At 41.8% G+C, this 71,543-nt stretch overlaps 5 protein-coding genes across 5 annotated transcripts in view; 2 read left to right on the forward strand and 3 right to left on the reverse strand.

Moving 5' to 3' along the window:
• Positions 1–4,445: 4,445 nt before the first annotated feature.
• kbtbd12 (kelch repeat and BTB (POZ) domain containing 12) lies at positions 4,446–8,970 on the reverse strand. The gene is made up of 6 exons (XM_080845589.1): positions 8,832–8,970; positions 7,249–8,451; positions 6,707–6,977; positions 6,163–6,313; positions 5,782–5,979; positions 4,446–5,522 (listed from the first exon to the last, which is right to left on the reverse strand). Exons 2-6 carry the CDS (start codon positions 8,325–8,327, stop codon positions 5,353–5,355), a joined length of 1,869 nt encoding a protein of 622 aa, XP_080701715.1. The 5' UTR covers positions 8,328–8,451; positions 8,832–8,970; the 3' UTR covers positions 4,446–5,352.
• A 13,995-nt stretch (positions 8,971–22,965) lies between these two features.
• On the forward strand, positions 22,966–36,419 carry slc26a6l1 (solute carrier family 26 member 6, like 1; the record flags this gene model as incomplete). Its single annotated transcript, XM_080846088.1, has 19 exons — positions 22,966–23,099; positions 23,423–23,562; positions 23,665–23,775; positions 24,023–24,198; positions 24,473–24,637; positions 24,828–24,980; positions 25,530–25,609; positions 26,281–26,428; positions 26,654–26,767; positions 26,989–27,066; positions 27,154–27,249; positions 27,430–27,536; positions 27,665–27,734; positions 29,227–29,319; positions 29,525–29,635; positions 29,922–30,407; positions 30,778–30,832; positions 30,938–31,083; positions 36,393–36,419. 19 exons carry the CDS (start codon positions 22,966–22,968, stop codon positions 36,417–36,419), a joined length of 2,490 nt encoding a protein of 829 aa, XP_080702214.1.
• A 184-nt stretch (positions 36,420–36,603) lies between these two features.
• p4htmb (prolyl 4-hydroxylase, transmembrane b) lies at positions 36,604–41,742 on the reverse strand (the record flags this gene model as incomplete). Its single annotated transcript, XM_080846089.1, has 10 exons — positions 36,604–36,821; positions 37,029–37,152; positions 37,260–37,350; positions 37,571–37,756; positions 38,423–38,585; positions 38,741–38,837; positions 38,999–39,189; positions 40,925–41,006; positions 41,289–41,620; positions 41,739–41,742. The coding sequence occupies 10 exons, from the start codon at positions 41,740–41,742 to the stop codon at positions 36,604–36,606; spliced, it is 1,488 nt and encodes a 495-aa protein (XP_080702215.1).
• Positions 41,743–43,424: 1,682 nt separating this feature from the next.
• On the reverse strand, positions 43,425–54,649 carry myhb (myosin, heavy chain b; the record flags this gene model as incomplete). Its single annotated transcript, XM_080846267.1, has 39 exons — positions 43,425–43,442; positions 43,647–43,778; positions 44,022–44,117; positions 44,215–44,319; positions 45,088–45,258; positions 45,389–45,514; positions 45,657–45,860; positions 45,939–46,247; positions 46,380–46,504; positions 46,673–46,838; positions 47,015–47,198; positions 47,309–47,505; positions 47,591–47,709; positions 47,809–47,935; positions 48,038–48,427; positions 48,514–48,604; positions 48,715–48,860; positions 48,946–49,122; positions 49,219–49,461; positions 49,562–49,817; positions 49,926–50,062; positions 50,151–50,274; positions 50,423–50,540; positions 50,676–50,763; positions 50,874–50,950; positions 51,248–51,551; positions 51,766–51,936; positions 52,034–52,183; positions 52,275–52,393; positions 52,508–52,646; positions 52,730–52,833; positions 52,935–53,033; positions 53,127–53,190; positions 53,283–53,375; positions 53,598–53,709; positions 53,807–53,834; positions 53,971–54,127; positions 54,208–54,351; positions 54,449–54,649. 39 exons carry the CDS (start codon positions 54,647–54,649, stop codon positions 43,425–43,427), a joined length of 5,811 nt encoding a protein of 1,936 aa, XP_080702393.1.
• A 12,708-nt stretch (positions 54,650–67,357) lies between these two features.
• LOC308371245 (myosin heavy chain, fast skeletal muscle) overlaps positions 67,358–71,543 on the forward strand; it is a gene marked incomplete at both ends in the record, with an annotated part of 12,534 nt that continues 8,348 nt past the window's right edge. The window contains 15 exons of the mRNA XM_080846091.1: positions 67,358–67,558; positions 67,905–68,048; positions 68,134–68,290; positions 68,456–68,483; positions 68,587–68,698; positions 68,909–69,001; positions 69,124–69,187; positions 69,281–69,379; positions 69,478–69,581; positions 69,684–69,822; positions 70,076–70,194; positions 70,282–70,431; positions 70,530–70,700; positions 70,791–71,097; positions 71,211–71,281. Of these exons, the coding sequence (XP_080702217.1) occupies positions 67,358–67,558; positions 67,905–68,048; positions 68,134–68,290; positions 68,456–68,483; positions 68,587–68,698; positions 68,909–69,001; positions 69,124–69,187; positions 69,281–69,379; positions 69,478–69,581; positions 69,684–69,822; positions 70,076–70,194; positions 70,282–70,431; positions 70,530–70,700; positions 70,791–71,097; positions 71,211–71,281 (1,959 nt within the window). The remainder of the gene's footprint in view (positions 67,559–67,904; positions 68,049–68,133; positions 68,291–68,455; positions 68,484–68,586; positions 68,699–68,908; positions 69,002–69,123; positions 69,188–69,280; positions 69,380–69,477; positions 69,582–69,683; positions 69,823–70,075; positions 70,195–70,281; positions 70,432–70,529; positions 70,701–70,790; positions 71,098–71,210; positions 71,282–71,543) is intronic.

Raw genomic sequence — 71,543 nt, forward strand, 5'->3', positions numbered from 1 at the left:
AACTTGGAGTCGATGCCTCTCCTCTCTTTCTCCAGACTGTGGGACCTTGATTTCTTAATGAAATGCAAAATGTACTTTCATCTGAAAAGAGAACTTCGATCCACTGAGCAGCAACAGTCCAGTCCTTTTTGTTCTTAGCCCAGGTTAGACGCCTCTGATATTGTCTCTGGTTCAAGAGTGGCTTGACACAAGGAATGCAACAGTTGAAGCCCATGTCCTGGATACGTCTGTGCGACGTGGCTCTTGAAGCACTGACTCCAGCTGCAATCCACTCCTTGTGAATCTCGCCCAAATTGGGCTTAGTTTCACAATCCTCTCAAGGCTGCGGTTATCCCTGTTGCTTATGCACCTTTTTCTACCAAATGTTCTCCTTCCATTCAACTTTCCATTAATGTGCTTGGATACAGCACTCTGTGAACAGCACCCTCTTTGTGCAGGGTGTCAATGATCGTCTTCTGGACAACTGTCAAATCAGCAGTCTTCCCCATGATTGTGTAGCCTAATGAACCAGACTGAGAGACCATTTAAAGGCTCAGTAAGTGTTGCAAGTGTTTTGAGTTAATTAGCTGATCAGAGTCTGACACCATGACTCTTCAATATTGAACTTTTTCCACACAATTCAAATGTATTGAGATACTGAATTTGGTGTTTTCATTAGCTGTCAGTTATAATCATCAAAATTAAAAGAAATAAACACTTGACATGTATCAGTCTGTGTATAATGAATCTATATAATATGAGTTTCACTTTTTGAATCGAATTACTGAAATAAATCAACCTTTTGATTATATTCTAATAATTTATTGAGATGCACCTGTAAAAGCGATGAGAAAATGCTCGTGCCAACAACTGATTAAACAGGTGCGTTTGGCACGAGCTAAGATTTCTCCATGGACTAAAACCTAACTGTTAGTAACGTTATTGTAAGAGTAAATTGACTGTACTCGCCAACTGTTTATCTGACTCTGTTAGTGTTAATAGTTGAGTTTGGTGTCTAGCTAGGATTCACAGCCGGAAACGTTAATATTTGAGCTTATGTGATTATCAACGTCTCTAAGGTAAATTGGTGTTAGTTAACTCATGTAGAGATAGATGCTGTTAGCTAGTTTATGGTTAGCTTCTAACGTAACTAACGTTAACCTTGCTAGCTAACTGGATAGCCACATAATTTGTGACGAAGAACAACTCCCATATTACTCGAGGCTCTTAATTTAACCAAATTGACGTTGACGCTTGTCTGACTTGTGAATTTATAGAAGCCAACTAGTTAACACATAGGCTTATCAATGTTACGCTAACGTTAGTCCTATTGAGTAAAGTTTATCTGGCATGCTATCTAAGTGTATTCCTGCCTAATATTAACCTTAGATGCTTATTTAGTGTATGTTGTTTAATTGTTTATATTTGTCTTTTTTTTAGTGGCGTTGTTATGACTTGTGTCTTTACGAAGTAAAAAAGAAAGAACTATGAAGACAAACAAGTGGAACATAAAGGAAATTTTACACATACCCTCTGAATCTGGGCAAGTAACACAAAAGCTGCCCTTACTACCACACACACATAATCAAATGAATGACTTATTTAATGGTTAACTGACTGTTAACTCATTGATGCTAATAGTAATGCTACTTTTGCCATCGTAGGGGATCCAGGGGATCTGGCAAGTTAGGAGCCACCAGTGATTACTTAAGCCTAACAGATTCACAGTTTCTGCTTGGATCCCAGTTCTGGCCGGAAAATTCACAAGCCTTTTCACAGGAGGTGCCTTTCTCTTCGAGGAACCCCAAACAAAATTCTGAGGAGGTAGGGGTCATCAACTCTCTGTACAGGGTTCTGTACAGTAGTCTTGTTGGCTGCACAGAATCATGAATAAGTCACCCAATATTTTCAAACTCATGAGCATACAAGGCTAATAATGCAATTCCTCTATAACAAGTCAAATTAATTTATAAATACATTTAAAAACAACTCACGCTGACCAAAGTTCTTTTACATGTCCAGGCCCAGTGGCACATGGTTTCATAATCGTCCATGTTGTCATCTAATAACCTGAACCCCAAATCCATAAACTGCATACGTTATGCACAGGTTCCAGCCAACCTTATCTTCCTTTCCCTGTAGTGTTGGTCCACAATCTAAAGTAATTAGATGAAATGACAGGCAGTTGAGAACCTGTCGGAGACCAAGGATTATTGGCAATGAAATAATAGCCTATAGGATAACAGTGGTTTTCACCTTGGTTACAGCCATAGATGCATCAGAGAAAGTGTTTTCTTTTGTATATTTTGACATATCAAACAGTTGTGCAATTTTGTCTCTTAGGGAAATGATTTGAGGGTTTCCACAAATTACAATGCAAAACCTTATCTGTTTGGTGAAGACACTGAAACTCACAGTGCCACCAACAGGAAACCTGCCATTGGTGTGTTAGATAGGTTTGAAGAGGACAAGAAAAAGGCAAAAGAAAAGTCAGAGAGGTAGGTCATGTTCTTGTAGTATGTCCGTCTCAGAGTTTCTTGTAGGTAGATTATTCTGTGCATATTGGAGTGTGGCTATAATCTTGCATTAATGCAGATGTAAGGAAACAGTTTGTCCTTTTTACCCTTTCAGTGAAATTATCAACCATGAGTTTTTGCAGTTGAATGATTCCCTTGAAAAGGTAAGTGAATAGTGAGACATAGCAAGTCTGCATCTTGCTTTATGTTACTTTTCACCCTTTAACCCTTCACTTAATTTTCAGGTCAAACCTCTATTGGAACACATACATTACAGTGGTGAGACCACACACAACGTTCTGGTAGAAGGAATAAATGTTCTCACAAAGACAGGTAAGCTCAGCCTTTTCTGCAAATTAAGTGATTTTCTTGTGTAGACTGCCAATATAGTTGCACAAGAGTGGTTCATTAGAAGTCAGCAGTTCAGATTGTGTTAACATGGGAAAATATATGACTATTCTGTGTGATGCAGTTAAGGAAAGCATGGCCAGTGTGTGCGATGGCATTATGCCTAAGATTGAGGAAGTGATCATGAAATTGAACTCTCAGAGTAAGACACTGAGAGAAATGGAAGAGAGAGAGGCTAAGGTAAGGCACCCCTCAAAAGTGGTCAGTGATTTTTAAGCAGCTTGCACTGATGTACACTTCATATTGCCCCCATGGTACACATGATCAGTAAGCTTTTTAATCAACCTAGGGATGTATGTATAAAACCAGTTGTATTTTTGTGGAATTCTATATTCTGTGTTTTGCATGGTTTGTAGATAGTAGCGTCTTACCATTTATTAAGAAATTGTTTGTCTCTGAACCAGTTGGCCACTGCTACAAAAGACCTGAGCTCCCATCTACAGGATTTGCAGCAAAACATGGATAGCTTGAGGGTGGAGCATGGTCAGGGAAAGAGTGTATTGGCAGAAATGCAGTCCCTACTCTTAGCCACAATGGAGGCCCAGACCCAGAGGTCTGTCTCCAGACCCGTCCAGATGGTCAACAGCGAGGTCCAGACTTCACCAGGCTTGGTGGAGCGGTTCTGTGTGGTTAGTGAAGAGAAGCGTGTCTTCCAGGGTGTCCGAGTGTGTGGTCCTAGGGACAACTGCCCCTCAGGGCCCACTGTAGGTCTGTGTTTCTCCACCCTGCAAACCAATTCAACCTATGACCAAACAGTCCCTTCCAGGGCCGCCTTGCGTCCTCTCCCCACCAACCAAGAGGGACAAGTCGTGCAGGATAGAATAGTGCAATATCCCCTGAGGAACCAAGTCTCACGTAGCTCCTGCATTCCGGGATCTATACAGGATGAATCTCAAATGATGGCCATCACTGCCAGACCTCAAGACAGGGTGATGCCTGCCAGACAAGAGGTCATTGCATCTAACTTCTCCGTACAAAGAGGGCTTCAAAAGATTAGGCCGAAGAAAAGGCCCAGAGGAAAGAGAAGAGCCCTCATTCCTCAGAATGCACCGTCTGTCTATGGAGGGGTTGGGCAAGAAAATGTTTTCCGCAGGTTGAGGCCAGATCGCAGAGAGGGAGAGGAGGAGAATGAAGAATTATCTCCACTTAACCAGGTTAAGAACAAAGCACACTGTGAGAACGTCAAACCACCTGAACAGCTGAAAGAGAACAAACAGGTTGGCATGCGTGGTGATGAAAGACAGCACATGTGGTCAGACAACACTAACAGTACCCAGTGCCTGTTAGCCTGGGATGGAGTAGACTGGAAAACAAAGGGGAAGACTAATGCCAAGGCTGAGATTCCAGAGAAGGACCAGGAAGCCCTCTGGAATCTTTTTGACTTTGGTGACTCTGACTGACATTGAGGGTGCCTAGACAGTATCACAAACTGTTCAGATGTTCAGCTCATGGTGGTTAGGGATAGGTGGGTGTAAGGAGTTCATTTTTAGTTTCTGTAACAGAGTCATCATTTGTTCCAAATAAAAATGACAGTAGTCAGGCAAATTGATGTAGTATTTATGGTTGTGTTCTGCTCCGAGCTCAAATGAGGTTTTCATGTCTTTTTATCTCGGCAATTTATACTTGTAAAAAGTAGTAATAATGTGACTTGTAAGCAGGTGACACAAGTGAGTATCATATAAACACTTCACTACTGGTAATTTGTGGTTTAAGTGCTGTTTTAAGTGCTCCAAATATTCTCATATCATTATATGTGCACATTATTTTTGTGAAAAATGTAGGCCTATACTGGTTACCATCATCCTGGTTTCTGTTTACCATCACCATGTCATGCTAGACATCATTATGTATCTACAAGACATCTGATGTTGGAACATAATTACAAACAACAACAAAAATGGCACGGAAACAAAAATCTGTGTTGAGTTTCTGATACACAGTCTAAAACATTGAGTTGGGCATGTATAGATGCATTATCAGTATGTTTTATTAAGGAGCCATGACAGACGCATTAAAAGGTCTTACTTCCAAAAAAGGCAAAACGTTACGCATTACGGCTTTTAACTATACAAAACTAAGATCTAATATTTACAAACTAATTTTGTATCGGTTAGGCTGTGGCTTACAGCACAGGCCACTCTTGACAGGCCCTCAACAGAGGTTCATCCACTCACAGTGGGATTTCCAGTGATATGATCAGAACAAAAGAATCAAACCAAGGAGTGTATGGGTAACTACAATAGAAGAAGAAGAATAAAACACTACCCCCTTTGTTTTATCCACAAATATATGATTCATGCAACAGTTTGTCCACCTTCCTTTGAGTGTAGCATCTCCCTAGTGCAATCAACCACTAGTGATGTGTTTGCTCTTGTATATCACCCTGGAAGCAGTTGCGGCCTACTTGCCATCCAGTGGCCTTTCCTGTGTGTAGCCACGCACGATCCCCCTACTCATTCATGAGGTCAGCAGGCGGGGCCAGCAGTCCACGGGGGTTGAGGCTGGCCACCAAACACACGTCATAGCTGTCATGCATCAATACGTGCCTCCGCACCACTGCCCAGCTGTTCTCCCAGGGGTCCAGCTCCAAGATGTCCTTAGTTATGTTGTCATAGCGATCTGGGGGGGGGGGGGGGATTTGTATACTCTTAGCAATACACTGAAAATGATTATGAGTTAAGTAAACTAAACCATCTGCACATCTTTTAGGATTCTTTGTCTTGTGTAGGACAGTTTTTTGTATGTAGAAAATGTACTGTGGAGTGCATTGTCAGAGGTATGCATGTACTGCTGTGGGGAGAGTTGACCTTTAACATTAAGCCTTTTCTTATTGTGAATTGTGTCAATGCACTGGTTGTGTGTAGGAAAGCAGAATTACCTGCTCCTTTGTAGTATCCACACACATAGATTTTTCCGTCCACCACTCCAGCATTGGAAGCATTTGAGCGCAAAGAGAGGATGGGCCATGGCAGTGAAGCTCCCTCCCTCCAGAAGTCTCCATCAGGATTGTAGATCTCAACCACGTTCAGACAGCGCCGACATTGTCCCCGATCCACTCCCTCACACCCTATGCCACCTGCATCAAAACCACATCAAAGGAGTTTTATGTACTGTTCAGATTTGTCGTCATTCCTACATGTTATTTAAAGAATTGACTAAACTATTGACTAATCTAAATCATCGTAAATTCTTTTACACATTGAAACACTGTATGCAGTTATCTGCTAAACCCATATGTGAAGGTCCCTCCTGATCTTACCCAGGACATAGATCTCTCCATTCAGTGCCACAGCGCTACAGCGGTACTTAGAAAAGTTCATCGGGGCTAGCTCTGCCCATGTGTTTGTTTCAGGGTCATATTCCAGCAGCCGGTTGCTCATGCGGTCCGGCTCCTCGTCGGTTTTAAACGTCTGTCAGAAGACCAGATGAGTCACAACAGGTGTCAGGAAGCAGGAGGGGGGAGTTGCATGAAATCAGGCAGACAGGGGAGCACTTAGGTCTTTTTAACAAAAAAATGAAGACATTTTAAACATTGGAAAAGCCTGGCATAATGGCATTAAAATCTATATTTAGCCAATTGTTACTATAAAGTTGTGCATCCACTGATATCACCATATATTAACCTTGGAGGTCCCTGTTCATGAAAGACACCGTAGCATAACTCTTTTTTGGGGGATGAACGTTTTACAAGTATATTTTCAACATACCATGGACGGTAAGGTTCACAGCCTGTACTTTCCCTGCCTGCCCTATTGCACACGCACATGTTTTGGATCTTACTCTTTGCCCCTCCTGTGCCTCACCTGAGGAGTACGGCCACCCAGCACATAGAGGCGGTTCTTGAGTCGCACAGCTGTATGATATGCCAGAGGCAAGGGCAGTGGGGCAGCGCTTCGCCAGGGTCCACCCTGCATGCACCAGCGTTGCACACAGTTGGTCATGAGTTGTTGGTTTTTCAGCTTCATTTGTCCTCCCATTAGGTACAAGGTATCTCCGAGTGAACCGAGAGCGTAGGAATCACGATATTCAGCTGAACACAGATGATGCCAACTGCCTTGGGCATCAATGTTATATCTAAATTAGAGACAAGGGAAGTTGTGAAGAGTTAAAGCACAGAGTGAATTACTGTGGAACAATGGGTTGAAGGTAAGTATTGTGTGAGCACTTTCAAGATTACCGGGTTGGTGTTTATGTAAAACCTTTCAGTGACATAGGTGTGACAATAATGCTATTTCTTACATTATTTATGACAGTATTAGTAGGACGAAAGTGGCAGCCTATGCATAGTGATGTCATTTAGTGTACTATGGCAATAAAGTAACATTCAGCTCACACTGTATCTCACCTGAAAATCTCCACATGTTGTTCCTTCTGCCTTGCCATCCTGCGTGGACCAGCTTCACCTGCCACCACGATCTGGTTGTCCTCCATGACCACTCCTGCACACACATATCCCAGTGCATCGCAGTAGCGGGGGGAGGTGATGTAGTAGGTGCGTGCAGTTGTTGGCGCATAGCAGAAGCTGTGGTCGGCATAGGAGCATTGGCGTGACCGTATCCCATCACTGTCGTTGCCAATGCATAGTAGCATTTCCGTGGTCTCCATGCCATACCGCAGCTTCAGTCTGCGTGGAGCCGCAGCTGGGTGCATGGCCGCGGTTTCCAGCGCCTCCTCCAGCATCTCCATACACTCCGTGTTCGCCAGCAGAGCCGTGTTCCGACGCATGGCTTCACGCAGGTAGTCAGGGTTTACCAATGGAAGACGCACCTTGCGCAGGAGCTCAGCTAGGTACTGATCCCTACCCAGGCCCTCCTCTCCCCGAGCGGCCCCGTGCCTCACCCAGCGGAGCACCACATCCAAGATGCTCTCCTCTCTGGAGATGTTGAGATCATCTGAGCCAAGCAGGGTGGCCAGCTGGTGGGCCTGAAGCTCGAGCATCTCCTCGCTCATGCACACTTGGGTGAAGTGCTGCTGCAGGTAGCGCTGTGCCTGATCAGATAGATCTTCTGCACCCAGGTCACGCGCATAGTAGTATATGCCCAAGCAGTTGTTTACATCCATGTTTTCGATCATGTAATGCTGACAACGGCCAAAGACTTCATCCATCTGTAGTAGAAAGGCCGCTACCGATACACCTTGCACATTTTCATCTGAGAGTTGCAGCTTGGAGCTGTACATATACTCCAGCAGTAGAGTTAGGCTTTGAGATGGCATATCACGTAAAAATACTTCACGGCTTGCACATTCACGTAAGCCACAGGTGAACATGACTCGGAAGTAAGGGCTGAAGACAGACAGGACCACGCGGTGACAGGGGAATCTGACATCCTCAGCCACCAGCACTACATCTGTAAGCTGCTCTGTCTCTCTCATTTTGTTGAGCTGCTCCAGCAGTGTAATGCCATGCCTTGACTTCAGATCCATTATTGTCTGAGACAGGGGATGTTAAAGAAACAGAATTCTATACGAGTAAGGCAATCAAGCTGTGTCTAGCGTAGAGACATCATAAATAAAGAAATTAATTCAGCCAGATGAGGGACCACTTTATCTGAAAGAAGAGGAGACATGAATTCACTGCAGGCATGTGCGGGCAATGTTGCAACAGCATGCCTTCCCATGTCCTACATGCTAATGATTTAGAACTTTTGTTATACCCCCTCTTTTAACTAAAAATCTAAAAATTTAACTTTGTTTATAATCAAGAGATACGAGGTCAAGATTGTATCTCTTACAGAACCATGTCAAATTCAATACAGTTCTATGCCAAGAACATAAATCCTTTCTGTCCAGCAGTGGCCATCTGCACAGCCCAACTTAGCTCAGAACAGCTTGGATCTCTACCCCACAGCCCACATTAGTGAAGCACAAATTAAGCAAATGCCATTACACTTCATTTACACATGCACTGTTGAGCTTTTCGCCTCATACCACAGTGAGTGTCCTCTTGGGGTCTGTGCTCTTTAGGCACTAGATGTCCACAACAATCTCTCAGCTGAGTGGTACCGCTGTTGATTGTCCATGAAATAGAGTAAGGGCTTAGGGTGAGGAGTGGATGTGGAGGGTGGGGGTCTGGCAATGCCTGGGGGGAGTTATATTTGTTTACTCCCTCTCTGCTCTGCCCCGCTGAGCAACAAACCTAAAAATAGATGTTGATGTGTCAAGAGACAAGTGGGACACAAAGGAAGCACACACAGGCTAAGATTAGTTCCAAGCCCAGCGATCGCAGGAGTTTGTGCTGTCTATGCTTTAAATTAGGTCATTATTATTTCATTTTGAACCAGTCATTTTTTTGTTTTGTATGTCTAACCTTTGGCTCTGCCATATGTGTTAATCTTTGGAATAGCTGCAGAGATTCTGGTGGGCTTGGTTCAGATGTCCCCACATCATGCTCTTAAAGGGACCACAGTCCTCATGGCTTGATAACATGTAGAATAGCTTGGTCACAATCTTCATGATTTTTCACTGAGAGCTGCCCATACAAATCTAATTTCACAGTGTTTTCATTGGAATGTGGAGCGTTAATCAATGCTCTTCTCTCATAATAAATTGGAATATTGTCACCTTCCTAAAATGATTGCCTAAGTAATTTTTTCAGGTTTTTCAGAAAACACAAAAAATGTAACCAAAAATGTAATATTAACTACTTACTAACCGAGAGTGAGGTCATGCAGGGACATATCAGACTGAGGCTGTAACGTATCTACCGAGCGATAGCGAGGTTGATACGGCAAAGCTGAAGTCCGATATGTCCCTGCATGACCGAACGGTCGAGGTTAGTAGGTTGTTTATTATATGGCATTTTTAGCTCTTTTCATTTTGATAATAAATGGTAATTGTAAATAGAAAACATGTCGTTTTGTTCAGCTCTAAAGTCTTCTCACGACACAGTGTGTTTCAGGTGTTGCCTAGCAAACAATGACTTGCTAACTTCCAGTTACAATGATCAATAGAAAACGGACAACAGGGCTCAGCTTAAATGGCTTGAATTAACAGTTAAACACAAGGTTTTCACACTATAGGAGTCAAGTCTTCATCATCACTTTCAATAACACATTTTCGCTGCTTCTGAATTGTACTGAAAAGTCCTATAAAGTATTACCCGATATAAAAATGTTCGCGAATTCTTTGATTCTTGAATCAAAGCCTAACACAATCTGTTTCAGGTGTTGCCTAGAAACCAATTTCTTTTGATAGAAAACAGACAACCTGGCCCTGCTAGAATGGCTTTAATTCCAACACAAAAAAAAAACAGAAAGAGATTCAAAGTTTATAGTCTGTCTTCATTATCACTTTCAATAACAAACCTGCGCTTCTTCTGAGAGCCTTGGAATATTTGCACTAGACCATTGAAGATTTGAAAGTTACAGCCGGTAATACTGCTGATGTTTGCCCGATGTCATCAGAGGGCAATACAGATCCGTATTGACCAATGAGAAGGGCAATACGCGGCTGGCACGACTACGCATTAGCCAATCAGAATGCTCATACTGTCGTTGCCATATAATACATTATATTTATTGATAATCTTACTCAAAAAGGTTATGACAAAAGATTACCTTTGACAAATTAATAACAATGTATGTCGATTATGTAACACGAGGGCAATGACTAAGGCACATTTTTGAACAGCCACCTTCTTGAAAAGTTTGAAAAGCATCTTGAAAAGCTTGTTAAATTGTCATATTGTCAAATTTTAGCCATTATTCTAGCCACTGTTCCCTTCTTAAGTGTATTTTCCCATCAGAACAATTTTAGACCCATCTCCAACCTTCCCTTTCTAGGTAAAAATCCCCCCCAAAATTGTGATGATCTCAGGATTAATGCTGACTCCAAAAAACTATCTGTCTTGGCCCTTCTGGATCTGAGTCCAGCCTTTGATACTGTTGATCAAGATATCCTTATTGAAAGACTTGAAAACTGTGTTGGCCCTGCTGGTCCAGTATAACTGGCCGGGAATACTTTGTTGCCCTCGGAGACCACACCTCAAAAAACATTTGTATGACCTGTGGGATCCCTCAAGGATCTTTTTTAGGGCCCTTACTTTTCAGTCTGTACATGTTACCCCTTGGTAGTGTAATAAGGAGGCACAACATCGACTATAGCTACGCGGAAGACACCCAGCTCTATATTTCTGTAACACCCAACAACTACAGCTCTATTGATTGTTTGGTAAATTGCATTTCTGATATAAATGTATGGATGTCACAAAACTTCCTTTAGCTCAACCAAGATAAAACAGAGGTATTAGTGATTGGTGAAAAAAACGAAAGAGAGAAACTATCTGCACATTTAAAACCACTGGCACTTCACACCAAGCACCAAGCCAGAAACCTAGGTGTCATATTTGACTCAGATCTCAATTTTTAAACCCATATCAAAAATATAATTAAACATATTTTTATCACTTAAGAAACATTGCTAAGGTGCAACCATTTCTCGTTCAGGCTGACTACTGTAACTCGCTTTTGTCTGGTCTACCCAAAAAAGCCATTAACTAACATTAGTCAACATTAACATTAACTAACATTAGTCAACTACTAACAATACAGAATGCAGCAGCGCGAGTCCTCTCCTAAACAAGACAGATAGCGCACATCACACCAGTATTAAAATCACTGGACTGGTTACCTTCTCTTACTAGTCTATAAATCACTCCATAGTCATGCACCTGAATATATGCCAGTATCTCTGGCAAAATCTATGGCTCTTTATGTGTTTTGTTACCTGTAAAATGTATTTATTTAACATTTATGTAACGTTTACTTATTTATTTACTTATATGTGCCTATTTACAAGTGTTTGTAAGCTCCCCCCACCCCTCCCCCTATCAGCTGTCTCTTTATCACTGGCCAAATCTCCCCCCCCCCCCCCTTCTCTTTCCTGCTGTGAGGCTGAACGACCGCACAAGAACGTCTTGGTTACTTACGTAACCTCGGTTCCTTAAGCACGGAACAAGATATAATAACGGGACTTGACCTAGTGTCATGGATTGGTTCGAAGATCTTATTAATTCACGCCGCTAGGCAGGGAGAAGTGCGCGCTGCTCTGGCCCCGCCCCCACCGGAGCCTATAAAAACCACGGCGCGCTCCTCCATCATTCTTGGATCAAAATCTGAGCGTTGAAACACCCACCCAAAAGAAGAAAAACACTGTATCACGCAACTATTATTATATGTATCTTGTTCCGTGCTTAAGGAACCGAGGTTACATAAGTAACCGAGACGTTCCTTATCGCAGGACAGTTTCCATTAGCGTGTGTAAATACAGTGATTGCCATATCACCCCAACTTTATTATGCTTTGCCCTCACGGAGGTTCATACAGCAGCTGGTGGTGAACGTTCATAGGGCCTTATTTGTGCTTGTGAACACTTACTAGCACTTCACCGTGCACATATGTTGAGGGAATCACTATCCCCTTGTCCATAGATTGGACCCTTGGTCGGTTCGTTGCGTCGTGTCAAGCAGAGGCAGATGAACCTACATTTAACATTCTTACGTTTAGTACCTTGTTCATGCAATCTACCACGTACAACCGATGAACGAGTATCTCATTCTAATCCTCCTCAGGCTCTGGCGGTACAGCATTGCTGGCCCACAGAACGCCTTGCAAGAAACTAGGCTGCGTCACATCTAACATATAGAACCTAATGAAAGTGTGGCCTCCACTATTCACCGGGATAAGCTGGGTTTAGATAGAGGTCTGCCTTTTGCCTGCGCCCCGAAGCATACAAACAGCTGATCTGACCGTCGGAACGTTTTGGTGCGCTCTACGTAGCCACGAAGGGCGCGCACCGGGCACAATGTATTCAAGCGCTCCTCCTCTGCTGACGCAAACGGGGGAGGCGAGAACACTGCCAGCTCAATCACCTGATTGCGGAACGGGGTTGTTACCACCTTGGGTGTGTATGCAGCATTCGGTCTCATCACTACCTTGTCCCCAGCTATCGAGAACTGAAGGCACGATGGACTGACAGACAGGGCTGGCATGTCACTAACGCGTTTTGCTGACACCAATGCCAACAACAGCGCCGTTTTCAATGAAACATATTTTATGTCCACTGTCTCCAGGGGCTCAAATGGAGGCCCTGTCAGCGCACGCAATACAATCAGTAAATCCCATGACGGTATCAGGTGTCTGTCCGGCACTCTGAGACGTCTCACGCCTGCCATAAAGCGTGACGCTAATGGGTGACAGCCCGGGGATTTATTATTAATTCCTGCGTGGCAGGCAGAGATGGCTGCCAGGTAGACCTTGAGAGTGGAAGCCGCCTTCCCCTCATCAAATAATTGCTGGAGAAATTCTAGAATGACGCCCAGTGCGCAGTTGATAGGGTCCTGTTGACGCTCAACACACCACTTCTCAAACCTGCGCCACTTTAACGTATACAGCGATCGGGTCGAAGCTGCCCGCGCACTCTGTATCGTTGCCACCACCGAGTCAGACAAACCTGAGACTAGGAGCTTGTGCCTTTCAGGTGCCAAACCCTGAGTCGCCACAGCTCTGGCTGAGGATGCCAGATCGACCTGTGCGCCTGCGTTAGGAGATCCCTCCTCAGAGGTAGTTCCAATGATGGCTGCACCGACATTATGATTAGGTCCGCCAACACGGGTGACTGGGCCAGTGGGGGGCCACTAATAATAATTCCTTGCCCTCGACCGATATTCTGCTTAACAGCGGTGGGAGAAGCGGGATCGGGGGAAAAGCATACAGACGCAAGTTCGGCCACTGGTGGCTCAGCGCGTCCACGCCCAACGGGGGACTGTCGCCCCCCAGTGAGAGCCATAGGGGGCAACAGGTGTTCTCTCTGTTGGCAAACAGATCCACCTCCGCTTTGAAAAAGCGTTGCCATATCTGTTCTATTACCTGAGAGTGCAGAGCCCAGTCCGTCGCCCGAGGGTTGCCCCTCGATAGTAGGTCTGCTCCGTAGTTGAGCTTGCCTGGTATGTGTACCGCTCTGACTGAGGGAAAATGCTGCCCATAAGAGCAGGCGATTCGCCCATTGATACAGTGACTGAGAACGCACACCTCCCTGGCGGTTTATACTGTATATGCCATAGCGGAAGTGTTGTCTGTTCTCACCAGTATGTGATGACCATCTAATCTGGGTAGAAAATGCTGCAGGGCTAAAAACACTGTTTGTAGCTCTAACACATTGATGTGTGACTTGGCCTGCTCTGCAGTCCAGCGGCCGTTCACTGATATCCCTCTGAGACCGCCCCCCACCCTGTTGTGGAGGCGTCTGTGGTCACCACAACGCGGTGCGTCACCACGCCCATCGAGCCCGCTGTGGCAAAGAACCGGGGTGATTTCCAGATCGCCAGCGCCTTCATGCATCTGGCGTTCACTGTCAGCTAGCGGTACCTGTCTCTGGTGGAGCTGAGCTTCATGGAGAGGTACCATATTTGAAACGGCCTCATGCGTAATAGCCCTTGGGGTAACGCAACCGCGGCTGACACCATCATCCCTAGCATACTTTGGCAGCAGAGAGACATCACCGTCCGCCCCTGCCTGAACTGGCGAGCGCATGATTGAATGGCCCTTATTCTTGCTGGGGACAGACACCTTCATTGAGGTGGAATCCAGTACCATGCCTAGAAATGGGGCGCGCTGTTGGGGGACCAACGCAATTTTCTCCCTGTTTATAACAAAGCCTAGTCGATGCAGGTGTGCCACCATTAGATGGCAGTCCTGCTCCACCGCTGACTTTGATCGTGCGCATATAAGCCAGTCGTCCAAATAAGTGAGGATACTTATTCCTCGCTGCCTTAACGGAGCGACTGCTGCGTCAACTCATTTCATGAACACCCTCGGGGCTAAAGACAGGCCGAACGGGAGGGCACGAAATTGGTATGCTGTTCCTTTGAACGCGAACCTCAGAAACCTCTGGTGTCTGCGGCAAATCGGTATATGGAAATATGCATCCTTCAGATCTATCGAGACGAACCAATCGTTTGGCTGTATGCACTGAATGAGCTTTCGTGGAGTCAGCATTCTGAACTCCAACCTTTTTAATGCTTTGTTCAATGTGCGTAGATCTAGTAAGGGTCGATAATTCCCATCCTTCTTTGGGATGAGAAAATATCGGCTGTATACCCCAGCGTTCGCCTCCTCGGGAGGGACCACTGTTATAGCACCTTTCTTGAGCAGTGAGCTTATCTCTTCCAATAGGAAACTCGTCTGCTCCAGAGGCACGACTGATTGGATCACACCGCTGAACCTCGGAGGGGGGCGGGCGAATTGTAGTGCGTAGCCCTCTGTTATCGTCCTTAGCACCCATGGTGGTGCTGCGCATGCGCGCCAACCGTCCGCACAGTGCGCTAGGCTGGGCTTCAAGTTGAATCTGTCGGTTTCTAAACCGCTCATTGCCAATCTTTCTAAACCTAAACCTGTCCCCATTCCGCATAAGGAGGGGGGTGAGGTTGGGGGCTGCCCCACATGGTTTGAATAAAAAAAAATGTTTTGCAAACGCTGGGGGTGCGTTGCGGGGGGAGTTACACAAGCATGCCTTATGACTGTCCCCGAAGGGGCAGGGTGAATGACATGAACCTTTGAATGTTGTGCTTGTTGGGATACTTTTACTGTGCTTGTCATGATCTGTGCATGAGAGCGACTCAAAGTTTTCCTCGGTGGCCAGGGATCCACCACTCTCCCCTCCGTGGACAAGGACCCTCTCTCAGGACGAGGGATTCTTGTTGTAGCCCCTGCCACGGCCACGCCGTCCCTGGTGGGTAGCGCCCTGTGCAGAGTGCGCTGGCTGTGGCTGTGCTTGCGGCTGCGCCGCGGGGCGGAACTGATGTCTGTTCCACCCTCGAGCTCCGGCTTGTATCTTTGTCGGAGGAGCGGGGGACTTAAACCCGCTCCTCTTCTGCCCAGCACTCGGGGTTCGCTGTCCCGATGCAAACTGGGTGTCGGAGCTCCCTGAGCGAGGCATCCAAGCCTGGAACGCCTCCTTGCTCTTCTGCTGTTCGACGAACTTAGCAGACATAGTCGCTACAGCCTCACCAAACGCGCCCTGGACGCAGACTGGTGCTGTGGGATAAAAAATATATGTTTCACATTTAATTAAGTAAGTTAGTATAGGATTCCATAGTATAACATAAATTGAATTGGTAACTTAGTGTGGCCATGTATTATGTCTGACCTGTTGGGTAAGGTTTGATGAGCTAAGAGAGTTACTCAATGCTTGGGGTAAGGGGATCCTAGGTAAATATTCTTATCTATAGTGGAGGACGAGGTGGCCACAGTGTAAGAGTACGAGGGAGGGGTTTTAGGTATAAGAGCTCAGGTTGCCCAGAGACTGATGGGCATTGTTGTGGGACATTTCATGAACATGGATTGCTTGTAACAATGCTCCCGATATCGTTAATAAATCTGCAGTACCACTCCAGTTGTCTGTAAGTAATTTTGACCACATAAATGGTGTCAGAAGTGGGATACCTATCTCCGAGGAACAGCGAGGAAGACCAGAGGCGCAGGACCCGACACAAATTAAGGGAGATCTCTTTCTGATCTTGGGAGAAGGCCGTCGAGAGAAAAAAGAAAAATCTGCTCCAGCGGCACCCAGCCTGGCCAGAGGAATTCCTCCTGTGACCTGGATACGGTATCACCATTGCTTGGTGGTCACAGACAACTGGGGTGAGTCCCTAATTTTACTTTAACAAATGCTAGTAAAATAGGGTTGTTGTGTGCACTGGTGCCTACCAGAAGGGCTGGTAGAGAGGTTCCTACCAAAAGGGTTGGTAGAGTTGTTTCCTACCCATAGAGGGGTAGAGAAGATTCCTGCTTGGGATAAGCAAAGTGTTTCACGCCTAAAGAGAGGTGGAAGATATGCATATATTTCCTGCCAGTAGAGTGGTAGGGAATGTGGGGTATTTGATAACGAATTCGTCACACTTTGTTTGCTTTACTCTGATTTAGGCGTGAGGTAATTGGGGAAAAAAAATATATCACTGGGACACTGCAAACATGGGGAATAATATGCAAAACTATTAACACACTTAGAGGGGTAGAGAGACCAGGATGTTTGAGGGACATGTATAAAAAAATATGGACCTGGAAGGTAAATTTCCTTTAGAGGGAAAGAATGAAAAGTAAGTGTAAGAAAGGTAACTGAAGGTAGGGCTATGATGGAAAGTGGAAGTGTATGGGAAATGGGAGAAGGAAGCAATGGATAGAGAAGAGAAAAGAAAGCAAGCTAGAGAGCAGAGGGAAAGAAAGGTTTTTACAGAAGAGAGAGGGGAAATGGCTGCCCAGAGGACTACAGACATGACAGCAGAAATGTTTGTGCAGAAGAATGAACCAGAACCAACAGCCACACTCCCTGTTAAGACCCCAGCCACCTTTGCCTCAGTCACTTCAGCCTCAGGTATTACCGAAATCATTCCAGACTCAGTTACTCCAGCTATCTGTGCCACAGCCTCCCACATAGCTTACACAACCAGGTGCTGTTGCACAGGCCACTGTCCCCAGACCAACACAGTTTCACAGTAGGCGACTGGGAAGGAAGAAAAGGGGGGCAGGAGTGGATAGCAACAAGCTTTGGCTGATTTGTTTACTGAACTGAGGAATTGTTATACAGCCACTAAGATTGTACTAAAATGGCCATATCACAAGGGTTAAAAGCAACAGCTAGAGAATTCTTGGGAAGAATGGCACAGGCAGTGAATAGACATGGAGGAAAGACCACAAATGCAGCACAGGAGGAAGCATTGAGAAGACAATATTTCATCCTAGGAGGAAAAAAAAAAAAAGAGCTCATGGACTGTGTTAAGACTCATCTTGTTACTTGGAGTACTGTACCTCCCAATGAACTGTTACAATATGCTGAAAATTGTGAGAGGATTAAAGTCAAGAGTGACCAAAAGAAGCAAGATGTATTGCATGATGCAGCACTAGGTGTCTATCGAACAAGTGTGCAAAGAGGAGGAGGAAAGGGGGGAAGGGAAGGACAGGGAGTGAGAAGAGGACAACAGTCAGCCCTTCGGGCACTGGGACCTTTTGTTGACACTTCTGATTGACTGATTGGATTGTCTGGATGCTGCAGCCCAGCCGAAACTCTCTCTCTATTTGAATGGACATATTTTTTCCTTTTTTGAATGATACAGGGACAGGTATTAGTATGTTAGGAAAGAAGGATAGTGGAAAGTGTATGAAAAGAACCAGAATAGTGAATGTTATGGGAGCATCAGGTCAGTTGATAGCAGAGCCAGTTTTTACTCCAATATTACTACAATAGAAAAACAATGCATTACAACACCAGTTCATCCTCAACAGTGTTTGCCCTGAAAATGTACTGGGCCGAGACTTAATGTGTAAGCTACAGCTTACTATTTCACTCACACGTAATTATCAGATAACTTGCCCAACTTGGGGTGGAGTTTTAAAGGCACCAGTCTCGGTCCAGGGAGATAAGGAACTTCCAGAGTGTTTGCAAGGGGTGACAAATTCTTTCTCTGAATAGCCCAAATCCGGAATACTGAGGTACCAAGTCAATCATCTCGTTAAAGAATATTGACATAAGCTGGCATTATTATAACCAAAAGCTACGCTGCAGCTGTAGTAGGCCTGAAACCTGGTCTGAGATATTTTGTTTAAACTCAACTTTTTCTCCCCATGTGCCTTTAGAGAAAAAAGGGGTAATGTTGTGATTGTGGACTTTTGGCTAAAGCATGTGTACATGCTGATAATTGGGTGTCCATTCAACATACCCCTGGATTGTTTTATTCATCCTCTCTGGAGGCATACTTTTTTCAAAAATGGAGCTCCTTAACTGTACAAAGACATATCTTTGTAAAGCCTGAACCTTCCTCTTTACAACAGCAAGAGACTTTAACTTTGTCTGCTGAGGAAAGAGCAACTCTGAGACATTATGTGCTTGTATATTAATTGAGACAGAGAGGACACAGCCTCTCCAAGCATGTGCAAATAATTGTAAAACCTTGACTGACTAATTGACTTGGACTGACAACTCTGATAAAGTTTGTGTTGATTTAAGATAGGCGTTAGGATTATGACCTGCCATTTAATTTGTTTGTGTGTGAGAAATTAGGTTACATGCAGGGGGTGTTATGTAAACAATATGGGGGGGCAGCATAGACATGTGGTATACTTATTTAAACAATTAGAAGAATTTGCTAGAAGAATGATTTCTTGTTTAAAAGCAGTTGCAGCGGCTGCCAGTGCAGTGTTAGGTAGTGCAGACATAGTAGTGTTGCATTCACTAACTGTGAATGTCCCACATGAAGTACATTCATTGCTTTTACAAGAAGAAAAAAAAACAGCACATCTTACACCGGCGCGTCTCTTAACTTATCAGCATGTGTTATTAACCCTTTCCATTTGACCCTTACCAGTTGCACCACACTTAATCTAGCTTCTCTGCTGCCGATAGCGGAGGATGGTGATTCACTGACACTTCTGAGACCCTTTTATCTAACCCTGATTTACTCTTGTTTGTTAATGGATCATCTATGCCACTGGAGTCCGGAAAGGGGGGGAACAGGTGCTCTGTAGGGAATCCTTTTGAAATGATAAACTCACCCCTCACATGAAGTTTTTCTGCTCAAGCAGCTGAAATGATAACCTTGGTGTGAGCATGGAATTTGGCAAAAGGCAAATCTGTAATATGTGATGAAACTAGTTTATTGGATAAGACCATTGAGAAAAAAAAAAGGGCATTGTTGCGGGACATTTCATGAACATGGATTGCTTGTAACAATGCTCCCGATATCGTTAATAAATCTGCAGTACCACTCCAGTTGTCTGTAAGTAATTTTGACCACAGTGCGTCGAGAAGGGGCACCTTCTCCTTGTCTGTCATTTTGGACAGAGTCAGCCACAACGACCAGTTGGTTGCCACGCTCGCTCCCATGACTCTCCCCAGAGCCTGGGAAGTGCACCGCGTCAGATGCAGCGTGATATCCGTAGCTCGCCGGAGCTCTACTACGGTCTCGTTGCCATCCCCCAGCGATGCTGCGAGCTATGCCAGGAGCTTAGCCTGATAGTGCTGTAACAGCGCGGCCGTGTTCGTAGAACACACCGCCTGCCCAGCCGCTAAATAGGCTTTCTCCGCCAGCGCCGCCTGATGCCTGGCCACCCCAGTAGGCAACTGGGGTCCATGACCGAGGCGCATCGTGTGGGTGGAATGGGCTAGGTAGCCCGCAACCGCCTCCTCAACCGGAGGGAAAGCAAGGTAGCCAAACTCCTCCTTCTTGTCTACATTCATGTAGCACCCGAAGCCTGGTACAGAGGCTCGCCCCAAGTAGGGCGTGCCCCACGTAGCCTTAACCTCCTCGTGCACCTCCTCGAAGACGGGGAGGGTGCACTGTGCCACCACTGGAGGGCCCCCATAAAACATCCCGTCCAGCAGGGATGATTGTCCCTTGGGCGGAGGAGGGAGAGGGAGACTCAGAGTGTGCGCCGCTCTCATCGCCACCTCGTGGAGCTGCTGACCCAGCATTTTTGATGTGACCGTGGGCGAGCTAGCCCGTGGTAGCGCCACATCCATCTCCCCCTCCTCTTCCTCTTCCTCCTCCTCCTCCTCCTCCTCCTCCTCGCCCGAGGCATAAGAGTAGTCCACCAGACTCTCTGTCTCTAGCCCAAAATCAATTTGCCCACTGGAGATAACCGCAAATCCGGAGGGTAACTCCACAACCTCAGGGTCTGGGCTGACCAAGAGGGCAGGCGAGGCGAAAGGGGACTGGCTGTCACCGGGCACTGAACTGCCTGGGGCCGAGGAGGCGACCAGCCCGACAGGGGACCGCTCCCCGGTTGGCACTGCAGTCGCTGTGTCATCGCGCTCCCATAGCGCGAAACGTCTCCTGGCCCTGGCTACGGTCATCGTAGCACATACATTGCACCCAGAGTCGGTGCCACCCACCGCCGCCTCCGCATGCTCCCTACCGAGGCAGAGAACACAACGTCGGTGGCGGTCGCCCTTTTCCTTGGCATGGCCACACCCCGGGTAGCCCTGGCACGACATTTCTGTAAGAAAGGAGAAATATTAAGCACACAGAGAAATATTAAGCACAGTATCACCAACACGAGGTTAGCAAACCCCGCTAGCAGGCTAGTCGGAGACTAGCTAGTCTAACACGTTGCTGACAGTGAACTTGACTTTCTAAAAGCAAGTCGTACTTGTAGCACTCTTGAGGTAGTGAAGGTTAAAATAACCCGAAACTCACCAGCTCGTAATGAGTATTAATCAGTTGGAAAATAGAAACAAGTATTATACGACCAGTTATAGCGTAGAGAATAATCTCGGAGTCCAAATCTTACACGAAGATTTTGAAAAGAATGATGGAGGAGCGCGCCGTGGTTTTTATAGGCTCCGGTGGGGGCGGGGCCAGAGCACGGCTCACTTCTCCCTGCCTAGCGGCGTGAATGAATAAGTTCTTCGAACCAGTCCATGACACTAGGTCAAGTCCCGTTATTATATCGCAGTTCCTGCGATAAGGAACCACAAACAGGCGAAGAGGAGTGCCCTGTGTAACCTAGAGAATGGGTATAAATCAAGGTTTTCAAAAGGTCCTGTCTAGATCCAAGGTCGAAAGGACCATACAGGGTCACAGAAGCCACCCTAATGGTAGTAAGGGTACAAGGAACAGACACTTGGTAACATCTTATTCACTGTCATAAAGCTTCTCCACTCAGACAGTGTTTGAAAATTCCAGGAGGAGACCCTGGAACCCGGCAAAAGCTCAGATATCCCAGAACGTGAATAATGAGGACCTGCTCTGTTTAACCCTGCTGATAGGGTACCCATTTCAAATGGTGCCTACTGTGCCCGACAAATTCCACTGTTTAAAATCTATACAACGGACAGGGAAGCAGAATTAGAAGGAATCAGAAGATATATGTGGGAAAATTAAGCCAGAGGTAGAAATAGGGAGTACATTGAAATTAAAGATGGTCAATGTAAAAGTGACCTGTAAAGTGATTGATGCAGATTGGTGCTAACAGTAACTACAGCAGAAGCAAGAAGGTTAATGGGGTCATACACCGTAACATGGACAGTAGGAAAACCCAGATGTAGCTTAGATTGGGGAACAAGCAGGAGGGGGAAAAGGAGGAGAGGAGAAACTAGAGAAGGCAAAACCGGGGAATGGCTGGTACCAGTGGGCACACTACACTGGGGAAAAGACAGCCGAATGAGGTTGGGTATGTGCAGGAGTAAAGCCACCATACCAGTTAATACACCACACAAACCTGTTTTATGTCATTAAAAGAACAGCAGTTTAAGTGCTATGAGATCCTGTCCAAGAACCTTGGTTGTCCTAAGAAGCCTCCCATCCAGGCGGTCCCACATCTGTTAGTTCGCGTGAATTTCTGATTGTGAGCTAGGGATTTATTTTTTACAATACCTAATGACTTCTGTTCTAACATACTTAAGCCTTCCAGTCAGGTGTTTTCATCAATGGTAAAATGTCAGAACATTAGAAATCACAATACGTTGAATCACTGAAGAAAAAGTGAAGACTGTCTGATGTGGTGTAAACTTTGGACTTGATGTTGTGTCCTAACCTTCTGCTCTTCTTTGCTTCAGTAATCGTATTTCTGTTGTGTAAGGTGTTTCCAATTCCTGCTTCCTGTCTTTAACAGCAACTCCCTTAGTATGTCGACCAAACTATTAGTTACGTCCTGTCTGCTGCATTTTCCTGGAACTAAGTAACTTTCCATTCAAACACAGCTTCTAACCAGAGAAATATGCAAAACTGTTTGAATCACATAGTTTGTCCTCGTCTTAATATGTTAAATAGTATCCTGGTTAACAGGCACGACTCTATGCATATAAGTTATTAGCCTTATGACGTGTGCCTATGTTGTGTCAAGTAGTTAGTCAGTGGGGTCAAATTCAGGTTTGTCTTAATATTATGCACCGCCCCTTATTGTGGCTTTATACACATGTAGCACTTGAAGAAAACTAGTGTGTGCCTCGTTGTACCACAAAAGCTCAATTTGTGTCTCTCCAATTTGACTGACTCTAAAAGTTCTAGGCATTTATGAGGCTGAATTGCCTGCTGTGTCTTCAGGAGCGGTGAAACAGAGCAAAGGAAATGGGGATGGCGAAGAAGAATGCAGGGTTGACTGTGCAGAGAGAGGTCCTGGATGAGCAGATGCTGGAGGATGTCACACAGAGGCTGGATTACAATGACCGTCATCCTCCACTCATCAAACATATTAGACACCTTTTCAGGTAAATCAAACTGTCCCAAATTATTCTTGCTTTGCATTGGCACATAGGTGGAAAAAGCTAACTTGTAAATTAAAGACTATAGGTTGCCCTAATTTGTATTCATCTTTCAACCCCAGGAACAGCAAGTACAGTAAGGCAACCAGTGATATGATCTACTGCTGTTTACATAGATCTATAATAATGTATTGGCCATTACTAGCATCTGTTTATCATGCTGTTAAGTATGAGTATTAGTTTTATGGATTCTGTGTGGAGCAAAATAAACAAACAAAAAAAAACTTGTGTTCATGCTTTGTTTTCTCCCTCTTTGCATTGGCACATAGGTGCAATTTGCTTGGGCTGAAGAAGAAGGTGCTAGGTTGCTTTCCAGTTCTCTACTGGCTACCGCGCTATTCCATCTGGGACTATGGAATGCCTGACATTGTATCTGGCATTAGTGTTGGAATCATGCACCTTCCACAAGGTAAGATGAGTGACCTCACTAAGACTAACAGAGTAAAAACCAATGTATAACATTATACTGCTGTAGTGATCTAGACAGTTTATCCTCATGTGGGTTCTGCAGGGATGGCCTATGCTTTGCTGGCATCTCTACCTCCAGTATACGGTCTTTACACATCCCTCTACCCTGCCCTGGTCTACTTTTTCTTTGGCACCTCCAGGCATATCTCCATTGGTAGGTGAATGTCCCTGTACATTTTTGCATTAAAGCTCACTGTTACACCTCTGGCTAAACCTATTCAATACTACCTTTGATGAATTTGTCGCTGATTTCCCCAACTTTGAAATGTCGTACATGTTCCAGTCATAGTCTCTGATTACATGTCATGGTGTCTTAGGGGATTTCCCTAAACGGGGGTATTAGGATATTGTATTCCTGGTGTTTTGTATGACCTGAACCCTCTGTTGTAATGCATCCACAGGCACCTTCACAGTGCTTAGTATCATGGTCGGCAGTGTGACAGAGAGACTGGTTCCAGATGTTCCAGAGTACTTATTTGCTGATGGCAACAACTCAACCGCTGAGTATGTCATGGCCAGGGACCTCTCAAGGGTGCAGGTCGCAGCTGCCACCACGGTCTTGGCAGGACTTATCCAGGTCCCTCACACATTCTCTGCCCACATACATGATTCTTAGAAAACCTACAGTTGTTTGCCACCTTGTTCAGAAAAAAAAACATTTATATGCCAGTTGTTTGATGTCTTTATATACAGACACTATTAAAGCAAATCATATCATGTTTTATATCAAGTGCAAATGAGTAATGCTGCTCCGCTGCTCTACAGCAATCTAAATCACTGTATGTGTTCTGTGTCTGTAGGTGTTGCTCTAGAGCAGATTGAATCACTGTTTGTGTTCTTTGTGTCTGCAGGTGGTGCTCGGCCTTGTGCAGTTTGGCTTTGTGGGCACATACCTGTCGGAGCCGGTGGTGCGGGCCTACACCACTGCAGCTGCAGCCCATGCAGTGGTGGCACAGCTCAAGTACCTGTTTGAAGTCTCGCCCACTCGCTTCAGTGGTCCACTTGCTCTCATCTATGTGAGGAGAACTGCACAAATTCTTACTAAAACATACTAACATACTCGTATGGCTGGTCAACTCATATCAATATGCTCTAGCAATTTTACTTAACCAAACAGATGCATAGAACAAGGATCACACAGTTAATGTATTTTCATGTGTACAGCTTGTGTATGACTACCCCTGATGTCATCCCAATATGTTTTAGACACTGGTGGATGTGTGCTCACTGCTCCCTGAGACTCACCTCCCTACACTAGCAGTCAGTGGTGTGTCCATGCTGGTCCTGATCATCGCCAAGGAGCTCAATGCAGCCTACAGACACAAGCTGCCTGTGCCGGTCCCCGTGGAGCTGATCACTGTTGGTTTTCTACTAACATCTTTCACTCTAAATCTCACATGCTGTCATGTTGTCAAGCATGCCATTACATTGTCTGCATGCATTATACTGTATATATATGTTAAAAAGAATGCAATATTTTGTGTTGAATATGCTTTATTATAATCAAGTACTTTATGGTATAATTTGTGTTTCCAGTTTTCCAAAATACTTGTGAAATTCTGAGATGTTGGCCCGGCTGTGATGTGTGATGTGTATGGCAGGCTGATGTGTTGCGCCACTGAGGGGTCTCACAGCCCGTCTGCTGAGTCAGCTTTGTGTTCTACTCTCAACCTGCCTCACACAGCACTTCTGGGCTAATTATCACAGATAACAGAACAGCTCTGGCTTCTCATTCACTACATACTTACCTGCCCCAGCACACACTTAGTTACACAGAGATTGTTTGTGTGTGAGTGTATTTGTGTCCGTGCGCACTTGAATGTGTTTTTTTATCTTTGTGTGTGTGCATGCACATTGCCTTACAGTACATTGTGGATGTACAAACGCATAGCTGTTCTCTGTTTCTAGATTGTGGCAGCAACTCTGATCTCGTCCTATGCAGAGCTAAGTAGTTACAAGGTCCCTGTGGTTGGGGAGATCCCTTGCGGGTAGGTTCCGTGACTCACCCTTCATTTGCACACACTTTGTGCAAAGATTATAAATTTGAGAATGAGTGCCCAGTTTCTAAACTGAAATGCATATCTGCGACTCTGGAGTTTCTGGAGAAATGATGCAGTCAGCAGTCGCACGCTGATCACTGATGCTGACCTCTCAAAATGATAATATCATGTTGTGTTAGCGCACAGACCAGCTGCAGGCACTCATGCAGCAACAGCCAACGACCTCACTGCCCCTCGCTTCATTTCCTTACCTAAGAGGATTGTCATGGCCGGCCCAGTGTCTGCTAGATCCTTCATCTTTATATGTGGTGTTACAATGTAGTTAACATCTGTTATCCTGTCAGTGATCTGTTATACAGCAAATGCCCATGGAGATGAAATGGATTGTAGTAATCAATGGTCCTACTGATCGCTGGAACATAAAAAAAACACATGTTTGACGTAATAACTGTTCATGAAACGCAGTAAAGTGTAGCTGGAATGGTTTGTAAATATTTCTCAGAATATATACATTGCACTAGATATTTTAGGTGCTGACTGTATGCAAACTGTGTTCATTTCTAAAGCAGCACTCATCTGGCATCACCATGTTATGGTAATTACTTGCCATATCTGTTCACTGATTTGCTGCTTTGTCTTTGTCATTGGCTCACCCCCAGACTGAGCCCACCCAGTGTGCCTGATTTGAACATCTTTGGAGAAGTAATTGGGGACGCTTTTGCCATAGCTATCGTGGGCTACGCTATCTCTATCTCTCTAGGCAAAACCTTTGCCCTCAAGCATGGATACAAAGTGGACAGCAATCAGGTATCTCTTCTTTAAATGTGTTGAAGTCTGGAGTCATGGCTAGGACCTCATAGGGGGATCATTCTGTAAATGACCACACTATATATGGTATACATACTGTTTTTTGGTAGTGCATTTCCCTGTCATTCCCTCTTGTTTATTGATACTGAACTCAAACTGACTCCATTAATGTCAGCATTAATGTGCTGAATAACTCTAATTTGCTTATCTCTGACATTGTGATAGGAGCTTGTGGCACTGGGCCTCAGTAACACTGTAGGAGGGTTCTTCCAGTGCTTCGCTGTTTGCCCCTCCATGTCCCGTAGTCTCGTCCAAGACAGCGCAGGTGGCAAGACCCAGGTACCATTATTTAGTTCCTCAGCTTGTAAAGCATGGGGGCAGCAAAGCCACAGCTGTAGATTCAAACTTTCTGGCAACAAAATCACAGTGTGTATTATGCTTTCCTTGCATAGCACACTTTGGAGAAATTTACACTTTCTCTCTCACTGAGGTTTTGCACACACAAAGACAGATTCTTTAAAAATGACCTGATGCCAAATCTTCCTCCCCTATAACTGCAGATGGCAGGAGTCTCCTCAGCTGTGATAGTGCTGGTGACAGTGCTAAAGCTTGGACCTCTGTTTCAGGAACTGCCCAAGGTGAGCTTTCCTCATAGCTGATAGCTTTGACTACTTGTGTACATATCTGTTGTGTGATAAATGTTTTATTTTCACTTGGTGTTCCAGGCTGTCCTTGCGGTCATAGTTATCGTAAATCTCAAAGGAATGTTCAAGCAGCATTATGACATAGTGACTTTGTGGAGAAGCAACAAGATTGACCTGGTGAGTGTCCGAATATTTACAATACAATAAGCCCTATATAGTTAATTGCGAATGTGTACAAAAGGAGAATAAACTGATTTGCAGCATTATTCAACAGTAGCCATGCCCCTTCTGCATTTGTTACCTCTTAAAAGAGCAAAAGTGCGATTACTCACACACACTTACTTGTTTTGTCTGAAGCTCGTATGGCTGGTCACCTGGGTGTCCACACTGCTTTTGAATTTGGACATGGGTCTTGGGGCCTCTGTTGCCTTTGCCTTGCTGACTGTGATATTCAGGACCCAGCGGTACCTTAGTTTCTGTTCTCTTTCTGATTTGTTTTTTCATGTGTTGTTTTACTCCTTTGATGAGTTTATCTGGGGATTTTTTTCAAACTGATGCTCCCTCACCTCGTCTCTACCTTGTGTTCTTGCAGGCCGACATACTCTGTACTGGGTCATGTTCCTGGAACAGAACTGTATGTGGACATGGAGACACATAGAGGGGTAAGAGTAGTACCCGTAGTACCATACCATTGTATATACAGTATATGGGCCACTCTACCGAATTGGTGCAAAGTCACGTCGGAAATATTTTTAATTTGTTTATGTTTTATTCCCAAAACTTTGTCCGTATGTATATTGTAACATATCTAAAGTACACATATCTAGTAAAAGAACAGTCAATTTTTATATTGTATTTTCAGAATATGTTGGAATGTTTTTCCTCTTCCAAAAATTGTCACTACCGAAACATCACATTTACTATAGTAAAAAAGTATTATTATTGACCTGTTCAGATTGTGTTTCCTTCCCTTCTTTGAATAGTATTTTTGCTAATATTTCTTGAAGGTTTTCACAATGAAATCCATAAAAATGAAATTTTTACCAAATTTTCAAGATCAATTTATCTGTTTCGGTAGTGACTACTGTTTCGGTAGTGATTGCTCTGTTGGATGGATGTTCATTTCTCTCCCAAAATCTTCCAAAAGGTGCTCTGGGCCGCCCTTTAGTCCACACAACACATGTATTTAAAAATTATGGGATTGAACTACTTACCATTTCATTTTGTCACTACCGAAATCATCTGGTCACTACAATATGTTTCGGTAGTGACTGTTTCGGTAGTGACAATTCTAGCTAACTTCAAGCATAAATAAAGAATTCTAGCAAGCACACGGCTTGCAAACAAATATTTGAAGAGGTGTACACACATACAAACATAAGATTTTTCATGAAACCCCAAAAGGTTTACTTAATTTAAGAAAACATGGGTCTCGGTAGTGACAATTCTTAAGGTTACACGTCGATTTTCAGACTTTGAAACACATTTATATAAAAACTATGGGATTTAGCTACTTACCATTCAAACATGAGGGACAGGGATGCAGTGTCACTGCATGGTCAAAAATGCAGGGTCGTGGCTAAAACACAGGCTCAGCCAATGGACTAAAACTCTTGTGTTTCGGTAGTGACATGAAAACTAGGGACATGATTTTTTGAGTATAATTAATTGATTTCAAAATTGAACCCACAATAAATCTAAATATTCCAAGTTCTGTTTCAACCCAATCATAAAGATCTTTGAAATTAAATCATTGAAAAAAATTGAAAAGTGTTATTTAAAGGCATTGAAATTTAGATGTCAGGGCTGGGGACAGCTACTTCCCAATAGAAAGTACCCTATAAATGATGATTTTGTATATATTTAGCTTATCACTATCTCATTTAATGCATTGGGTTTATATAGACCATAACATTTTCTTAGTAAATATCTATGCCTAAATACCTAATTGTTTTGTAAATAGTTTTTATTGTTGAGGGACTGCATATTACACGAATTCGGTAGAATGGCCCATATATACTATTGCCTGGGTGAATGTCTTGAACACATCCTATGATTTTCAATAGAGTATGCCAAAGAAGTCAGTCCTGTAAATAACCTCAATGGGTCCATAAGTGATATGTTAATCCTCCTCTGGGTTCTTCTCTGTATCAGGTAAGGGAGGTCCCAGGTGTCACCATTTTCCGCTCCTCAGCCACTGTGTACTTTGCCAATGCTGAGCTTTATCTAGAAGCCCTAAAGGCAAAGGTCAGAATCACCCCCATCACATCACCTTGCACCCCTGTTGACTTATGTTTAATCTTCAACCTATTCCTTTCACTACCCTGTCCTTCAAACCACACTTCTCAAATATTATGACATTAACAGCACATTCTACATGAGCTGTAACCTTTTCGAAGAGATGAGATGACAAATACATTCTTCCATCCCTCTGACTTTACCATGAGTGTAGAGTGGGCTAGACATCGGTAAAATGATTACCTATAAGAGGAGACAGGAGGCCAAGCAGAAACGCAGAGAGAAGAGAATCGAACGAAGGGCCAGGCGTCGAGCCAAGAGACATGTGAGTTTATTTTGATGTCAAGACATTCCTATGAATTTAAATAATATTGTATGTCCTGATTCTATGCAATCCTGAATGTGAGATTATCTCCTGCGTTAAAATTGCTCTTTAAGTTTTGAACACTCTGATATGTATGGGGGTATAGAACATTAAGCTTTGTGTGTCTGCTTTATGTGAATGTTATATTCAGTCTGATAATATAAGACTGACAAGGAAAATGCATCACTCCCATTTCATTCATTCATTCATTCAGTAACCCATTCAGTCCTTTCCATTTGTAAATCAGCAACAGTCTATTAGGGCAGCTTCTCAGAGGAGAGAGGTGTTTTCGGTGGAGGAAGAGGCAAGCCACTGGAAGGAAGGGCGAGGGAAGATTGGAACAGCACCACCACTGGGAGAGGAGCAGTGCTGGCGGCCGCGTGAGACTAGCACCGTGTTCGTCATGCCTGACTCCCCAGGTACGGCTGCGGGTCAGTGCAGCTGGGTCTACCTGAAGGGCATAGATCCAGACAGTGACACCCAAGGCTCGACAACACAGGATGGGGACGATGCAACACTAGATGGGGACGATGCAACACTAGATGGGGACACCGCCACACTGGATGGGGACACCACCACATTGGATGGGGACACCATCACATTGGACTCCTGCAGCATGGAGAGAGTCTCCCTGGGCTCGCTAGGCAAGTGGACCTGGGACATCCACTCTATGATACTGGACCTTTCCACAGCCAACTTCATTGACACAGTGGCCATCAAGTTGATGAGAAATGTAAGTTACTGATGAGAACTGGCAGAAACAAAGAAGTGGTTTGCAACTTGACAGTCAGAAAAGAGGAGAGGGATACAGGAAGAGAAAGAGAGCTAAACTGTTGGATATTGAGAGCTAAACAGTTTGATATTGAGAGCTAAACTGTTGGATATTGTATTTGTGTTCTAACATCTAAGTAGTGAGAAAGATGAAAGAGACAGCATTTTAGGAACCTTAACGGGCAGCTTTGTTAAGTCAGAAGTAAATGGAATATTACTTAATACATGGAATATTAAAACGAATCTCATTTGTAAATAAATCATAGCAGAAAGTCTGTGCAACTGGTCAATTAATTTTATCTGAAGCTTAGTTTGACCTCTATGCTTTTCAGATTGTCCATGATTTTGGTGAGATTGACATTGATGTTTACGTGGCTGGGTGCCAGGGTAAGTCAGACCAACCATGGTGTCTATAAGCGCTTGTCTCCATTCATAAAACCAAGGCACCAGCATGCCAAATAACTGTCTCCTGTGTTCATCACTCTGTTTTAGCCACTGTGGTGGATGAGCTGGAGAGTGGGGGATTCTTTTCTGACGCCATCACCAAAAAGTGCCTGTTTGCCACAGTCCATGATGCCGTTCTGTACTGCCAAAATCACAAAGGTTACACCCTCCACCCCAGTTTTGAATACAAAATGGTAAGCTGAGAATTGCATTCAAAACACCCAAAAGGCATTGGTCACTTGTACATGGCTCGCTACAAATTACACATTAGTACATGACCTGCGCTTATGACGTGTTGATCACAACTATTTATGTATTTATGACGCAATGATCAGTCTGCACAGAAAACCAATCAAAGGTTCATGCAGATTATTAACCCTTCTTGTTTTCGATATTAACTCTCCCACAGGATATAAGTGGCACCAGGCTCTAAAAATAGTCTGCCTGAGGAACACCAGGGCATGTCAAAGAAGCTTACCAGAGAAACCCTGTGAAAAGGAGAAATGGAGTGAGGTCACTTACTTGTCCAGATGGATCCTCTATCAAGCTCGTTTATACTTGACTAAGACATGCATCTGAAATATAATCACTTGCATATGCAGTGATCATTAGTCAGACAAATATTGAAAATGAATGTTCTAAGCATAAATTAATCTGTGGTCCACCCTGAAATCTTGCAGTTTCCTTTGGTTTAAAAACAATACTTTACAACGGCTTCACTCAACAACTGACAGTGTACATAGATATCATCATTTTTCAGATTTCAGTGCAGTATTTTTTTTACCAACTTTTATAAGTTACGAATTTTGTGGTTGATTCTTTGTGTGATTGTGTTGTGTCAAGAACATATATTTTCTTCTGTGTGTGGAAATGGCTTATGAAGACGTCTTATTTGGCTGATGTATTATGTACACGACTGTGCAAAAATATAGCTATAGCTACTTTAAAAATAATATAAAGACATTTGCATTTGTTACACATTTGACACTTTTACACTACATTTAACATTCATTTCACATTGCTACAGATTATACAAAAAGGTCAATGGTTATTTAATCATCAGTATTTTTATTTTCTTTCTGCTTTAAGTGTTTCATACATTATATTATATAATCGGGACTGTACGATCTATTCCTATGTTTCATTCTTATAATAACATAAACACATATCAACAGAAATAGCTATCAAGATATCTGATGGATATCTTTAGGTCAGACAACTTTTTCTATAATATTTTTCTGTCAGGTGTAGATCAATCCTCGAAATGTATAAGTGAAAATGGGTAAGTTCAATCATAAGTTGAACCTGTATATTGTAATTACTTGCATAATGCAATTGTTGTATTAATTATAATTATACTTATAATTATATAAACACATATCAACAGAAATAGCTATAAAGATATCTGATGGATATCTTCAGGTCAGACAACTTTCTCTGTAATATTTTTCTGTCAGGTGTAAATACATTCTTCGAAATGTATAAGTGAAAATGGGTAAGTTCAATTTTTAGTTGAACATGCGTATTGTAATTAATTGTATATTGCAACTGTTGTATAGTAAATGGCTCATTAATCAAAACTAGCTAACAGGGCTGGTATCTGTCCACTGAGGTTTATTTGAGCCCCACCCATGGGATTACAATTTAACTGAAGATTTAAAAGACGGGTATGTTATAAGACAACTTTTTGGTCAATTCTAAAACGTATTGGATAAAGTGATGACATGACATATTCGCTACGGCACTGTTATAATAAAGAAAGCAGAAATCATATTTTCATTTAAGTTAATGACTTTATTTTTAAATGGCTTTTAATGGAGTAAGAAGAAACCTGAGAGGTTGGAGATGCAGGGATAAAAATAAACTCTTTTCTTTGTGGTTTTATTTTGAAAAAGGAAAAGTGAGTCAGTGCAATAAACACACAGTTGTTCATACTATAAATAACATTGAATTACACGAAATTTTGTACATGTGAAACTAGAAAAGCTCATTCAAACCTGAACTACAGCATAATGTACATCAGAAGTGCAAATAACATTTCACACATGCTTTGTTTTAGAGTGTCTAAGGACATGGTATTCAACCAATGGTGTGGAGGGTAGCAGAGGGAATAGTGACATTGGGTGGCCTGTTTTCATTCATTCAAATTAAAGAGGACCTATTATGCTTTCATGGTTTTGCTTTTTTGTGTGCATATTAACAGTCTGCTGTTGCAAAGCCGAAAGTACACGCCAGAGGGAGTTAAGGCATTTTTACACTTCTACGATTCTCTCCGATTTGGTCGTAGAGGGACACTTTGGCACGCCTTGGCACGCCTTGGCAACACCTTCACCCAGGTGTTGACGCCCATCCGAGCCGTCGGAGAGCCGTCGGAGAGCTGGTCGGAGTCAAACGCTTTTTTCTAACTTTTCTTAAAGAGTCGGAGAGAGTCGGATACCCCCTTGGCTGTGATTGGCCAGCTTACGGCATCATTTCCAAACTACATCATTTCCGTAATCACACATGTCAGGACCTCACATTTCCTGTTTTCTGTCAAAATGTTTTAGTACGACTTTGGTAAACTACAAAGCCTCACCACTTGCGGCATTACGGCTACCGTGTTTTATATAAACCCTCGAAAAGTACATTGCTCCCGACCACTGTTGGTCTCTTGGCTGGTGGCTCGGTGTTTAAAGTGCCTTCTCCAACCAGCTTGAACTGACATCTAACGTAATTTGCTACGGAGTAATGCTGGCAGCATTACTTTGCATCCATTAAATAGGAAATGTATTTCATGTATGTGTAGAACCTATTTAGAATGTCTGACTTTACATAAAACGGCATGTGAAAGCCCTTGAGACAAACATTACCTTTGCCTCAATGAGGGTGGCGTGTGAGAGCATATTACGTATCAGCACGATAACATTGTACTTGTTAGCACGATGCTAGCTAGCTACTATGGGTTTCAATGGGGTTTTGAGCATTAGCAGCACACTTTTGAGTGTTATTGTGAATACTCTAACGCTTGATTTAGCGGAAAATCTAGTAAACGTACATACCACCTGCGCCTCTGTCTCCTGTTCTGTTGTTGTAGTTGTCGCCCAAAAAAAAAATCGCTACAAGCACGTCCTCTGCTAATAACTCAAAGTCCAGCTCCACCATCAACCGCATTGTCTAGCTGGCATCGTTCGCTGTATGTGAGGATTGTCGGGAGGAGGTATTTATACAATAAACGACTACCACACACACAGCGATTTCTCTAAGATCGTCTTCTTGGGCATTAAAGGTGTCCAGGGAGAGGATCATAAGTAAGTGTGCTCCTGTATGTGTTTTTCAACATATTCATGGTTGAAAAGGTAGTCCCACAACTGTATGTTGAGGTATGCATGCTCTTGCTGTGTGTCTGATATAACTATAACACTGCATGTTGATGGCATGATGAATACCGTGGGTTTATTTTTCTGGCCCTGTCCTCAGAGTTTGGGGGGTAATTTTGTTTGAAGTGTGCATGCTTTGTTTCATAGTGACACATTCACGTTACCACTTTTTGACAAGGGCAACCGTCTCGTGGCCAATGAGTGCATTGTCATAGCGTTGTAGTTATACAAAGGTTACCCAGCGATCATTGCAAATATGAATGTGACAAAAATACCAAAGAAAATAAGAACGTATTCATTTTATTGGATCGTTTTATAATAGTTTCTGTATTGTATGTAAGATAAGCATATCGTTTTGTTATAAATCGCTACTATGTTTTTGACAAAAAAATGACCACCACGATGGAGATAAATTTGCCTTCTCAAGTGAATATATAGCATTAGACATGCTAATATTGACTAAGCTAAATGTCTCCAAGGCCCATGTGACGACACCTGCTCGACCGGTCCAGAAGCAGCGTCCGTGTCATGGCATGTCAGTGACAGTTGGGAGGGAAAACAATCAATGACTTCCAGTAAAGAGGTAATGGGGTAGCTACGTGCTCGACAAACAGTCGTTACCCCACCCAGCGGTCCGGCGAGGAACAGGCTTTAGGACGCATAGCCGTCGGAGTAGTATGTAAGCCCGACCAGTACGTTCAAATTTTTCTGAATCAACCGCCTGCCCCCGCCCGCCCATTTTTTTTTCGAGGACGGAGAGGGATGCAGAAGTATATTGAGGCCTTTACTCTCCCACAGAAACTACTTTTCTCAGCTGCCCGAAAAGCCTTGTTGGAATTCCAGACACAGGAGCTCTAACAGAACGATGCAGACAGAGAGTGAATTGAGATGTACAGTACGAGGAAAATATATTTTTAGAACAGCAGACCTAAAAAATGTATTGACAATGAGCATACTAGGTCCTCTTTAAATGTATCAAAGGAATGTATGGATACTTTACATTACTTCTAGAAACCTTTGAATTAAAAAAATAAAGCATGAAGTATGAGGATGTCAAGTGCCAACTATCTATTTTGCGTGTCCATTTGTTTGATCAAGTTCAGGTGCAAAGAATTCTAGAACTGCTGTTGCCTAGCTCGTACATTTTTATGGGAGGCTCTGCCAGGAAAAAAAGTTTGAATACCGCTGGTCTAAGAGAACTGCATATTTTGGCTGATTGCCATGGGGTCAATCTAAAATCCCCAACAAGTTACAATACATCTAGAATATATTCTAGAATAGGGGCAAAACATGAATGGGTACAGCTTTCCAGTGTATAAAAGTATCAAGAATCAAGATTAACCTATTAACCAAGCACGAACACAGGATTAAATGAAGCAAAACCACTTCATATCTTTGACATCAATAAACTGCCGACCAAAACTGTCCCTGAATTCATCTCATATATGTGCCAGTGAATCAGAAAGCCCACCAGGGGAAGGACAAGGCATTTACAAACTCAGTAGTCCCTAACAAAAGCTATATAAGCATTTAAAGTGCCAGAGGTGGTCAAATACTGAAATGTTCTTCAGAGAAACACATGTACTCTAACATTCAATTACAAGGGAAACTTAGACAACTGGTCCTAAAACTGCATACACAGCAGGCAGGTTTTCTGCTAGGTTGTCATACACAAAACAAGTTAGATCTGTATTGGATACCACACCAGTGTCATGCCTTTGCTACAGATGGAGAGAAGGGCAGGAAGCAGGAAGGGATGTCATTAACTGCCTTATCTAGTATCACTAAAATCACATGGTTCTATGAAATGCTCCGTTTTGAAAGGTCAAACAAGGCATTTATAGGTCTGATATTTCCAAACAATAGACCAGTGAGCATTGAGACCATTACATATCTAGTTATTGAGTTTTCATGGACTAAAGCAGAAGCTAGTCAGTCAGCATTAAAACTATAGAAATTGTTTATAGTCACCAACCTTTGTGATAACATCGATCTGTTTTCACAAGTAGATGAATAATAATCAGGATAGCCAGTTGATAATTATTGAAACATATACCACAGCAGAGTATGATTCCAGCATCCTGAGTGTATTTCTTAATAATCATCTGGATGTGTGTAATCCCTTATGTCATTTACCCTGTTTTCAGATTGCCCTGCTGATGTGCTGCACATGAACTCTTTTAGTACATTAAATAAATTAGCTACAGTGCATATTTAGATTAGATCTGAAAGGGTTGGCTGGATAAAACTTTTTTCAGACCAGTGAAGAGACTACATGTACATGTGTGTGTGTACAAACAAATAAGCAGGTAAGTGTGTGTGTACGTAGGTGCGTCAAGTGTGCTTTTGGTCACTGAGCTATAACTCCACATGGGGATCTGTGTGCCGCGAGGAGCTGGACTCAGGGGGCTCACCCTGGGTCTCATGCTGCTGCTGCTGGGACACCAGCTGCTGGTAGCGGGCCTGCCTCTGGAAGTCCGGGTCCACGTTGATCCAGTTGTTGGCCACCCACTTGGTGCCACTGGTCACCACACAGCCTCCATGCAGAGAGTACTCATCCTGCTCACCCACCCAGCCTGCAGCACAGACAAGCAGAGTAGAGGGAACTTAAATGTCACACTTCACCAGCAAAGTCCAGCAGGGGCTGAGGGTTAACATTATCTTTAATCCAATGTATAGGGTTAGATAAATTAGCAAAGACTGTGTGTGAGTGGTTGGTTGGTTGGTCGCATGTGTGCAGGCATTGATTGTGTTGGACTGTGTGCCAGGTGTCCTCCTGTTACCTCTTCCATCAGACAGGTAGTTGTACCAGAAGACTGCTGTGCCTTTGGTAGGTTTCACTCTTAGGTTTCCCTTATCGCAATTTTTCCTTGTGTCCAACAGATCCACTTCATTTTGAATCAGCGACTAGAACACACCAAACACACACACACACACACACATTTTACTGTAAATCCATGCAGCAGATACACTGATGCACACAGAAAATATAGTCAAAGAGAGACAATACCAACCAATTCTTCGTAAGTCCTGTTGTCGGCTACAGGAAATATGGTTTCTCCGCCACCCTCCACTGAGTTTAGGTAGTAGAGCACTGTAATGTACCTGGTCCCAAAGATAAAAGATTAAAGAATTACTAATAAATAATGGAAGTCCATGTCCCTTTACACATTGATTCCTAACACAATATATACAATTGTAACATTGATACTACAATTTCATTAATTACATTTTAAGTTTAGATATTACTTATACAAAATCATCACATTTAAATGATGAGACTATGTGATAAGACTACTACTGAACCCCCACAAGGCCCCCTGACCTGCAAGAAGTCTCGAAGGGGGAGGAGGAGTTTTCAGCCAGACGTGTGTGTGTGCACGTAGTCTCGGGGTAGACAGGCCCGCTGTCATGGTGACCATGGTAATGGCCACCCTGCTCATAGCGTACCACCTGCAGGGGCTCGCTCAGGTCTACCAGTTCCGAGGGTAAACGGGTCATAAGGGTCACCCTGGAGATGGCCAGCGAGTGGAGAGAGGAAAAGAGTGGTGTTGGTGGGGTCAGTTGAAAGAGGTGAGGTTAAGGTGAAAAAGATAGTTGAGTCTTGCACCTTTGGGTGTTTCTACATCCAGTTATTTAAGAAGGGTTTATTTTGAACCCCGGTTAATCTCCCTTGAGAATTCCCTTTGTTTGAGTGTATATGAATGCAGCTGAATTTGCATCTGAACAAAAATACTCTGTCTGAGAGGTCCCAGGCAAGGTCATCATGGGACATCTTTATGCTAACTAATGAGCAGTGTCTTTGTAGGCACAACATTGTAGCAATTCCCTCCCTAGTTCGAAACAGTAGAAATCAATCAACCTAAATATATTACAACATTTTCACATTTGTAAGCAGATTGTTATGAATAATAATACAGGGGAATACAGGGGAATCAAGTCCAAATTGATCCTAAACTGTGAGTTAGGTGTGAAAAAGCTGTTCTCCGTGGAAATCAGTACAACATCAGAAACAACTCAAGAATCTATCACTTGGGCAAGAGATGTTTCCATCTCACTACCAGGACTTAATAGTAATGAGGATTTAATCCACATTAGTTCAATAGACAGGAGCAGTGAGTCAAAAAAGGGATAAAAGATAGCAGAGAGTGGAATAGACGTGTGCAGGCTGCCATACCTCTTTCTGACCTCCTGAAGCACTTGATGCGCCTCCTTTCCCTGGTAGAGCCAGGTGTGTCTGCTGTTTCTTACCAGCTGACTACGCTTCAGGCCGCGTCTCTTAAGGAAACGCTGGAACGCATCACCGCTTAGCAGACGGAACTCATCCAGACTCAACAGACCTGGGGGTCACACAAAGGGGTGTGCGTGTGGTATTACTGATGGTAAACTAGTATAGCAAGGCACTGGAAATGCTACAGTTATTATTTTAATTACTTGTCCATGTCATGGTGACCGTAGTAAGTTTAACTAAAAATTGAACTTTGGTGGGTCTCACCATTTCCATCGGAGTCTGCGTGCAAACCTGCATAAATCTCCCGCAGGTTCTCTGGAGTCAACCAGATCCCATCCCGAACGCGGGAATGTGTCAAAATCTGCAGACATTAAAAGAAATAACACAGCTACACTTGTCTACTGTGTATGGTCCATGACAAACATACATACACATACAGGGTGAGGGTTGACATAAAGCATTTGCAAAAAACACAAACACAGACAAGTGGATTATCAAACACACAAACCCACACACACACACCTCCTGAGGCTGTAACTGGTTGTCCTGGTTAAGGTCCAGTAGGTTGAAGATCTCCTCTGGGCTGAGGTTGAGCTGCTCAGTCAGCTCCTCCTGGCCTTCAGGCACCATCACCTGACTCTCCATCAGCCCTTTCAGTTGGGCCAGCTGGATGACCACACGGCACTCCTCATCAGTCAGGAAACCAGGGACCTCTGTAGCCACACACCCGCACACATGGACCCCACACACACGCAGACACGCACAACAGCCAGACAAGCACATGCAAACCCACAGACAGACATAAGGCAGACAAATACTGTATATAGCCACACAGCATACGCAATAACACATGTAAGGGGAGAAACAAGCAGGCACATGGATACCTAAGCAAGGGTTTGTGGGATATATACCAGACATCCATAGACGGACACTGTTTTGATGAATATTACACTTTTCAATTAATCGGTTCCCATAAAGTACAGATTTACACAACTGTACAGCAGTTACGAAGCTAGCAAGGTTTATTTCAGTGTCTGTCAACTGTGCAGTTGTTGGTGCTCGCAAGGCAAGGCTGTTAGGTTTTAGCTTGCTAGCATGCTAGTTTTAGACAAAAACTCCTGACTGCTGCTTTAATCACTCCATATGCCTACATTCTTCACCAGATCAGCCGCAGCAGCAGAACAGGCGTCAGAACTGCAAGGACAATTAGGCCTTGGACTTAACATTTTCAGGACTGCATCTGGGTCTAGTGGAGGAGATGTTAACAGTTTTCTCCACTATTTAAATTTGAGCAAATATGGATTGATATCAGGTGTTATTTGAATATGTTTTATGGCTGGTGATGTAGGCTTGTAAAAACATAGGCCTGTAAGAACATTGACCTGTAAATCAAAGGCCTGTAAGAACAAAGGCCTATAAAATCATAGGCTTTTAAAAACATAGGCCTGTAAAATCTTTGTTCCAGTCTGGGCCATTGTGCTAGTAACTAAGTATCAGGCATAGTACCTGAATAAACGCTTAAATAAATTGGGGCAGGTAGGCTCCATTTAAAAACTCTGCCAAACAGTAGCATACAAGCAGGTCAGGCACACCTCTAGAATGCAACTGATACAATTCACCAATCGACCTTACACTCACAGATACAAATATGCACTCCTCTGGAATTGAGGAGTCATACATAATGTATGTGTGTGTGTGTGTGTGTGTGTGTGTGTGTGTGTGTGTGTGTGTGTGTGTGTGTGTGTGTGTGTGTGTGTGTGTGTGTGTGTGTGTGTGTGTGTGTGTGTGTGTGTGTGTGTGTGTGTGTGTGTGTGTGTTTATGTGTGTACTGTGCTGTGAGAGACTGAGCAGCCCATGTAGTCGAAAAAAGAGTTTTCCCTGGCTTGTGCACACCTATAGGTGGCAAATTCCCATGTAAGTAGCACGAGTCAGTTCAACATTTAAGGCTCGCTGGCTTTTTCTCTGACAGAAAACAGTCTAGAAGGACCATTCAAGCACTCAAGTGTCTCTGGTGCTTAATCTGATCTGAACATAATTCAGCCTGTTGTTTTAACAACATCTGGACTGCTGCACAAAATCACAAAATGAACGAAGGAAAACCTATTCACTCTACTGCCTGGCCACTACTGTGAAATTAATTAAGAAGTAAAGTTTGTATTCACAAATCAGTTTACCAGAGATGGATCCCTATAAACAGGCCCCTCTGACTGAGAATATCACCAGTCCCTAATTTACTGGGAACATTCATTGAGATAAATGGTTAAATATTCAATATTTCAGGCTGAGGGTTTAATATTCCCCTTAAAGGCCCATGGGAGGATCAATTTATCCTCCAACCACTGAAATTGTGGTGAGTCGCTCTCTCTGCCCTGCTCTCTGAGAAACAAACAGTAAAGGACAAATGCCAAAGCATGGGGCATGCATAGCAAAACCTGAAATAATATTTACCAAACAACAGAGGCTTCAAGCTGAGCGTCCTCATCTGGTGCACTTTATTAGGTACAAGAGACACCTTCTGCACATGCCCCACCTATGGATTCAAATACATTTAATTGACCAGCAGTGTTCACCCTCAATCATAACGTTATCAAAAATGTAGCAATACACAATAGGCTATAGGCTACAGTATAAATCATACTGATAAATAGCATATTGAATATATTGTCGTTCTAAATGCAATGCAAAATAGATAGACCTTAACAAGTCTTTAACTAATTCAATAACGTTGACTTACAACTATCCAGTCTTACCATTTCTTCATTAGCAGAACTATAATAATGGTTTAAAGTTTTGCAGAAATGTTTTAGCCTACCCGAATTCCCTCAAGGCGAGGAAGGTGCATGACCTGTGGTAATCTCTCATCATGGGGAACTGGTTGGTCAAAGCTGTTGTGTTGGTGTTGCGTACTACTGGTGAACTCTTTACTTGATGGGCCGTTATTATAGTGGACGTAAAAAAGCAGTGCTATGACATTAATGATATAGACGTGGAAAAAGACCATGACGACCATAAAGTAGGACCGCGAACACACACTGCTCTTCTGCAGTGGGACACGCTCACGGGACATGGGTGGATGAATTGGCGATGACCCTGTCTCTTCCTCGCCACTTTCATCTGCTTCCATCGTTTGGTCTTGAGAAAGGTCTGAATAGCCAATGAAATAAGTTACCCGAGGTAATTATAGCCCCAAGCAGCTATTTCAACTGTTGTGATTGCTTATCTGCCACTCCACTTGAGAGGTCGCGTGATTAAAACGACTGACACATTACTACGACAAAGCTGCCGACCAATGTTATTTTATTATAAGGCTAGCCAGCTAGCAAAAAGTTTACGCATGACAACACACGATTACCATACAGCTATCCCAGACAGATGACCTAATTCCCGTAGTTAGGATTGTTCGAAAACAGTTATTGCACTACAATGTGATAAACGTCTTTTACAAAAGATGCTGACGCAAAGGAAATACAAACCGTATGGCATAACTAGCTTTGCAGTTCCCACAAGTGATGCAGACGACCGCTTCTTATTTACGTTGTGTTTGGCTGGCAGCCAATGCGTCTGTCCACAGCCCAGGCACTAAATACAAATTGCTTTCAGTTCAACATTCTGCATAATGCCGGCATCTTATCGTAATTCTTCCTTCGATTTTAAAAGAGCGTATTTAAAAACGAAGCAACTGTTTCTGCATTAGCCAGTCCCGTATCTGTGAGTTGATAAAACACCATTGCCTTGACAACTGCGGCATCTCGCACCAAAGACCACTGCGGTGACAGCAAACAGGGACCATTTGAACGGATATAGATAGAGCATGCGCAATGCTTCCTGCTGGTGGTGCACACTGTACACTGCCCCAGGGTCAAGGTAATTGCACTCACTAGACTAGACTACATTATGTAAAGCTTGTTTGCAGTGTCATATTTAAATTATCAAATCAAGGCACTGTCAAAGGGCTAAATATATTAGTTATTACTTATGTTGATGCAGAGATTTCAGTATTTGATAGAATAATCCTGTACTGCTGAGTAGAAATATTGTTCCCCCAGAACTGAGCCTAACTCCACCCACTGCAAATTTTGTAAAATGCTAAAAAAGTGGGTTAGGGGCTGGGGTTGAATGATGAGTGAATGATGAGTCCTGACAAGCAAATCTACATAAGACACACAAACGGGCAGAGGCCGGGGGAGGTGGGCTGCCCATTTTATGACGTAGATAAGTCCTAAATGGTTGACTCTATGTCAGCATCAGCCTTGCAAGGTTCAGGGTGATTTTAGACTAGTGATGGGAATAACTTTGAAGGGAGCCGGAGCTTATGGCTTTGGTCCTTTACAAGTGCTGTTTGCTCGCTGTTCTTTTTTTCTCTTCAAGAGAGCGGGGCTTACTATGTTTATCTGTGAAATAGTCATTAGGATAATGATAGGATAAGATTCGGATCAGATTCAAACAATACAATATCATGGACTAGGTTTAGCAGATAGGAGGATGACACACTTGCTTTGCCTTCCTTCACACAAATTCACTATTCACTGTTTACTATTTTAAACAGTAGATGGCATATTGACCCATTTTCATGATTCATAAAATGCTGATTTCTTATAAAATGTGAATTTTGTCAATATTAACCTTTGCATTAATGCAGTGTTTCATCACAGTACAATCATATCATTAAGTTACAGCACATTTAAGGGTGCAGTTACACTTTAAATAAATAACAGAATTTTTGTGTAAATATACCTGAAAGAATAAATATATCTGAGAGAATAGAAATGGTGTGCAATGACCGCCTCCAGTACAAATAGCACTAGTTTGATTCACTCATAGGACACATAAATAATCAAATACAAAAATAGCTGAGATTTCTTAGTATTTTATTCAATGAGAGAACAGACTGTCTGGACCATTCACAAGCGCATCATATTGTATGAGGGCTTGTTCATTAGCAGTACATTCACTCTGCTTCCTTGCCCTGTGGAGCAATTGAGGAGAAACAGGGGGAGTAAATAAAAATCCATTTCATTTCAATTCAATTTTATTATATAGCGCCAATAACAATTGAAATTGTCACTAGGTGCTTTACAGATCCCAGAGCCTGAATCCCCTAGAGCAAGGACTTATAAACGATGTCAAGAGAACTATTTATTAATATGTTACCGGAAATATGTAAACTTACCTTGCCAAATTCACGGCTCTTGGTCCTGAGCTTGTTGACCTGGGACTCGGCGATGTCAGCACGTTCCTGTGCCTCCTCAAACTCATGCTGTGCCTTCCTGTGTCTGGACAGGTGAGTGTTGGCTTGTTCCTCCTGTGGGAAGAGGCAATAGAAAGGAGAGAAAATATTTTTTTCGGACCAAGCCCTTTTTTGGTGAAAAGGTAGACAGAGGCTTCTTGGTACAAAGTATTTGATTTGCCTAATTGTTTTTACAATGTGAGTGAATTTACAGCCAACCAACATTATTGGTAATCGTAATAGGAGTGCATGTATGTCAAATGATTGCTTAAATAAAATGAGTGTGTGTCATGGAATGTCCATTTGGAATACACTCACAGCATCCTCAGCCTGTCTTTTGTAGGCCTTAACTTTCAGCTGAAGTTTATCTACCAGGTCCTGAAGCCTGATAATATTCTTCTTGTCTTCTTCAGTCTGTGAAAAAAAGTTTTTTTGCTTCAAAATTCTATTAAGCCTACCACTTTATGTCAAATTCTTGTATTGGAAATGATTGTACAGAATTATACTGAACCTGATATGTGAACTCTTTCACTCTCCTCTCATATTTGCGGACACCTTTCACAGCATCAGCTCCACGTCTCTGTTCAGCCTCAAACTCAGCTTCCAGCTCACGCACCTTTAACATAATTGGACAACCATGAGTTAATATACTAAAACTAAAACATACTGCTGCCAGTATAATCTTTCTTGGTACACATTGCCAGCTATCGTTAAGAACACTGTGCAGGTTTTCATAGATTTTAAAGCTGCGTCTCAGTCGGTAGCCAGTGTTAGCCACCTCAAATTCATTTGAAGGTGAGATAAACACAGCTGCCCTTCCCAGTAGCCACTTAGGCTCTACACTTTGTGCTTAGACTCTAGGTCACATGTGTCAAACTCAAGGCCCAACAAGCCCGAAAAAGTTCCATTGATTTGAATGAGCAACGGTGACGTTTTATTTGGTTTGCCTAATTTTCCCTCAGGATTAATAAAGTATCCATCTATTTATCTATCAGAGCTTGTCTGACGCGGCCACTGGTATGTCGAACGCACCACAAATGCGCTGTCCACAATGCACTGTCCTCGCGTTGGTAGCATACGTCAATTTAGGGAGCGCTTGCCCCACTGTCCGGCCCTCGATTTACACCCATTTTTTTTATTTGGGCCCTCTGTGTATTTGAGTTTGACACCCCTGCTCTAGGTGAACAGCTTTCACAGTATTTTCTTTGGCAGTTAAATTGCTGAAATTCAACAAATAATAAGCTTACTATTTTACACTAGGTCGTATTATGAAAATTTAAGGTCAAAAGGCCAAGATTTAACCTCATGAATGTATATATATTTGAAATTGACTTTTGGCTTATTCAAACGACTTTCAGTAGGCTCCTTGTTGTGAGCAACTTACCCTTGACTCTAGTTTTTGGATCTGTTTCTTTCCACCCTTCAGGGCCAAGCTCTCAGCCTCATCCAGGCGGTGTTGCAGATCCTTGACGGTGCCCTCCAGGTTCTTCTTCATCCTCTCCAGGTGAGCACTGGTGTCCTGCTCCTTCTTCAGTTCCTCAGCCATCATTGCAGCCTGAATTTGTTTTTTTTACATAGGTCAGTACATTCTTTTGTCAGGGTTTGTCGAAATGTCAAAATGAATTTATATGGTACATTCAGCCATGACCCATAATAATAGGAAAAACTATGCAAAATGGACTCACATCAGTGATGGCTTTCTTGGCCTTATCCTCTGCATTTCTGGCCTCTTGGACTGCATCTTCCACCTCACCTTGAATTTGAATTAGATCAGCCTCCAGCTTTTTCTTGGTATTGATGAGACTAATGTTCTATTTAAAGAAAAGAAAGAGGTATCACTATAACGTACTGCAATACAATTATGGTATATGTATATCAACATTATAATATATTTTATATAAAATAAATAATAAACTATATATTGTTATTCAATGTGTCCTGGGATTTTCTCACTTGCGAGTGCAGCAGTGTTACACGCTCGCTGGCATCCACCAGCTCCTGCTCGGCCACTTTGCGGCCTCTCTCTGTCTGCTCCAGGGCAGCTCTCAGCTCCTCAATCTCAGCTAGCATTAGGGCGTTCCTGCGCTCCACCATGGCAACCTGCTCCTTCATGTCCTCTTGTCCTCTGAGGGCTTCATCCAGGTGCAGTTGGGCATCCTTCAGATTGCAATTAGTGTTCATTTTTTATAATTAAATAACTGGAAAGAAAAAAATATGAATAATACATTTTAATACCTTGAGCTGTCCTTGGAAATTCCTCAGCTGTTTCTGGGCCTCAGATGCCTGACGATTGGCATGGCTAAGCTGAATCTCCATTTCATTGAGGTCTCCCTCCATCTTCTTCTTGATTCTCAGGGCATCATTCCTGCTCCTGATTTCAGAGTCTAGAGTGCTCTGCATGGTGTCAATCACCCTCTGGCTGTTCCTCTTGATCTGTTCCATCTCCTCATCCTTCTCAGACAGTTTGCGTTCAATCTCACCTTTAACCTGTGTGAGCTCTAACTGGACACGAATAATCTTGGATTCCTCATGCTCAAGAGTTGCCTGAGTTAAAAAAAAAAATCAGAATCATGGTTTACATAATAGATTCAGTTAGTAGAACCTGTCTTCCCCAAAATATTAACATCTTTCAAACACTAAACTGAGGTTTTTATCCTCAGACCACAGCGCTCTCACCTCTGCCTCCTCAAGGGCAGTCTGGATTTCTGCTTTTTCTGCTTCTACTGTCTTCTTTCCTTTTTCCAGCTCATGGATGGTTTTACCAGTCTCACCCAGTTGCTCAGTCAAGTCGGATATTTCCTCTGTGAGATATTCATATATTTGTATTTTTATTTTAAGAAATACATGGTATCTCCAGTAATTTTTACCTAATGGTTATACCTAATACTTTGCAGATGCAACATCTACATTTTAAAATTAACATCTTCAATTCTTGTTAATATTGATTGTTTGTGTTCAAACATGCTTACCCTGCAGGTTCTTGTTCTCCCTCTTCAGGGTCTCCAGATGATCCAGAGCCTCTTCATAGGAGTTCTTCATCTTGAAGATCTCAGTGCTGAGAGAGCGAGCCTCTTTCTGAGCACCTTCCAGCTCGGCCTGGGCCTCCTCATACTTCTGCTTCCATTCTGCCAGGACCTTATTGTGTAATGAGTATTTAATGAGCCTACTTCATATTTTCGCTTTGAGTTTAAGACATTTAATGAATTCATATTTGTACATAAATAATAATTCACTTTTTCAAAATCTACATAAAAACTATACAAACTTGGCTATAGGATCACATATTATCCAATGCTTAAAAGGTTTTTTACCTTGTCAAAGTTCCTCTGTTTCTTATCAAGGTTGGCAGCCAGTGAATTTGCCCTCTCAACATCAATCATGAGGTCCTCCACTTCACCCTGGAGTCTCTGCTTAGTCTTCTCCAGAGAGGCACACTTGGAGTTCGTAGCCTCAATACACTCCTCAGCATCTTGGAGACGCTGGACAAGCTTTTTCCTAAAATGAATTAATAATTGACAGAAATTAAAGTTAAATTGGGATTTTAACATCCTTTTAGAATGGCTTAACATGAAAGTTATGGCAGTTATGCTAAAATCATGTCTTACTTGGCCTCTTCCAGCTCCTCAGTGCGTTGGATGGCATCAGTTTCATACTTGGCCCTCCACTGAGCCACCTCACAGTTGGCCTTGGACATTCCACGCTGTAATTCAGCCTTGGCCTCCTGCTCCTCCTCAAACTGCTCTCTGAGCAGGTCACAGTCATGACGAGCTGATTGGACAGCATGAGCCAGGGCATTCTTGGCCTTTAGAAAATATTTTGAAAATATGAATCTCCCAAAGGTCATTGTTAGGAAGCGGTCAATATATTTAACAGTTAGCTTAAATTACTTTGACTTCCTCCTCCATTTGCCTCTTCAGCTCCTCAATCTGCTGAGTGTAACCTTGCTTGCTTCTGGTGAGCTGAGTAACAAGTGCCTCTTTCTCCTCAAGCTGGCGGCCCATCTCACCTAATACATTGTATTGACAGAAATAACAAAGAAAATACAAATTACTCTCATTCTGCATTTGAAACAGCAGCAATAATCTTTTTATATACATTTACATACCATTTTCGGTTTGAAGTCTGGCTTTTTGTACACTGAAGTCATTCAAGTGACGAATGTGTTCTTCATTCTTGGTTTTGAATTCACTGACCTGGTCATCTAAAGTTCTGCACATCTTCTCAAGGTTTGCCTGTCAAAGAAGTTATTTTGTTAACCTCCTTCATTTGATTGTCATTATTGACATGATATAACCATTTCAACTTTAAATGTTTAGACCTTCACAGTCAATTACCTTTGACTTAGCAACAGACTCCATATTGCTGGCTAGGTCATCAATCTCCATTTTGTATTCACTCTTCTCCTTTTCCAGCTTCTGCTTGACACGCTGGAGGTTGTCAATCTGCTCACCCAGTTCAGCTACACTATCGGCCTGCTTCTTGCGGAGAGCGGCAGCAGTAGCTTCATGCTGCAGGGTGGATTCTTCAAGATCACGACGAAGCCTCTGGAACTCTGCCTCACGCTTCTTGTTCATCTCAATCTGAGCACTAGTGGCCCCTCCAGCCTCCTCAAGCCTCTCACTGATCTCCTCAAGTTCCCTGGAGAGATCAGATCTCTGCTTCTCAGTCTTGGCCCGAGCAGCACGATCAGCCTCGATTTCTTCCTCCAGTTCTTCAATGCGAGCCTAAAAGACAGGATTTTGTAATGCTGAATATTTCATGCAAATTAATACATCCAGATAAATACCAACATTCAGACTTAATGTAGCACCTGGAGTTCCTTAATCTTCTTCTGAAGCTGTGTTCCCAGTGCCAGTTCATCTTCAATCTTGCTGAGAAGTTGGCTTGTTTCAAAGTCTTTCCTATTTGAACAATACCATAGTTGTCATGTATCAAATATCTTGTATCTAGTTGCATTTAATTGCATCAATTATAATCCTTATTATTAAGAGGGCTTTAAACAGTGTCTTACTTCTTTAGCTTTTCTTCTGTCTGCTGCTTGTCATTCTCCAGATCCATTATGGATTCCTGGGTCAGTTTCAGGTCACCCTCTAGCTTTCTCTTGGCTCTTTCGAGATCCATGCGGAGTTTCTTCTCCTGCTCCAGCGATCCTTCCAGCTAGGTGTTAATAACAAAAAACAATGAAGTCAATAATCATATTTATTCTAATACTTCATAGAGGATCTTTTTTTGCTGTACTCACATCATCCACTTGTTGTTCAAGTTTGGCCTTTGCTTTGGTCAGAGTATTGACTTTGTCTTCCTCTGCTTGGAGATCATCCAGAGTCTGCTGGTGTGCCTCTTGGAGGGCTTTCTTCTCCTTGGTTAATTTAGCAATGATTTCATCTTGGGATGCCATTTCCTCTGTAAGGTTTTTAACCTGTGAAAAAGTTTACCAAAACTTAATGAGAACTAGATTTAGACACAACAGTGCTATTTAATGAAACTTAATTTATGGTGTGAATGAAATGTAAACCTTGTTTTCTGTAGCATGTTTCTCCTTCTCCACTTTGGCCAGAGTGAGCTCCAAGTCATCAATGTCCTTCTTCAGTTCAGAGCACTCATCCTCCAGTTTTCTCTTCTTGGCAGTCAGCTCAGCGTTGATCTCTTCCTCATCCTCCAGCCTCTCAGACGTCTCTTTGAGTTTGGCCTCCATCTGGATTTTGCTCTTAATGAGACCCTCACATCTCTCCTCAGCATCTGAGAGGCCCTCCGTTTCCTATAGTAAAATAAGCAGAAGAAATATGTAGATGACAAATATAATCTTAATCTCAAAAGACTAAACCCTTTTCACTGTAATTTATGAAATCTTGACTCACAGATGCCACTTGCAATTGCAGGTCATTTTTCTCTTGTAGTATAGAGACCATCTTCTCCTCAAGTTCCTTCTTCTTGGCCAGGGCTTTTGCAAGGTCCGATTTCATTTTCTCAAAGTTCTCCTTCATTGCTGCCATTTCCTTCTCAGTTTCAGCACTCTTCAGAAGAGGCTTGATCTTGAAGAACAGCTTCATCCATGCCCAGTGTTTCACATTCATGAATGAGCGGATGTTGTACTGTATACTAAAGATGGCCTCTCTATAAAGATACAAATTAAGTATTATAGTTTTTATTCAACATGAAATCAGCTTGAGTGGTTTCAGCTTTTGTGATGACTATAGTCATCCTAATTTTATATCTTGTTACCTCCTTTCCATCATCTTAACAAACTCCTTCCTCATAAGGAAGGCACGACAGAGAGCCTGAGTCATTGTGACCAGAGATGCCAGCTTCTCATCTCGCATCTCCTCAAGGGTACCCAGCAGACCAGCTTTGAAGAACACCTATGGACAAAGGATCTTTACATACTTCAAAATACTTCAAAGGAAGTCAAGACGTGGGCCATTTGGGACAGAGTTCTAAATCCTTTACCTTGGTGTGCCCAAACTTGTACTGAGTGCGATCTATATCTATGGAACCCAAGAGTTTCTCTGAGGCCTTCTTGTTGTCGATGAATTGTCCATCTGGGATGACACTGGCATTCAATACTTTGTATCTAAATCACATGTTATGAAGGAATAAGAAAATAAGGTCAAGTATGTGAGATAAAAATAGGGAAACAATAAACATATTCTGCTTCAAATGTAAATAACTGTAGCAACAGGTGGTTTATTTTAAAGTAAGATGTATATCTTAAAATGTACCTCTGCTTGAAGTCAGCATAAATGATTCTGCTGGGGAAGCCCTTTCTGCAGATTCGGATACCCTCCAGCACACCGTTACACCTCAGCTGGTGGATGACCAAGAAATTCTCCATCAGACCTAAAATTGGAAAATGTTAATTGGAAAATGCTGTCCGTTGATTACTTGTATTACAAAACTGGCGACAGCTGGAATGTGAACAGTAATGTGTTTAAACTGCACAGCCAACTAGTCAGTAAATACAGTGACTCAAACCTGGAGTCTTTGACTCATTGGGAATCAGACAGCGTACAAAATGAGGGTGGGTGCTCCTCAGGTTGGTCATCAGCTTGCCCAGGTTCTCCTGCAGAGGTAAAGGATTTTAAGTAGGCTACTCAGTTCTAAGTACAAGGTCCTATAATCAGTCTTCAGCCATTCAAAAGTAAAATAATCAAATTTAAATCTTCAACATACCCTAAACAGAGCAGACACAGTCTGGAAGGAACCACCCTTCTTCTTGCCTGCTTTCTTGCCCGCACCACCCTCACCACCTGTTTATTACCATTAGAACAAAATCATGCAACATCTACTTACTTAACCATTACAGGTTGCAGGTTGCAGTTTGCATTGCAACAAGTGACACAAAATGAAAATCCAACTGTAAACAATCAGATAAATCATATCCTCCTGTTTACTAGACATTAACACTAACAGAATGCTACCTGCACTGAGTGGCTCTCAAGAAAGACACTGTGTGTCCCATAGAAACTGTGGCTACCCAACATATATGACTCAAAGTCAGAAGTAAACTGAGCCCTGCTGTAAATCATGTTCAAAATTATCTGTACCTTCAGCATTATGAGATGCATACAAAAGTGCCAACAGTTTGACTGAAGACTTCTGGTACAGCTGCACAACAGAGTCATTCAGTGGGTCCTTGTTCTTGTCCAGCCATCCATTGATGTTGTAGTCCACAGTGCCAGCGTAGTGCACCAGGGAGAAGTGGGCCTCTGGTTTACCCTTTACTGGTTTTGGTTTCTCAAAGCACTTGGTTTTACCAAGATGCTGATCATATAGCTTGTTCTTGAAGGTGGTGTCTGAGGCCTTGGGGAACATACACTCCTCTTCAAGGATGGAGAAGATGCCCATTGGCTGTTAAACAAAGCAGATTTTAAAGTTTTTCAGTGCACTTGTCTTATACAGTCTATGGTCTTGTGACAAGGCATGTACTGTAACTCAGCTTTCTCAGTTCTGTGTCTCAGCTTTGTGTCTTATAGCTTAACTCAGATTTCCAGACAGTGTAGTTGGTAGACAAAGAAAATGTTATGCACGCTTTATTTTCTCACTAGATGTCTGGCAACATTACCTTCTCAATAAGCTCAATGCAGGCAGCTAAATCCATGCCAAAGTCAATGAACTCCCAATCAATTCCTTCTTTTTTGTATTCCTCTTGCTCCAGCACAAACATGTGGTGATTGAAGAACTGTTGCAGTTTCTCATTGGTGAAGTTGATGCACAGCTGTTCCAAGCTGTTGAACTGGTGTTAAAATAGGCAAACACACAGACAAGCTTAGCAACAAACTAATATCAATAGGCGGAATTAATCATATCATTATGAATAGACATTCACTCACATCAAAGATCTCAAATCCAGCGATGTCCAACACACCAATGAAGAACTGTCTGGGCTGCTTTGTGTCCAGCATCTCATTAATGCGGACGACCATCCACAAGAACATCTTCTCATATATTGACTTGCACAGAGCCATAACAGAATTGTTGACCTGGTCAGAAGTAAATGACATTATGAGTACATAATAGGGCAAAAACATTATACACAATATATCATGTGTTGTGTTTTGCTAAGCTACTAACCTGTGACACAGTTTGGCCTTTGGTCACAAACTCATTTCCGACCTTCACTCTGGGGTAGCACAGAGCCTTCAGCATGTCAGCAGAGTTCAGGCCCAAGAGGTAGGCGATTTTATCAGCCTCTAAATGGAGTATATTTCAGGATACATTTAACATGCTTTTGGCCTTCATCTGTCATATTAACATGCTGTATATATTTACATTTTAAATACACTTGAAATTAACATTTTCCTCACCCTGATTGCCGTCAGGCTCAGCCTGCTCCTCTCTCTGCTTCTGCTTAAACTTCATGGTCCCATGATGCATCACAGCACCGGTAAGCTTGAAGATGCCCATTTTCTCCTCAGCCGTGAAACCCAAAATATCTATAGCAGTCTGACAGGACGAAATAGTGTATGGGTTGATTAGATACATATTAACTTTGCTTAAATTGCAAGTAACTGTGTTTGGTGTCTTACATCTGTAGCAATAAACTCCTCAACATCGTCGATACTCTTGACAGTGATTTCACCTTGACTGATCATAGGGAAATCATATGGGTTGGTGGTGATTAGAAGGGCGTCTGAAAACAGAAAGAGGAAAAATATCATAAAAAATATAAAAGAGACTTACATAGACCAGTATTATTTACATTTTATCAGTTACGTGTCCCAGCTTTATTACCAATCAGCTCAGGCTTGTGTCCAGTCTGAAGCTGGTAGAAGATGTGGTAGCTCCTCTCAGCTGACAGCTGGAATGTCACTCTTGACTTCTCCAGCAGATCTGTAATGTGTCATTTTCAATGGGATGTTATTATTTTGTTTCTAAATAGAGGTTGGATGAATGACCACTCACAAGTGAAGAATGACCACTCACAAGTCTCTATGTCAGCAGAAGCCAGTTTGCCAGTTGTGCTAAAATGGATTCTGATGAATTTACCCTAAATTATTTGTGACAGAAAAAAAGATGAACTGCAAATATTCAAATATTAATTACTATTCACTTCACCATTAATTCATTTTAAATACTTACAAATCGGGAGGAGTTGTCATTCCTCACAGTCTTGGCATTACCATAGGCCTCCAGTAGAGGGTTGGCTGCAATGATCTGATCCTCCAGTGACCCCTAGAGAAGATGTGAGGCCATTTAGCTATTTAGGGGCTGTTGACCTGACTCCCAATAACTGTATATTAACATTTACAGTTACTCACTTGGCATACTTACAAATGAGGAACAACACTCAAGCACCAGCACAGTAGGAGATCTTGCAGTAAGCAGTACGTACTAAATCTACTCAATAAGACAAAGTGCAAGGAGATCAGAATATACGATGTTTCTCCTACCCACCTTCATTTTGCTAGCGCTTTGCTCAGATTTCTTTCCTCCAGACACTGCAATTGTCGCAAAGTACTGGATGACACGCTTGGTGTTCACAGTCTTCCCAGCACCAGATTCTCCGCTGGGGATAAAAAAATGAAAGGAGTATTACTGCATGTGCTTCTTGTAGCTGAAAGGTAAATTATCATTGTTATTATGTAATGTTGAAGATGACCTACGTGATCAGGATAGACTGATTTTCACGATCTGGAAAAGAAAAGAGCCAACTCTTTTAGTGATCATTCAGACAAATGAGGCTGTCCAGAATATCAGAGCTTCTCACATCACATGCACATCACACCTCTGCAATATGCTCCTGAAGTACTTTTACCATTCCTCTTACCTTGGAGCATGAACTGATAGGCGTTATCAGAGATGGAGAAGATGTGGGGTGGAGCTTCAATTCTCTTCTTGCCCCTGTATGCGTTGACAACCGAAGCATCGTACACTGGGAGCCACTTGTAGGGGTTCACAGTGACACAGAACAGCCCAGAGTAGGTCTGTGAGGCAGAACATGTTTTAGTGTCATACACAAGTTATTTATTTATTTTACAGATAATCCAAATTGTATTTTACATACATAAATCATCCATGCTGCATAACGCTCTTTGAGGTTATACAGCACAGTTGGCTCATTGAGGTGGGTCATCATGGCCATGTCCTCAATTTTGTCATATTTTGGAGGATTCATGGGGTGTATATCATCCTCTTTGACGGTGAGCACCTGTGAAAATATGAATTACAAAATTACAACCACAGGCGTGAGCTGATATTTCAGACGTGCACACTCAGTAGTCTGAGTAGTGTCTAAGATTACTCACTTTCTCACACAGAGTTTTGACAGTGACTTTGCCACCCTCTCTGCTCTGGAGAACCCCTTTAAGGTACATCTCATCTTTTTCTACCACAAAGTAAGATGTTTTGGCATCAAATGGTCGGGTCTGGGCCTCAATGCGCTCCCTCTCAGGTTTCCGGAGGTAAATGGCCGCTGGGCCGAAGCACTCCATCTCTGCGTCCCCCATCTTGGCTCTACGGTCAGATACAAGTTGTAGGTTAAGTTGTGAAATCTTGAATTTCTGAATTCTATCTATCTTTTCAATCTATCCATTTCTTTTAGGATTTGCTAATGAGAAGCTTGATTCCGAACTTCCACATGCCAGGCATTGTTGTCTTTTATAATGAATATATTTACTATATTGTTTTTAGCTAAATAAGTTCACATTATGACTAATGCTCGCTTCTACAGCTGATTTCCACAATAGCCCTGGGTGTTAATCTGCAACACCAACTTTATAATTCAAGATAGGGTCAAGATTTTGATAATCTCTTTTCATATCTGACCAAATCTTTCTGACAATTCTGTGACAAGAAACTGTTCTCTCCCATGCCGCATACTGAAGACAGTGTCTTAGTCGAATGAATGAAATGGTCCTTTGAGACCTAACCAATCAGGACAAGGACACGTGCAACCAATCATAGCAATCATCTGCCTGTCGTGTGTATTGGGAGTTCTGAACATGACAAGTAAAGAGAACTCTAGTTTACCTACAAGAGGAAAATGTGTCTTGTTTCCTGTCATGAAAACATGCTGGCCATAGAAAACTGACCAATGTTTTATTGTTTTATCAAAGAAGGATTAAACTATATAGTTTTTCAATACCCATACATTTCATATTCATATTTACAGTCCTGATATTTTATCATAAATTACCCTGTTTGATGTCACCGGAGACCTTCTCTGTAGCCTCAGTGTACTGGAAAAAGACAAGAAATGTCTGATTTAAAAGAAAGGGAGGCTCAGGGAGTTTAAACTAAAAGCATTTAAAAAATAAATCAAAAAGCTGTTTCCTTTAGCAATAAGATGGCAAACAACACTACCTTTTTAACTAGCTATTGGTATAATGCAGTAAATAGCTACATAACAAAAGGTTTGTGTGATCGCACAAAACAATCAAATCTCTAACTTAAACTCAAACGCCACTCACCTTTGCTCTGTGCCTTTTGCTGGAGTGGTCTGGGGCGGCAGCTCTTTTTATAGTGGCACAAGGGCTTCCCCGGCAGGGTCCCTTTTCTCTACTTGGTCATGAATTTCCTCTGTGGCTGCTTAAGCATCTCCTTCAAGTATCATCTTCCTACTTCAACAGTGACATTATTTTTATCCGATGATAAATCATGCACAGCATCACTTAAGAGCTCATTAGAAGCCTACAGATGATATGACACTTTGTTGTGTTTGGACAGTTCAAGCCATTATAGTTTAAGGGTGTGTCAAGCATAGCTTAGCAAAGCAATGAAATATAATGAAACTATATTTATACAAAAGCATAAATACAGTATACTATATACATACATTGACAAACTATGATTTGTGCAATTGTTTTCCTCTTTGTGATTTCTAGTTACTAGTTAGTATATGTTATATGCATGACCGTTTAACTTTGTTGAATATTTGTATGTTGGTTGTGTATCAAACAGCAGAAATCTGTACTTCAGACAACATTTTGACCATACATATGATTACTTTTATAACATTCTTATATGTTTTCCGTACTAAATAGGGAAAAAGCCATTGGAGAGGACATTTGGTAAGGTTTACTGACGGATGACATGGACAAGAATATTTCAATGGGGCTTTTAAAAGACTTTTAGTGAAAAGCTGTGAATAAGCTACTGATTTTCAGGGACCCAAGGTCACATCATTAAATTGCCTCCAGCTTAGGGCTATCCCAAATTTTTAATGTCCCCTAGCACAATAGAGATGCTTCATTTAGCTGTGAGGGAGCCTTAAAATGTCACCCGTGTACTGTTGCAAAGGCCTGCACGTTTTACATTTTACAAAGAAATAAAAGCCTTACGGATAGACAAAACATCCAAGGGATTACACTTCTCTGTTGCAAAGACAGCTGTGGTCATATCCCTCTCCACCCTTAAAGTGATGGAGTGGGAGAAACATCCCAGGCATCAGCCCTTCTTGAGTCTTTGTGTCCTTGCAGTATGAGTACAGGCTCATCTGTGTCCATGTGCCCCAGACATAGAAATAGAGGCCAGTTGTCTTTTGACCTACAGCCGGTTACTTTAAACATGCTTCATAATGCATCTTCAGATGTCTGTAGACTCATTGCATTGTTGCTTTTTTGGAATGGATTTTCAACTGTTAATACACAAGGGGGTTAACACATTTGCCGTCAGTAAGGGATGTAAGATGATTCTCCTGGCAGCTGCTATTGTTTAGCTCTATTTTTGAATTGGCTTAGCATTAATGGATCGCTAATTCACAGCACCGGTCTTTCTGTGTCACTCAGTACAATATTGTATGCAGGCATCAAGAATCAATTTAAAAAGTGCCTACAGTAATAAATACTTGGCTTAAAACAAGTGTGGAATTTAACCATTTTCACAAACCTGTCCATTTCCTTTTAAACGCACAAAATAAATTCAGCTGAAAAAATATGTTGACCTTATGAAATGAGCTACTCTCAAAGCAGAAAAGTTCTAGACTGGTGCCACAGTGTGACCTTCCTTTCATCATTTTGCCAAGAATTTCAAATGTAGCACACAAGGGATCATGGCGTAAGATAGGAAGATTTCACAGACCGTGGAGTGTATTATCCCTGGGGAAGGTGATATATTACTGGCAGACAAGGGAGGAGGAAATTCTGAAGTAGTTACATCTGTGGTATAGTGGGTTGGTTGGTTCAATACAAATGTGATACCTGATCTCTCCTCCACAGTGGAACATTCTTATTTGGAAAAAATACAAATATAGCAGCCTAGTTGTTTCTAGTCTAGTGTCCATCACAGTGACAACATGCTGGAGAGGCTTATTGTGTAAATGTAGCTGTGCTGCTCTGGGACTTTGTGTTTCATTAACAAACCGATGAACCCAATCACTTCATGGCTTTCTTTAGCAGCTGCTACCGTTTGAATAGCGTTGAGCGGAGCACGGAAGCACGGAAGGCACCACATCAAGTAAGTGGCCTTTTGTCTGCTTTCTTACTAAAAACCAATGGTACATTTTCTGTTATTTGTGTTCTTCTTGTGATAGATGTGACTATATTTTATGTTAACACAACTTTATAGTTAAAACATTTTTTAGGCAATTCTGTGTAAAGACCTAAGATGCTTGAGAAAATGAAACAACCAATAACTGTCTTATGAATGTCTTGTGAAAACAAAACCCAAGATGATGTAAGTATCCATTTGAGTGGTGATCTGAGTGTCTGAGGTGGTCTAAACCAGAGGCAAAGTGTTGTCATTTTAGGCGTGTGTATAAATGGATTGGAATTCATCTGAGAATTACCGTTCTCCCTCATTGTTATGTGGATGCAGTATATAATCACTACACAGAGATCAGATCATGCCTTTTCATCTCTTCATTTCCCCTCTGCCCCCCTGAATTGATGCTACAAGCAGAAGACGTGGAAGTTGTGTTGGCATCAGGTAAGTAGTCTCTCCCGCCGAATGTCTCTCACTGCAATTAATGCCTCAGAAGAACACTGAGTGCTTCATTTATTTCCCCTAAAACTGCAATATGTGTTAATTTCCTATTGAGATTTTTGTTTCTTTCTGCCTGCTTTCTTTTAATTGTCTTGTTAATTTAACCATCTGTTTTTTTTACATTGCTGGTACCTTTTCAATAGCATTAAGTGTAATAGAGGGGCTGTAAAGATCAAAATGAATACTATGTTCATATTACAACTATCATGATTAAAATACATGACCATTAGCCTATGCTTGTTTTGCTGTACCAAAGCAATCTAGCACTTAAGCAGTTCAAGTGCTAACTCGTGTGAGAGGAAACACTGAACTACCAGCTGAGCTATGGTTGTATACTCATGTCCTATAAGTCTTTACCATAATGTGAGCAAGTATCAGTATAGCTCCGTATAGCTCACATTTAGTGTAAGGACCTATTAACAGTTAAGCAAAAATGAATGATCATTCGGATTAAAGAGGGCATTTATGGTAGACAAGTGGAAGGGTTGATCCGTATAGTTAGTAATACTACTTATTAATTAAAGAAGTAATACTAACGATAATATGATGGTAGCCTAATGATTGGTTAAGACCAGTCACCTGACTGGAAAGGGGTTACCTGATAGACCAGACATCAATGGGAGTCAAACAATAAACCTTGACTCAAGTGTAAGTCTGCTTTTGTTTTCCTTTAGTGTTGTGACGAAGGAAGTCAGGTTTTAAAAGCTACATTGATAAAAAAAAAAAAAACATCTCAGTAAGGAGGGCCTGCAGTTTGCCAAAAGGATCACTTCTTTAAAGGTTAACTGTTCATTACAATTGCCAGTAGATGGCAGACTCAGACCAGTTATTATAACTTTGAAATTGCAATGATTGTTCAGACAGACACACATATTTGTTTGTTAATATTTGATCTTCTAAATAGAAGAACAGAATGACTCAATAAACAAAGAAACAAATCTGGAGGGTATATGTTACAACAATGTCATTTTCTGATCTTGTAAACTATTTAAATGGCCATATATACACACACACACATAATAGAGGTAATATAACTACAGTTATGTTGTTTTACCAGTCTGATTTTATCAGTCTGTGACAACATAAACATACCGCCGGTTAGTAATATCGTTGATGAATTGCATATTGCTTTAATCATGTAGCTTAAATCTTTCTGACACCAAAGACACCATTATTGGCCAGTGCAAAGAAAGTTGGGCTTCCATCTTAAATTTAAAGTGTATAACAGGGAATAAATGATGTGCACAAACAATATACATGCCCAGTGATCCACATAAAAATAGACATCAAATACACATAAAACACAAGATAGGGTGCATTTAATAAAATAAAGTGAACATTAAAACAGGGATAGAGTGCATAACGATTTAAGATTTAAAATAGAATACATAAATAGAATATACATTTAGGTTCCTACTTCACCCCTGTGGATGTATAATATGCCCAAAACAATGGTTAACATAAAAATACATTACTGGTCTAATATCATCAACAGATATATAATATATAATTGACTATATGTCAGCATGATTGTTGCATTATGATACATGATATACACACATTAGCTAATTTACGGTCAGAGGAAGTGAATAGTAACAGCTGTTAGATTTTAAGCATCAAACATCAGTGTCCATATTAGGTGCCTGCTAATGGCTGGACTTGTAGGCAAATGTAGAAAACATGTTGGAGATAATAAAATAGGCCTAGGATAGCACTAAGTATAGTTCATACACGGTTCTACTTTCTGAGGACTGTTTGAGAATGGACATGGAGATGTCTTAAGAATCCACCTCTAAATTGCTGAAGCAACTGTTAATCCAGCAACCATATGCAACTCATGTGGTATAGTATTACTTCTCTTCGACTCTAATGATGAGGTCATATTATCACTTCTTGGTGTGAAACATATTACCAACACATTTGCTCATAGGAAGCCTTGTTAACTTTGGCTGCAATTTCTCAACATTCCCCACTCCATTTATATTTGTAGTAATCTACTCTACACCTCTGTCTGAAGTGACAACTGCGTAGGCAATAATTCTATCTGGGCTACTTGAACTCCTTGGTAAGTGAATGTGACCTTGTTGCTAGCACCATGCCTTTCTAGTCTTAACTCATGTGTCTTAACTGACCCTTAAGTCGCCAACTTCCCACCTTTGCGGTGTTGCTGCCACCCTGTGACAAGGCAGGGGAATGTCACACCAATGGCCATCCAGATGGTGGGAGAGTCCTTGCTGGAGGACAGAGAAGTCCATGTTGTATAATAAGAGTTAAGTTGTTACTCTATGATCTAAAGTTTTATATACGTCCTCAACAGGGTAGAAGTTTAACATAATAATGTGTAATGGCAAACATTCCCATCACCTGCCTTTAACATGTCAGACATGTCACTTAATATATTGTCAAATATTTTTAAGATATTTTTCAGCGCTGATTTGTGGTTTTGTATTATTTGCTTTTTTCTTTCTCTTTTTAATGTAGGCATTTTAGGGGATGAATCTCTGCTCTCTGCCCTCACCCCACCCCAACCCTCATTCTGTCATTGGGAGGAGCCATCTACATTGGTTTGTGTGTTGCCATGGCCACTTAAATTGGGGGACAGTTGCTTTACTCAGCTGTTGTGCTGATTTTGCATTCTCTAATTGCCAAATTATGGTAGTCTTCCTTCATCCTAAAATGCAGATCTTCTAGTTTTGAGTTTCTATGCTAATTGTCCTTTACTTTCCATAACTTATTTCTAGTTTCTTTCACTCTTCCACACAGTCACATCCCAGGTTGCATTGCATGAAATGGCAACACATACAGTATGTCAGCTGATGAATTGCCATAATTGAATGGTTATATTTTGCATTGAAACGTCTGTTTGCAAGACTAGGCTGCCTTCTTAAAGAACGCACACGTGAAGTAATCACCAAGACTATTTCACTTTTTCATACAGAAAAACCAAGGACTTGTTGGCAAAATTATAAAAAATCTGCAGCATTTAGATATATTTATTAAGAGGAGCATTCTTCCTATGCGTTTTATAGTACAAGTAGATCATACATGATATAAATGGAAAAGCTTTCTGGGGATCTAATCCATGACACTGGTGCTCATCTTACTCAACTCATTTGCACTACAGGAACACCTACTCAAACGCAAAATATACAAATATGGGACCCAGTCTTATTTACTATGATGATTTGTGACATCTTACCGGTGGGATGAGATATGGCCATTGTTTTTTCTGCCACACATTTTGTGCTCAGCTGATGTATGCCTGACATGTTCTATCTACAGGGTCTTCTCTCTAATTGTGCACTGTGAGCTGTGTCTGTTTGCAAGGTAGTGCTCCCAGGCCTTAGTAGTGTCAACCTCTGCAATGGTGAGTTATTATGGAGCTGATCTTTGACGTGGTTAACACACTGCTTCTGGTTCTATTGATTGCACATAACAGAGAGCTACTTTGGGAATATTTATACCCTCCACACACAAAGCACAACTGCCTCCTACACATGTATTTGTAGCAGGATTAGGCTGATTTTAGCTGTTTGGGAGGATTTAAAGAAGCATGGACTCCAATAGGTCAAGCTTGAGGGGATGATTTAGAGTAGCTATGCCCTATATCTCTCTCTCTCTCTGCTGTCTTCAACAGTGCACTGTACTGTACTACACTAACCAGTGACATACGAATAATACAGCCTATTTAGCAAGATGGATGCTCCAGTTCACTGTTTTCAGGGGCAGGACAAGACCTGGGCATTTATAATTCCCCCCCCCCCCCCCCCCAATGTTTGTACATTAATATAAGTTTATAAAATCCAATGGTGTTGAGTCCCCAGACTTCCACTCGGCATTCAGAGTCATGCTCAGTATGCTTTGAAATACACTGTTGCTGGTAGTAGAAAATAAACAAGACAGAAAAACTAGTTCACATGTACAGGAATATTACAAATAACGAAGCCAGAATGGCTTTTGACCAATACTGCTGCACCGTGAAGCATTGATTCTATCCCGGACGTAGACGTTAACTAGCTGTCATCACCCGAACCTATCTTTGGTACGTTAAACCACGTTGTCAACAGCTCTGTCTTTATAGCCACATTCTTAAAATATCCTGGCCTGAAGTGAATTTGGCATGGGTGGTGCTGGGTGGGCCAGGACTCAATGGCCTCAAGAGCTTTGGCCTAAGAAAAGGAATGAACTCAAAGTGGTTGTGTCATATAACCAATTACATTCCCTAAAAGCTTCTGATTCCCCCAGAGATTTTAGAGATCTTAGAACAATGTTTGCCAAGTTTGCAACCTACTTTAGGTGACCACACTATCCTTGCACATAAAAAATAGCCTAGGAGGGGTAGTGTCTCCTGTGTCTTTTTCACAAGCATTTAGCAGGGCCAAGCCCGGGGCCAGGGCTTAAATCTCCCCTGATGGTACATTCAGAAGGGCCAGGGCCAAGGCCAGAGCCAAGGCCAGGGCCAGGGTTTACATGTCACCTGATGATATTTTCATGCACTTTGCCAGTGATCAACATTTACTTATTTGATTCCTCTACAGTTAAATGGCGTTTGCAAAGCGCTATATGTCATAACTGAATTTAATTGATCCACCCAACCTTGCCAACTCATTCTAGCTCTATTTTTACCCTTTTCATTTTTTTTTTTTTTTTTATAAATCTGTGTAGAGTACAATCTTCCGCAATTAACCAAATATAGACCCATTTGGCATTAAGAAATTTAGAGTTGAACTAATACCACAAAACTTGAAGTATCTTATGGGTCATTGACCCATAAAATACTTCAAGTTTTGTGGTATTAGTTTTGGTCAAAGGATGCAATAAGAGAAAAAAATAAATGGGAACTTTGCATGAACACCTATAGGTCAATATCTGGATTGTTTATTTTAAGTTATGGTTTCTTCTGAAAATAATCCTATTCATGAAATCCATTAAATAGAAAGAAATATTCATGTTACAGCTGAGAGTAATACGTTTGCAGAGAACAGATTTTCACACTTACCTACCCTACTTACCTGGTGAATCACTGTATCAGCAAGGAATTGATTGACTTTTAAAGTTGGCCATGAACTCAATCTAGTTCATGTTCAAGTTTACAATCTTTGAACTCAGAATACTTCTCAGCTGTTCTGAAATGACTTGGAAATAGGAATAAGAAAAAGCTGGGTCCTGTTAGCCCAATGTGATCAGTAAATAGGTCAATCCTGGTTGGGTCAATATTGTGTGTTTACTAATGACATGCATGATATGTAGGCCTATTTCTACCTCTACAACTACTACTGCATCTTCTGGTGCTCCTCTTCCAACTGCTCTCAATAACCTTGATAATGACAAGGCAACACACACAACAGTAACAAAAGAAGAAAACAGTACACAGCCAAACAGAACGCAAAAGGTCAGGGGGTCAAGGGGGTAGGTGCAGGATGGAACAAGCAGCTGCAGCCTTCAAATCTACCTTTTTACGGCACACACACTATAATCCTTGAAATCAATCATAACAGGAATTTTAACAAATTCCAATTGGGTTGCAGGCTATAGCAATGTGTATTATGCTCCATAAAACACACAGGGTAGGGGTCAAGGTGGGGGATACTGTTAGGGTTTTAGTTTGGGTTTGAATTCGGGTCAAGTTGTACTTACAGTTTTGGTATTGTTGGATTCCCTGGGTGCACACACACTGACCAAATGTAAATGTGTACAGCAATACAGTATGTTTGGGATATATTGAGAAATAGAAATTAAGAAAATAAAGATGGCCTTTATTCATATCTCATAAAGGAAAGTTAATAATAAAGCCCTGTACTGTAAATGTTTCCCTGACAGTTACATTTACTTGTGAACAGTACATTGGCATATTTAGTCATGCACTTAAAAAACACTATCTACTCAAATTACATTAGTTGAGAGGCCAGTATACATGAGTTTACACTGTCCTGACTGGCCTTGACTGCCTAGACTGGGATAAAAATAAACTCCCAGACAAAGACTATGGATGGAGGGGCCAGCAGGGCTTTCAGTGACACATCTGTCAAGATGGGATCTTCCAGTAGGCCAGGGACTAGCCAAACCATTTTTACAATGCAGATATGAATATGTCTTAAGGACAGATATTTCTGGAAGAAAATTCCTTGTAACTGATATCTGCTGAACATACAATTCAGGGTGCTGTTAGAAGTCATATATGGTCCTTTGTTCACTTTTAATGATCTTTTCAAACAATTTGCTGTTGCTTGCCTGCATATGGACAAAGTGAAAAAAAACTAACAAAATAACAATGTCCCGAACAGCGCTTCATAATTATAGCATTAGAATTACATCAAACAGGAATAACATTTACGATCAAGAAATATATGTCGCATTATACGCAAAAACCAATGTGCTGCGTTGAGATACTGTTCCCAGACCTGTACCTGTATCATGGATTTTGCATTACTGGCATCACTCGAGAACTTTATTATCAATCAAGAACCCTATTGTAACTCAATAACTTTATAGTCACTGCTCCAGCAGCGTTGCTTTTGTCCAAAATGGCCTCACAGCTTAAAATCTCAGCAGTGTCCCATCCACTTTCATGTCCTTACTTCCTTCAGTATAATTTCATTTGCGCTGTCATGCAGAATGGCATGGGATAACCATGGCTATTTATAGCACAGCTTCATCCATGAAACGGCTGTAAGGGGTGAAATGTTGAGTGGCACATATTTGCAAGTGAATAAACTCCAATGGGCATTATTTGTAACCGCTGTGGAATCTTCTGTTCTTCACTTGGACCAGAAAGGCATAATCTGTCTGGTGGAGAAAAATCTGAAGATGATCTTCTGTCGACTCATTGTCCAAATGCTTGTAAATATCTGGATGTCCTGAGTCTGACTTCTGAAATGTGAGGGCATCACATTCAAAGGATAGTATTATAGGCTCATGGTGAGCCAGATATATTTAATTGTTCAAATGTTTTTTCATTCATTGATTAAAATGTTTTTGTTTTTTTTAACCTGCATGGTGTAAAATTAGGGCTTTTTATCGTGGTGCAGCTGTCTCTCTCTAGGAATTGGGGGTGGGGCTACAGTAGAGCGTAGATCTACGCAGACTTTTCAGGTGTATTGTCAAGAATTATAAAAGGAACTATTTAAGAATTATACGTTTTAAGACATATTCTGTCCCTCTTTAAAACAGTTATTAATTTAAATCATGCAAGGGGCATTCTCCTCGGGCATTTCACACTAATAAGGTATCATATATAGGGACTTCCACTTCACATGTGTAGTGAGGAAATGCTGCAGGTGTTTCATTAGGAACAAAATAAAAAATACCTCTGTGATGGATATTTTTGGACATAACGGAAGTAAAAACATTAAACTAAGTGAATGTGAATGTCCTCAGGTATTTAAAAACAATGCAAAACAAGCAATGTAATTAAGAACAACAGCTCATGATTAACAGTTTATTACTTTTGTCATTAGCACACAACCCCAACAAGTGGGTAAATGTGTAACAGTATTTATTTATTTACATTATATTAACAGATGGTTCAATTAAATTATGGTTTACCTCTGGATCTATCCTTTAGTGATGGACAGACAAGAAAACACAATATATGAAGGCACTGCAATTGTGGTAACGAACAATACATTGTCAGCTGTCTGGGTGTAAAAATGTACTCCATTGTGAAGGGAGCAGTTGTTGGAAATCCTCAGACGGCGCTGTCTTTTTAGCATCTATTGTTCCTGACTGTTACGTCAAAAATCTTCAATGCATTTTTTAAAAAAAACATTCCCATTAATTTCCCTTAATAAGTTTGTTTTGCTTGTTTGCATTGATTTATTAAAATATCACAACAATGACAATAACATCTCAAAGTCAATCAATCTGTCTTACCAGGATCCTTCATCCTTGTCTTCAGGGTAAAACTGATGGAGCTGGTGAAAGAAGAGGCGCAATGACAGCTTGGGTACAATGCCCAGAGCTTGGACCACAGACAAATATGGTGAAAGGTATTCACAGCTGTTCAAAAGAGATGCTATCAAAGGTCAAGGGCAAGGTCAAGTCCTTGATTTTTATTTTTTTTTTCATATTTCTATTCCGAGAAGACAGAAGATACACTAAACTAGCACCAACTAAGAATACATTATTTAGATTAAACATGTTATTATGAACAAATACATTTTTTTAAACAATACGAATTTCATAAATATGAACTGGGTATCAGATCATAATTCCAGCATGTTCTTGTTATTAAGGCTACCAAGTCAGAGAATATTAAGTGATAAATGAGCTAGATGTGCTAGTGCCAGAGGAACAGCCGGTCATTTAGGAGCTCCTCCACAGCCAGACTCTAGAGAGGTGACAAAATCCTTTGCACGGATTCATCTTTGGCAAAGAGCAAGTACAGCAAATTATATAAACAGTGCAACCCGTTTATGGCAAACATTGTATTATGAAAAGTCTCCTGCTCTAGCTATTTTTGGGCTTTAATTTCAAGAGATGTTTTGTGGAAGGCATATTCAGTGCCCTTGCCCCGTAATTTTCAGCTTCAAACAACTCGAGCCATTTCCAAAATAAACAATGCGGTTTGATGATGTAACTAAGTAATACAATTAACGAGGGATGAATGTCAATAAAAATAACTGCAGAAACTATTTAACCATCAATACAAACCTTCAGCTACAATTACCACTGGGATAAAAATAACAGCACAGTTTGAAACAATCATGTCATCCTTTTTACAGCGGTAAAACCCATGTCCAAATACAGCGTGGCCCCTTCAGCTGACCTTAACAGTTATGCCTATATAACCGTGGCTGCTCCAAGCTCCTCCAAGGCTCCAAGGGACCCGGGGCTTGGGTGAGTAAGATAGTGGCTCACAGCCAGTTTGCCATACTGAGGACCATTAATATACTTATTATATACTTATCAGAAGTAGAAAAAACCTTTGAGTACACTGTCAGTATAATGTATGGAGCAGTATGTATTGTAGTACAATTATGGTTCAATTGATGGACTGTTGTCGTTTTCTATTTCAATTTAGTATCCAGCACCAGCAGAACCTGCAAAAGAAAAGAAAAGAAAGTAAGTTTGACAATTTAATCAACAATTAATTATGATAAAAAAATTCAATAGTACGAACTTATCTATAAAGTCATACAATATATGTACGTGTCTTCTGTGGTTTGTCATCAAATGTTAAAATCCTTAACCAGTTATTTAACTTGATTGACATTTTGCAGTAAATCGCCACCATGGGGGACGCAGAGATGGAGTGCTTTGGCGCAGCAGCCATTTACCTCCGGAAACCTGAGAGGGAGCGCATTGAGGCCCAGACCCGACCATTTGATGCCAAAACAGCTTTCTTTGTGACTCAAAAGGAGGAGATGTACCTCAAAGGGGTGCTTGAGAAAAGAGAGGGTGGCAAAGTCACTGTCAAAACTCTGTGTAACAAAGTAAGTGACAGTGACATAAGTTATCCTTCTCCATAATGACATAATTGAAACTGACCTATGTTATTGAGATTTAATTTGAGATTGACTTCATCTTCTGTGGATTATCTTCACATGAAACGTAGTGTAACCATTTCCTTTTAATATAATAATCCTGCTAATAACCTTCTCTTTGAAATAGAGTAACTGTCAATGATACTGTAAATTACCTTTGTTTGTACAGACATTGTTGTGACTTTCCTGTAAGTCCAAAATATAAGTGGAACATAATACATTGGCCTGAACATGCTTTCAAATATCTCTGAAATACTAAATTGTATTTTAAAAGTGGATACTTTGATTTTTACAGACTCTCACCGTGAAAGAGGAGGAGATCTTTCCCATGAATCCTCCCAAGTATGACAAACTTGAGGACATGGCCATGATGACCCACCTCCACGAGCCTGCTGTGCTGTACAACCTCAAAGAGCGTTATGCAGCATGGATGATCTACGTGAGTTTTTCTCCAGCTCTTTGATTCTGCTTTAATAGATGAAATGCCACTGTATTTGAGTGTATACTATGTTTCTGCCTCACAGACCTACTCTGGGCTGTTCTGTGTCACTGTGAACCCCTACAAGTGGCTCCCAGTGTACGATGCTTCGGTTGTCAACGCATACAGGGGCAAGAAGAGAATTGAAGCTCCACCCCACATCTTCTCCATCTCTGATAATGCCTATCAGTTCATGCTCCAAGGTGAGATTTTAAAAACAATTCCACTATAACATGTATCAGATCTGGACACCTTGTAGATCTTTGTGGAAGCCAGGCCCTAGGAGTCTGACAATAGTGTGACATAGTGCAACCCCCCCTATCATATATGTGTATATAAAGGAAATTAAAGACTATTTTCTTTTCCAGATCGTGAAAATCAGTCTATCCTCATCACGTATGTAACCCTCAACCATAACAAAAGTTATAATCATACTTGTTTACATTTCAGCTGCATGAAATACACATACCAATGCCATTTCTCACTTTTTTATTCTTAGTGGAGAATCTGGTGCTGGGAAGACTGTAAACACCAAGCGTGTCATCCAGTACTTTGCAACAATTGCAGTGTCTGGAGGAAAGAAAGCTGCGGAAAGCACTAGCAAAATGAAGGTGGGTAGGAGAAACATATGTATATTCTGATCTCCTTGCACTTTGTCCTATTGAGTATATTTAATACGTACTGCTTACTGCAAGATCTCCTACTGTGTAGTGTTGTTCCTCCTTTGTAGGTCAAGTGAGTAACTGTAAATATAAATATACAGTTATTGGGAGTCAGGTCAACAGCCCCTAAATAGCTAAATGGCCTCACATCTTTTCTAGGGGTCACTGGAGGATCAAATCATTGCAGCCAACCCTCTACTGGAGGCCTATGGTAATGCCAAGACTGTGAGGAATGACAACTCCTCCCGATTTGTAAGTATTTAAAATAAATGAATGGTGAAGTGAATAGAAGTGGTGAAGTGAATTACTATTTGAATTATGCAGTTGATAAAATTATTTTGTTTTACCTTTCTTTTCTATCACAAACTATTTAGGGTAAATTCATCAGAATCCATTTCAGCACAACTGGCAAACTGGCTTCTGCTGACATTGAGACTTGTGAGTGGTCATTCTTCACTTGTGAGTGGTCATTCATCCAACCTATATTTAGAAACAAAATAATAACATCCCATTGAAAATGACACATTACAGATCTGCTGGAGAAGTCAAGAGTGACATTCCAGCTATCAGCTGAGAGGAGCTACCACATCTTCTACCAGCTTCAGACTGGACACAAGCCTGAGCTGATTGGTAATAAGCTGGGATATGTTACTGATAGAATGTTAATAATACTGGTTTATGTAAACCTCTCAGAAGTCACATGATATTTTTCTTTGTTCTGTTTTCAGAGGGCCTTCTAATCACCACCAACCCATATGATTTCCCTATGATCAGTCAAGGTGAAATCACTGTCAAGAGTATCAACGATGTGGAGGAGTTTATTGCTACAGATGTAAGACACCAAACAAAAATACTTTTAAGCAAAGCAAAGCCAATTTAAGCAAGCAAATTTGATAGGAATCCAATCAACCCATACACTTTTTCGTCCTGTCAGACTGCAATAGATATTTTGGGTTTCACGGCTGAGGAGAAAATGGGCATTTTCAAGCTTACCGGTGCTGTGATGCATCATGGGACCATGAAGTTTAAGCAGAAGCAGAGAGAGGAGCAGGCTGAGCCTGACGGCAATGAGGGTGAGCAATGGAACCTGAACAAGTATTTCAGTAAAACTTTCATACGCTCTCTGGCCCATTGTATTGAAGGTGCCAATTCATCTACCGGTATGTAATCTCGCCTTGGACACATAATCCTGTTTATAATTAGACTTTTGACAACTTTCTCTATGTACCTTTATTTTTCATCCCTTCCAAGCTCTCACATCCAAGGTCAGAAACAGCCCATACTTAATGAAGCACTGAGTGATGACTACCTTTTGTTTTCATCTAGTGGCTGATAAAATCGCGTACCTCATGGGCCTGAACTCTGCTGACATGCTGAAGGCTCTGTGCTACCCCAGAGTGAAGGTCGGAAATGAGTTTGTGACCAAAAGCCAAACTGTACCACAGGTACCGTATCTATGCATTTGTGCATTAGTAATGTATCAGATTGTGTCATCCTATCTTCATTAATATGTTTTTTCTTTTCTTAATTAGGTCAACAATTCTGTTATGGCTCTGTGTAAATCAGTCTATGAGAAGATGTTCTTGTGGATGGTCGTCCGTATCAATGAGATGCTGGCCACAAAGCAGCCAAGACAGTTCTTCATTGGTGTGCTGGACATCGCTGGATTTGAGATCTTTGATGTGAGTGAATGTCTATTCATAATGATATAATTACATCAGCTTCATACACATTAGTTTGTTGCTAAGCTTGTCTGTGTTTTTGCCTATTTTAACACCAGTACAACAGCTTGGAGCAGCTGTGCATCAACTTCACCAATGAGAAACTGCAACAGTTCTTCAATCACCACATGTTTGTGCTGGAGCAAGAGGAATATAAGAAAGAAGGAATTGAGTGGGAGTTCATTGACTTTGGTATGGACTTGGCTGCCTGCATTGAGCTTATTGAGAAGGTAAAGTGGCTGAGGCCAGAGAACCTTAGGACAAATTTGAATACACTCAAAGACATACTGAAATATTACAAATAATCATTTCTTCAACAGCCAATGGGCATCTTCTCCATCCTTGAAGAGGAGTGTATGTTCCCAAAGGCATCAGACACCACCTTCAAGAATAAGCTGTATGACCAGCATCTTGGTAAAAACAAGTGCTTTGAGAAACCAAAACCAGTAAAGGGTAAAGCAGACGCCCACTTCTCCCTGGTGCACTACGCTGGCACTGTGGACTACAGCATCAATGGATGGCTGGACAAGAACAAGGACCCACTGAATGACTCTGTTGTGCAGCTGTACCAGAAGTCTACAATGAAACTACTGTGCTTCTTGTATGCATCTCATGCCGGTGCTGAAGGTATAAACACCTCCAGACAATTCCCATAATATTGTCTCAGACAAATATTGAATATTTAATTGTATGTTATATTTATTGTATATAACTATATCACTTCATTATTTCCCAAACAGGTGATGGTGCTGGCAAGAAGGCAGGCAAGAAGAAGGGTGGTTCCTTCCAGACTGTGTCTGCTCTGTTTAGGGTATGGTCAGCTTTTTGAAGAAGTTGATGTGTTTATGACAAATTCATGGTGTAGGAGGTAGGCAGGAAACAGTATGTATGAACTCTGTAGGTGTTAGACAGTAATGGACATTAGGCTTTATTATCCATATCCTCAGAATGTTGCAAAAAGTTCAGGGGTCTGATATGTCTTTATAATGGCCAATGCAAAAAATGTGTGACCGTTGGTTTTGTGCTTCTAATTCACATATTTCATATCTTTCTGCAAGTAGACCGTTTACTTT

This window comes from Sprattus sprattus, assembly GCF_963457725.1.
Source record: "Sprattus sprattus genome assembly, chromosome: 10".
NCBI classification, from domain to species: Eukaryota; Metazoa; Chordata; class Actinopteri; order Clupeiformes; family Clupeidae; genus Sprattus; species Sprattus sprattus.

Bases quoted from the DNA above. Each gene is read 5' to 3' on its own strand.
- kbtbd12 (XM_080845589.1), bottom strand. From the start codon at position 8,327: ATGGATCTGAAGTCAAGGCATGGCATTACACTGCTGGAGCAGCTCAAC. The intron at 6,978-7,248 runs GTGAGATACAGT...TCTCTAATTTAG, and splicing joins CAACATGTGGAGATTTTCAG to ATATAACATTGATGCCCAAG. The intron at 5,523-5,781 runs GTAATTCTGCTT...CCCCCCCCCCAG, and splicing joins TGGATACTACAAAGGAGCAG to ATCGCTATGACAACATAACT.